The 72,089-nt window shown below is 35.3% G+C and overlaps 1 pseudogene; it reads right to left on the bottom strand.

Moving 5' to 3' along the window:
• Window positions 1–21,386: 21,386 nt before the first annotated feature.
• LOC144457658 (ubiquitin-conjugating enzyme E2 A pseudogene) lies at window positions 21,387–61,700 on the bottom strand (annotated as a pseudogene).
• Between the last annotated feature and the right edge of the window lie 10,389 nt (window positions 61,701–72,089).

The raw sequence follows: 72,089 nt of genomic DNA, 5'->3' as shown, positions 1-72,089 counted from the left end.
TTGAAAGTTATATTTCTATACACCAGCTTTATTACACAAGAAAGTATCTGACTCCATGAACTTTGCATTGTTTTTTTTTTCTTCTGGGAGACTGGCCCTTGAAATCACTTGAAGGATGGGTAGCAAAACCCCCAAGAGTGACACTAAAAAACTAACAAAGAAATAGAATTTGCCTTTTGCTCCTGGTCCAGCATTCACACTGCAGGACTGAATCTTTATCTGCTGATGGTCATTTGGATTTAGAGACTTTCTTTTCTACAGAATTTGGTTTAAAAATGATACCCCACTTGCCTTCATTTATATTCAAAGCCATTTACAAAAGTCTGTAACTAACATTTATTTTGAAATCATTGTTCACCATCACATTAGGACAATACTTAATTTACTGAATATCTTTTAACTTCTAACCTTGAAAGTCAGGCACATATTGAATGCGGTTATTACTCATTCAGTGAAAAGCACTAAGAGATAATATCTTATTTACTTAATAGGATCATTTCCCCATCCTGTTTTTGAAGAAAAGGCAAAATTCCTCTCTAAGTCACAATTCACACATGTGGAAACTCCAGGTTTTATAGCAGATTCTTCTAGAGTGAAGAGTTGTCAAAGGCAATGGAAAACTACAAGTTCCTTCTAAGCATTAAAAAATGTATTCCAAAGGCATTTGCATGTTGATTTAATTAAAATAGGAAAATATGGCAAATTGAATTTTAGATTACAGAATTTTAGAACTAGAAGGGATTCAGCTTTAGTTGGAGGAGAGGAGGAAATCAAGAAAGATTTCATGGAAAGAATAGTTCTTGAGCTGAATTTTGAAGAAAACGAGATTATAAGAGTTGAAAATGAAGGAATACAATTCTACTATGGGTGACAGTAGTCGGTACAAATGTACAAAGATGGGAAATGTAAATGCTGTGTGTGATGATTAGCAAGAAGGCCAGGCTGGCTGGACTACAATGTACAGGAAGTACAGTAACGTATAATATGGTAGGAAAAGTAGGTTAGGTTTTAAAGAGTTCTAAAAGCTAAACAGGAGAGGTTATATTTACTCATAAGGGAGCCATTTAGCTTATTGAGTAGTGTCATGGTTAGACCTAAAGTTTTAGGAAATCACTTTGCATGGAGGTTGGACTGGAAAGGGAAGAAACCTGAGGCAAGGAGAACTATTGGGAGACTATTACAGCAATTTAGATGAGACTGTTATGAAGGCCTGATCCGTTGTGATACCTCAATGAACAGAGAGAAGTGGACATTGGTAAAAGATGCTGTGGGGTAGAGATATTAATATATGTGGTAACTGTTTGGCTAGATGATGTGAGGGAGAGTGAGCAGGCCAGAATAACTCAGAACATGGTTGTGCCCTTTATAGAAATGGAGAGGTTCAAAAGAGGGTTAATTTTTTGGGGAAAGATAACACATATGAACTTAATTCATATACAACTTTTGAATCTGACTTGTTTCTTTCTGTAGTAAGAGAGTAAAAAAGGTTACATATTGCTCCCTGGAAATTTTAAAAGAATTGATAGAAAGATATGCTAGCTAATCATCCATTTCAAGCTTCTTTTGAGGTGGGATAAAATGTCAATCATACTTTAAAGAGTATAAGAAAGAAAAACAAAGTGAATTAGACAGAATTTAGAGCACTAGTAAGTATACCATCTTATCAGACATTCTCTGAAAGCATATTGGACTTACACAAATAAAAAAAAAACCCGCTAAATATTTCCACAAACAAGAAAAGATAAGAAATAAAACAAAAAAAGCCCAAATTTCCTCACCAATAGGGTTTAAAAAGTGCTTATTTTTTTCTTACTGAAATTGGCTCCTTCTGCTTCAGATTTATATCTTATATCTTAAAGCAGCATTGAAATTTTATAAGAAAGTAAGAATTTTTCAAGAGTGCAAATATTACTAGGAGCAGTTATAATATAGCCATCTTTGGAGCCAGACATCTATAATCTGAGTCAATTTAAGAAGAGTCCTGACTGAAGGTTGGATATGAAACAAATGACTGAACCATAGTATAATTTTCTGCATGTATATGCAACAAAAGTTCATTTTAGCCTCTAAAATGTCCAACCAGAGTTTAAACTTATGTTCCTCTATACTTCTTCACTCTTTCTAAAATTTTGCTTTTATTTTTACATGTTTGGGAACCTCATTCATGGGATCTGGATTTTCTCTAAATTTTATTCTCTTCTATTTCTTTTCTCTAACCACACTCCAGGAAGCATAAAGAAAATTCTTCATTAACAATAATAAAAATAACATTTTCTTTCACAGAATCTTGAATTAATGAGCTCCACTACAATGTAAGCTCTTTAAGGATAGAAAAAAAATCTTTCTTCTTTTTTTTTTTAATCCATCCTCAAAGCCATTAAAGTAACTCATACACTATAGGAGCCTAAGAAATGGTTATGACTTGACCTGACTGGAACCACAGTAGAAACTATGAGTTTTTTTTTTCTTTAGCAATTTCCAATGTAAAAAAGGAGATATAACATCAAACTCAAAATTTAAAATACCTGAGGAAATGGCTCAAAGCTTTAGTGTCAGACATTTTATGGCAATAACAACAATAGTTAAGGTTCACATTAATGTCCAGCTATATAGTTTGGGGAGCAATGAAGACTGCCTTTAATAACTACAGGGCGATTGAGGTGGGAAATAAGGTAAGAAACAGGGCTATGTAACTAGAATTCTAAGAGTTTGGGTTTTTTTTTTTAATACAAGAGGTAGACAGGAGCAGCATATATCCTCATTTCACTGCAGTTTGCCTCAGTGACTTCTTTAGATTAGGTGATTTAAAACTTGACATTTGTCCTTTTTGTTTTAGATCTACCATGAACTACTTACATATCCAAGGTGACTGAATAGATTTTTTTTTCTTCAATTTCATTTGATCTCTGAGACTAATAAAATGCTTCTTTACAAAATGACATGGCCAGCTTCGAACGATATAACTTACTTATGGTGGTGATGACTGGAATTGGGGTCATAAAAAATGTTTGACAGGTCTGAAAAGGGCCAGGAAATGTGATTCTTATTGGAAATATACTGCAACACATACAGCATGGAGGCTGTGGGGGAAGGCAGTATCAAGAAAAGTAGAGGGAACCTGGGAAAACTAAATGCATTGTTTGGTAAGGCATAAAGACTACATATTTTTAAAAAGTCCATGTTCCTGTTTGACAATTCATGTTTCTATATATTTCTTTCTATACTGCTAATAGGATAGAGCCTGTGGAGCAGTTCTTAAACATTTTGGTCTCAGGAGTTCTTTACACTCTTAAAAACTGAGATTACCCTTGCCCCCAAGAGCTTTTGTTTACATAGATTATATTTATTGATATTACCAAATTAGAAATTAAAATATAGCATAATCATGAAATTAGGGACTCCTTAGACTATTCTTTGTGACCACTGAATAAACTAAGGTTTTACTATGGACCTCAAAACTATGTCCCTGTGCCCTTACTTTCTTTATAAAAATGATATATACATACATAGAAAACCAGAACTCTTATTTCAGTGGTTTAAGAAACTTCCTAGGGGGCAGCTAGGTGGGACAGTGGATAGAGCACTGGGCCTGGATTCAGGAGTACCTGAGTTCAAACCTGACTTCAGACACATAGCACTTACTAGCTGTGTGACCCTGGGCAAGTCACTTAACCCCATTGCCTAGCCAAAAAGATAAATAAATAAAAAAAGAAAAGAAACTTCCTCTATCAATTCAGATTATCATCTGCTTTACAATTTATAGGCCTAGAGAGCAATTTGTAGACTTAGGAAGCTAAATGATTTGCCTGGTTTTAAAAAGCCAATATATGTCAGAATAAGGACTTGAACCCCGGCCTTTTTAACATCAGGCCATCATATATACTTTGCCAGCTGCCTCTAAAAAGATAATGTATAGTGATTTGAAAAAAAGAAAGAGAGTAGGTAAAAACTCTGAGAAGTCTTTTAAGAAAGGAATCTTTGCTTTGATGCAAATCAAAGGGATTGATCTGGATTTTTTCAAATTAGAGACATCAAATATTTTATTGAAGGTTATACTAAAAAAAAATGGTATGGTGGTAAAAAGTCCTAGGCTTAAAGTCAGAAGACTTAGCTTTGGGTCCAAATTTGTCTGAGCCTCAGTTTTCCTAACTATAAAGTGGTGATAATACTTGTACCATCTACTTTAAAAGCAAAGAAAATGCATTGAAAGCTATAAAGTCATACATCCCTGACAGATATTTGTCCCTGCCTTGTCCATGTCCTTAGTCATCCCCTTCGTTTAAACCATATTCCTAAAATAAACCTGGGTAGCCTTGTCAGAGTAAGATGTTGGGACGAGATTTCTTTCTCTTTCTTTCTCTTTCTTTCTCTTTCTTTCTTTCTTTCTTTCTTTCTTTCTTTCTTTCATTAAAAAAAAAGATTCATGCAGATTCATTTTCCTAAAACTGTAGGGACTTTCGTTCTCTAAGAATCTGCCTCCTGTTCCTACATATCTCTAATGCAGGAGCTTCTAGGGTTTATATAAGGTAAATCAGTACAGTAAAAGATTGGCTTTGAGTCCTGACTCCACTATTTGACAACTGTGTTATCCTGAACAAGTCTCTTAAAATTCTCTGGGTCCCAATTTTCTGCATCTGAAAAATGGGCAAAATAACACTTCTACCTTATACCTGAGTGTCATTATAAGTATCAAATAAGGCATACTTGTAACTTGCTTTGCAAATACAAAACACTGTATAAAATGCATTATTGTTATCATTACTTAGGTTGTCAACAATTCAGGTCTTCAGACTCCAAATGGTGCATATTTTTCAGAGCCTGTTATGGGAATACTCACCACAATGAGAACACAGATCCATTGGGAATATGTACTTATTTGCTCTCTTTTAGGTCATCAACATACAAAATCATACAGGTGAAAGGATTTTAAGAGCTCCTGTAGTCCTGCTTTCTGGCAGGACCACTCTTATACTATTCTAAGTCAAGGAGAAACTCTACCTTGTATAGCCCTTGAAATAATGAGATTTTGCAATTTCCCTTGATAACATTCCAATTATTAGCAACTCACCTTCAGGAAAATTATCAAACCTAAATACCTCATTTTGCAATATAAACCGGGTACCTCTTTTCTTTTCTCATTGAACATTGAGATAAACTGTCACCATACTCTTCATAGGAGTCTAATATGCTGGAAGCCCATGATTAAATTTCACCTCCACCTTACCTTGTTCAGTCAGCCATGTCTAATACATGCACAGGGCTATGCTAGGCACAGTTCAAAATGTAAAGTAGAATGACAGTATAGTGCCTGTCTGTTAAAATTGTCTAAAACTATAGACAATACAGAGGAGGCAAAGTCATGTACTCTTATTTTACATGCATTACTATATTTTTATATTTTAATTTTGCTATATTATGTGTTTTTCAGTCTGAAAGGGAACACGGAGATCATTGAGTCTAGGAGTTCTTAACCTTATTTGTATCAGAGACCCCCTGGGGTGGTTTAGTGAAGCCTATGTACTTACCGTACTTCAGAATTTTTTAAATGAATGAAATAAAATATGTAGAATAAAAAGTTCATCAATTATATTGAAATACAATTAGCAATTAAAAATGACAGACCCCAAGTTAAAAACCCCTTATCTAGCTTAAACCCTCTAATTTGACAGATGAGGAAAATGAGGCTGAGAGAAGTGTAAGTAGTTATGAAACTTTTTCATGGGAGAATGGGGACTGGAAAGGTTTGTCTTACAGTAGAATCTAGTGTTTTTGCTTCTCTTTATGGGATAAATCTGTAAGGATAGGATTATGGGAGAATGGACAGGTATGACAGAAAGAAGAAAATATCTTATTCTTAAAATGAGCGTGTACTTGTGATACTTCAAATTTATCAAAGTATTACTGAGTATATAGTATTATATTTCTACTACAAATGAGATAATATTTGTAAAGCACCCAACCCAGAACCTAACATATAATAGGCACTTAATAAATACTGGTTCCTTTGTTCTCCTTCACCATTACTTGCCTGGGAATGGGGTATATATCTATTGCTTTCTCTAGGCCTCAGTTTTCTTATTTTTAAAATGAGTTTGCTGGCTAGATGACCTCTTAGGTCCCTTATAGCTAAAAATGTATGATCTAGCAGGGTAAGCTGGGAGGGAAATGGGAAAATATGTGGATTGGTGAGATAAAAGACATACAATCAAAATCTCAGGCTGGAAATAATTCTAACTCATTTTTGTTCCTTTCTGCTCCTGAGAGGCCATTAATTAACACCCATAACCAAATCCATGTCCATTCAGTATTTAAACCCCCAAAAGATGAAGATTATAACACATTTGCAGGAAGACTCTTATTTTATACCTGTCTCAGCAATTCTCTGAGAGACGTTAAGGAAAAAAATGGTCTAATACTAGGGGCAGTTAGGCAGTGCAGTGGATAGAGCACCAGGCCTGGAGTCAGGAGGACCTGAGATCAAATCCAGCCTCAGATACTTACTACCTAAGTGTGTGATCCTGGCCAAGTCATTTAACCCACATTGCCTCTAAAAAAAATAAATAAAGGTCTAATGCTAATAACTTGAAAAGTTTTTTTTTTTTGGTATTGTTTGGTTTGGTTTTGATCTTTTCACTGAAATGAAATTCTTAGATAGTTGTCAGCAAAACTCCAAATAGGTCCTGTGGCAATGAAGCATGAGGAATGATTTTCAATATTTGTTTCCTAATGACCTTTATTTTTCCTGATATTAAATAATTGTTCTCTATAGTATTTTGAGAAGGTAGGAAGGGGTGATAGAAAAAAATGATGGGCCAAATCTTACTTTTAAAAATAGCCTTCTTATCACCAACAGCAAGAGACACTTATTGAGCACTTAGGTAATACTTTGAATGTAACTCTCAGACCAATGGGATACTTTTAAATGACCGCTACAGAAATAGTTTCATGAAAACAAGGAAATATCATTTTAAATGATCTTGGATGGCTGTAAGTGCACACACTTGTGTGTTTGTGTATATGTATGTTTTAAAAGAACTGATTAGTGAAAATCATACCTGAAAGCCCTTCTACAGTCTGAAAAAGCAAAAAGCAAAAGAAAACAAAACACCTACCTCCCTCCCCCCATAGATAATCAACTTTCAATTAAGACTATTATAACTAGCATATTCATTTTGGTTACATTTATCATAAAATTAAGTTGTATTTTTATATGTAATGTGTACATTTAGGACCCCTAAATAATCAAAGTGAGTAATACATTTAGGCCCACTTTATTCAGCTTAGATTATGATTTTATTGTTTTAAATATACATGTTTATGGGCATTGTATTTCTGTCTTAATGGCATGGCATATTGTTGCTCATAACTGTGGTTTATTTGACACTATTTATGATCAGGAATAGAACTGTCAATTAGATTTTTGAGCCTATGGGAAAATACCATCAGCTTTATAAAAATCTATCTCATAATGTGGTTTCTAGGAATACACTGTAGATAAAAGTAGGTTCAGCCTATTCACACTTTTTCTTAGATCTAGCCCTGTTACAGTGACCATCCCCCTTAGAAGACTTGTTGGTAACTGTGAGTGCTTTCATACTTTCCCCTCTGTTAGCATGGTGCCAACACCTTTCATGTACAAAACTGGAGGTTTCTGTTACTATTATCTCTTCAATGGCAGTTTCTCCTACTTTCTCTTTGCAGAACAATTCTAGTTCCTTTTACTTTTTTTCCCTTCTCCCACAGATGGGCATTATTTTCAGTCCTTTGATCATCTTTGTAGTATTCCTATGAACCTTTAATAAATATTCCACATTTCACTTTGGGTGTAAAGCCAAAATTTAGGAGGCTCCAGTTTTAACTGGACCTGTGGAGGGCCAAAGAACCTACTTGCTATTCAGGAGTGCTGGAAAAATTGGAGCTGACTTAGGGGAATTGAAAGGCAAAAGATTTTTTTTGGGGGGGTTGCTGGGAGGTGGCAAGAAGAATAAGACATCTGCTAAATTTAAGGAACAGTATTGAATTGAACAAGAATTTATTAAACACCTACTATATAGCAATCTGATAGAGGTTCAAAGGGTAGTGACATTCAGAGATGAGAACATGGGTTTAGGCTAGAGATGGGGAACCTGTGGCCTTTTCGATCCTCAAGTGTGGCCCTTTGATTGAATTCAAACTTCACAGAACCAATCCCTTTAATAAAAGAATTTGCTCTGTAAAACTTGGACTTAGTCAAAAGGCCACACCCAAGGACCTAGAAGGCCACATGTGGCCTTGAGGCCACAGATTCCCCACTCCTGGTTTAGACCCTGTCAATATTTTCTTTTGTTAGTTATGATGTTTGTCTCACTTACAATAAAGTAAAGAAGGCATCTTTATTCACAGAAAACTATTGCCAAGGTTTAAATTGACTTAGGTTGTGAAATAAAAACTAGTCAGTTGATTCTTATTTTACCTTTTTTTATTTCTCTTTCATTCCATTATAGAGTAATTAGACACATTTTCTATGGTTTTACAAAGTGACAGAAGACACATAAATACAAGTAAGGTATTTTTATGAGCTTTTCTACTTTTCTAAATGGATCATATATAGGGCAAAATGGTGAGTTAATGTTCAATGTGTTGAGGCTAATGGGGCTTTAAATAAAATGGTAACAGAGACTTAGAAACTAAATGTTTCTAAAACCAAAGAAATGTTGTGACTTTGATGAAGACATTTCTTGCATAGGAGTAGAATTATCAGTGTGTACCTTTCCCTCCTGAGAGTGCCATATAACAATGCCTAAACCATTAAAATTAATGACCTGGAATGTAAGAGGCTTAAATAGCCCTATTAAGTTGAAAAAAAAAATTCTATCAGTTCACAAAAAAAAAATAGATGTGGTACTTATCTAAAAGATACACTTAATGGAACACTAAACAGCCAAACCACAGAGTAACTAAAAAAAATCTTAAATTGTTTCTCTTTCACCATTGTCTAAATCTTGGGAGATGATTTTCAAAATAAGTTTTAAGCAAACATATGGAATTTGAATGATAGCCTTTTGCAAGTGGATATTCATCTTATATAATAATAATGAACTTTATTCATAGACTTTAGACAGTGCTTTCAGTTACAAAATCAGTGAGAGAAATGGACCTTGTAGTCATTGAGTCTTATTAGTATTTGACAAAGAATGCTCGCTAGAACAGAGGTATCAAATTTGTTGTCCACCTGCAGGAATCGGAATGAGCAACTGAGAAACATTTTAAATTAATAAAAATGGAACATAGATAATGTTAATATGTGGTTTTCTAAGTCAATATTCAATTTACAGGAATCTTTTTGTATGGTTTAGTGGTCTCTAGATTCTGTTTGAGTTTGAAACTATTCCTTTACAACATGCCCAAGGGATCATATAGACTCTGCTTAGAGAGTTCTCATAAAAAAAAAAAACCAAACCAACACACACTATCATCCGAGGTAATCTTGTTTACTCTAGGGTAGCTCTAATTGTTAGGGAGCTTTTTTTCCCTCTTAGATTGAGATTAAATCTGCTTCTGTGTAACTTGTATCTATTGTCCTCTACATACTAGCAGCACAAATCTTCCACATGGCAGCCTTTCAAATACATAAAAAATCTACAATATCTTCCCTAAATCTTCTTCAGAAAAAAAAAACACCCCTAGTTCTTTCAACTGACCCTCATGTATGTGATGCTTACCAAGAGGTCCTTCAAAATCCTGGTCACTTTCTTCTACATGCTCTCTGGCTTATTAATGTCACTCCTAAAATGTGACATCCAGAATGGAACATTGTGCTCTATGTCTTACTTAAGGTACAGGATAGTGGATTTAAAATCTATTAATCTAGACTCAAAAATCCTTAACCCAGTTTAATTCTATGCTTAGAAAAAATAATTCATAGGAGGTGCTGAAGTGATGTAGTTGGGAACTTGACCTATGTATGATACTCATCATTTAAATTTCCAAGACAAAGAAATTCAGATAGCAAGTCATTAGAAACTATCATAGGGGTGTGTGTGTGTGTGTGTGTGTGTGTGTGTGTGTGTGTGTAAATAATAAGGCTTCTGAGAAAGTTATGCAGAGAATCCATTGTCTAGAGATTGTATTTCAATTGTTATTTGCAGGGAAGGCAGCACAAATTATTGGAAAGAACCCTGGGGTCAAAGAACTGGATTCAACTCATAGCTCTAATACTCACTATCTATAGGAGCTAGGACATAAATCATTTAACTCTATAAGCCCCAATTAAGTCTTCATTGATGACAGATTTCCAATATGATTTTAAAATTCCTTCCATCTTTAAAATTCTCTGATCCCAAATATAGAGACATGACTGGTCAATGCTTAGAGTGTCATTAAGATTCTAATGAACCTTAGGAGGTTTATTATAGATCTGAGAATGGAAATGGGGAATGAGAAATGGAAAGTGGGAAGGTCGATGAAAGGTTTTGGGGAAAATTACAAATAAGAACCAATCAAAAGAGCTGGGGACATTTAGTATGGTGAAGACTTGAGGTGACAGTAGCTCAATGTCTATCTTGAAATATGTATTTGTAAGGATGTCATTTGGAAGAAGGACTAGACATTTTCTGATTGTCTCTAGAAGATAACATTAGGATCCACAAGTAAAAGTTTCAGAAAAGACGGATTTAAGTTCTAGATGAATAAAAAAAAAATCCTTGATAGTTGCTCTGTCTGATTAGCAGGTGCTCAGTTCCTTATCAATCAGTATAGGGAACTCACTTGTCAACATGTGATAGAAGGATTCTTTTTCAGAGATGATTGAACCTTTCAACTCAGTGATACTCTGATTATCTTAACTCTGGGGTCACATCACAGAATGCTGGTATGGACTGGAGACACCAGATGGAGAGATTCTGAACTGGTTGACATGTGAAGTCAATGTGGTAGATATCTGACCTGATCTAATCAGCACTAATATTTAGAAATATAATATATCAGACATATTTCTCTTATGAAATCAGCAAATGGTAGATCTGCACATCTATCACTTTTAAAGCACCTTTAAAAACAACATTAATCTTACATTTTCTTATTTAATGGCCATATAGAACTGCAAAATCTGATAATACATACTAAAAATAACATCAGAACATGTTCCTAAAGAAAACAAATCCTCCCCATGAGTTTCCTTTAAAAATATATTGTTAAATAAGAGGGCCAACTTTGAAACAATCTGGAAACAAATTGCTTATGAAATAACCCACATAAACAAAGCAAATTACTATGGGAGGGTATTAGAAAAAACTGAATTTTAATTTTTACTTACAATAATTCCAAAATGAAATTATGATGCAAGATTTGATGATGATTATTGATTTGCTTTAAATATAGTCAGAAGAGAAAATAAGCTAGATGAAGTTATCATCATAGAAAAATGTTATGTGTACTTTTCTTTTTCACTTCACATTTATTTGATGGGAATTGAAAATTGATCTCTTAAGGGAGGAAATATTGGGAATATAAAATTTAGCCATTGCTCATCATTTGAATTAAGTAAATTTAAATCATATACTAGATGTGATCAAAAGGAACTTAGATGGATAGAGTTATTTGTTAATGTGTCTTTGAAGGAATATAAATATTACTTGGAGGGATATGCTTCTGAGATGTGTGGCTTTGATTTTGAAAGATGTCACCACTTAAAGCTATTTTCTTTTTTTTTAGAATATGCCATTAAAAATAAAGGCACCTTTCATTTCTAATATCTCCATTTTCCAATTATCATTCACTGCTGGTGATTTCTAAATTAGTCTTTAAAACATAATGTTTCCATAGAAATAAAATAAATTGCTATAATTTTCTCTCATTAAAATGTTTCAATTCACTTAGTTTATTTGCTTATATTTCTGATGGGTACTTCATTTCTCAAATTTTAAATATATTGAGGAATAATTGTTTTTTTATCTTTATGGAAAATTATGGTTACAATTTATTTATTTTGACTGGACTTTTCATTTCATCAGTATAGAGAATTCCTTGTGAAGAAATCCATTGACCAATGCAAATCCCTACCTTCTCTTCTCAGAAAGCTGACTGGAGCATTGAAAGGGTAAATGACTTGTCCAAGGTCACTCAGCTATTTTGAGTCACAGGTTGAAATTAAACTTAAGTCTTCTTGACAATGAGGCCAGTTCTCCATCTGCTACACTATAGGGCTCATGATTTACATTTTACCAATTATTCTTATGCACCTATAATTTCTTGCTACAAATATTTGATCTACAAGATAGATGTTGATCTGATAATTTTACAAATTTACTGCGCTGAAGTCACTGACTACTTATGTATAGGAATTAGAATGGTTCTTACTATAACTGTAGTAAAACTTCAACTAATCATAACATTGACTTAATTTTAAGATTTAATTTCTATTGAAGATACGAGTTAATAAATAGGATTAGCAATAATATAAAGAGTTTTATTAAAGGAGGGGAAATAAGGGAAGGGAAAGGAATGCTTTTATATAGTGCCTAGGCACTGTGCTCAGCATTTTACAAATATCCCATTCGGTCCTCACAACAATCTTAGGAGGTAGGTGCTATTATTATTCCCATTTCACAGATGAGAAAACTGAGTCAGACAGTGGTTAAGTGACTTGTCCAGGGTTACATAGCTAGTCTTCCATCTTTCCTCCCTTCCTCCCTTCTTCCATTCCTCTTCTTTGTAAATTTTAATCTCTGAAACTTTTTTTTTCTCTTAAAGACCAGTTTAATCCCAAATCACACAGGCTGTCTTTTGACTGGCCAACAACAGGTCCCTGGCCAATCCCTGCTTGGTCATTGTTTGGGCCTTGTTTGGCTCTGAATGAATGTCAATAGCAAGTGTTTTTGTTTAGGCCAAAAACCCTGATAGTCTTCCCCTCCCAGTTAGATTTTTTTAAACTAGGTAAGGAGGCCATTCTCCACCTCATTTCTTATTAAGCCTTAATGACTGAATGGGCATTGACTTAGTTAACGTGACACCTGTTAAAGACTTTAACTTGAAAAGAGGTTCTCCACTCATCCTGGGCCATCTCCAGCTCCTGATCTATATCTGGCCACTAGACCCAGATGACTCTGGAAGAGAAAGTGAGGCTGGTGACTTTGCACAGCCCTCCCTCCCTTTAATCCAATTCACTTGCAAGTCATGGCTTCTCCTCCCTGATGTCCTCTTCCAGGGAACAAAGGACAAACAGCAATAGCAATTTGAGGTAAAATTAGTGCTCGGGTCTTCCTGATTCCAGGCTCATTGTGCCCCCTAGCTATACAAAGTAGGAAAAGAACCTAGAAATCTATACCAATAGTCATGGAATTTCCCAATGTAAATCTTCAGACTCATTGACAGTTCTTAATGTGAGCATTCCTCTGACTGTGACCCTCCATATGTCTTCTTTTCCTTCTACTAGTCTTGTCTTCCCATCTTCTTCCACTTCTCCTTATTTCCAACTACAGTCTTACAGGAAGATTTCCTGGTCACTCCCAGAAGGAAGTGGCTGCAGATGTTGATATCTACTGCTCTCTTTTGCCAGCAGTTGGTGAGCCCTGGGTATTTCTTTCTTCCCGTAGCAGCTCTCAGTGAGGAGGGAAAGATAATGAAGTTTCTTTGATGTTCATTATATTTTCTCTTTGATGATGCACAGCAATGGAAAAGTGCCAAATTTCTCTTTGCCTGGAAAAATTTAGCTCTGGACATGACTTTAGAGGTGATCTAATTCAGCTCTTCCTTTTGCGCCTGAAAAAGTTCAGGACCACAGAGTTCACGTAAAAAAAAAAGTATATATGTATGTGGGTATGCTTATATGTATATACTTGTAAATACGTACTTGTTTAATATAGTATTATACTTAATGGTTAATAAATACTATTTAATAACTTGTTTATAATCTAATTGATCTGATGGGACATTCAAGTAGAAATACTTAGATGTCAAAGGGAGATTTGTGGTCATCACTTGAATGTCTCATCAACTCAGCTAGATCAAAAACTGTTAAGTATCTAATAAGTGTATGATAATTATAAGTATACAATCTAATATCTAATATATATATCCAACATATATAGAACAAAAAATTGGTAAGGAGGGTAGTGGAAGATATACTTTGGATAAGACAAAATTTTTACCCTCATAGAGTTCACTTTCTAATTCAATGTGTCTAAAATGTAATTTTTCACCTTCTTGCTAACACTGGCTGTTCCTTCTTCATTTTCCTATTTCTTTTTACAATATCACTATTCTCCCAGCTAAACATATGTGAAAACTCAGAATAGCTTTGTGCTCACTTCAACTTAATATCCAATTAAGTCACCAAATCTGGTCCATCCTTGCAGTTTCTCTCACATCTCATCATTCCTTTTCCCTTCCCACAATGGCAGTTCCTCTTCAGTTCTTGGCAAGGTACACATTTAGAGACCATTTAATCCAAACTCCTCATTTTTCAGATGGGGCAGCTGAGGCCTAGGGTAGTTAAATTACTTGTCAAAATTCACAAAAGTCACATTTTATATAGGAGGAATTGAATCCAACATCTCTTTCTGTAAATAAGGGGCTCATATCCTTGTACCCCATTGCTTCTAGTGATACTACATGTCTGCATATCATGCAATACCACAATATCTAAAATAGTGGTGTCATAGTCAAATGGAAATGGGAGCTAATAAACTATTCACAAAGATCACTGAGGGTTGCATATTGTCTTAGAAAACCATGTTTTAACATTATCAATATTTTATTATATTTTTTACTTATTTTGCTAAATATTTCCCAATTTTACCTTCCATCTTGTTTGGGCTGCACTGGGGAATGTTGTAGGCTGCCTGGTGACCTGTGGGTTGTATGTTTGACACACTTGGTCTACAAAATTAAAAAATTGAACTCATTTGTAGCACTGTTAATATTTTAATTGAAATGGATCCAAGGACAAGAGTATTAAAATAGAAACCTTTTTCTGAGTTGCCATTAATCTATCGATTACTGTATAGATTCAGTCATTCAATGACAATCTTCCCATATATAGACTACTCCAATAGCCATTAACAATACTCTCTGTATCCAGTCTTTCTTCCCTCCAATACATACTAGACTAGATTAATCTTCATGAAATACCCTTGTCCTTATAACATTCCCCTGCTTCTCTTTTTAGAATATAAATTCACTTTTAAAATATTTCAGAGAATATTGATGTAGGATGATTGGCAGTATCATTTCATAAAAGTGTTAAACAATGGAGAGAGAAACAAGTTGAAAGAAAGCCTTTCAAGAGACTCAACTAAAGCCATTATTCCAGAAGCATTTGAGGATGAAAATGGGAGGAGAATGACAAAACACAAAGATAGAAAAAACCTGAAACTTTTTCTCATATCAAATTCCTTTCATCATCAAGGACAATGCAGTTATGACATTTAGATTCTAACATCATAATTGCAGATGTGTTTATAGTGGCAGTAGAAATGACACTGAAGAAAATAAAGTCAGTGAAAAAGAAGCTTGACTAGATAATACATACACACAAAGTCTGTGCCAAAGGTGACAGTTTTTAGGTCAGTGTGGGATTAATTCTCAAAGTATTTTAAAGTATTTACTGAGAGAAAACCAGTAACTCCTAACTCATAATTCCCAAAGTATCTTAACAAGAGGAAGGCTGAGACAACATAAGTAACTACCAACTCATTTATCTACTTTTTGCATATTTAAAATTTTGCTGAGAATACTCTAGCTACATTTTGAGAGTATTATGAGAAGTTGCTATGAATCAGGTGGTTTTAAATTGTTTATAAGCATTTGTTGGTAGTCTAAATATGCTATCCTTGTTAAATGATGGAAAATTGACACAATACTAGATGAAATCAATGGTATCAATTTTGGCAATTTTAGTGTAAAAGAAACCAGAAGATATGAAATTTGTGGCTAAATAGTAGGGTGGCTCATCAGGTCACCTTTGAGAGACAAATAAGGTATTTAGTAATATCAATCTGATCAAGTATCCAAAAGCAACAAGAAACATTATCTCATGGAACATGTCATTATTCTGTATGGTAGTGATAATGATGAGTATTTGCAAAAGTACCACCATGAAAATTATTGCAGCTCATGTGGAAACATCCATCGTAGAGGATGAAAAGCAGGAGTCTATGAAGAACTTGATAAAAATTCTCCAAATTAAATCAAATCAACATACACTTTGATTTTCTTTGGCGACAAACTTAGCGATTCTAACTATAAGATATTCGGCTTTTGTTATTCTTTCCATTTGCATCATTGCGTGCATCATAGGAATTATTTTCCTGTGCTTACTTTACTTTATATCAGTTCACATAAGTCTTCCCATGTTTCTCTGGATCTCAGGCAAAAATCTTGTGCTAGAAATCTGATGGAACAAGATAATTCTGGATGCCTCCATGGAAGTAATTTTAAATAGACTTTGAAGAACAGAATTAAGCAACACTGTTCTGAGTTTATGTATTAAATAGAGTCAAGAAATCTCTTACAGGCTTTTGGTTCTATTATTAGGTTATTTCATCTACCAATTGTCTTGAGGGAATATCAAATAAAAATGATATAATAGATGTATATTTATATGGCAAATTCATCATTTTCTGCACTGTATTATATTTTGAAAGGCTTAGGTTGAGATTTTTTTCCCCCAAGTAATACAATTTTCCTATGTCAGAATTTAGTAGGACAATTTTGCTATTGTTGTAAGTATTTGCACTTTGCTAGGCTGTTTCAAATGTTGTGGGATAAATATAGATCCTGGGTTTGTTATAGTATGTTATTTAAAATGTACATCACATACACATATATACATACATATATGTATATATAAAAGGAGGGTCATATATACAAACATCAAATAGGTAAACATGACTAATTTTGTATGATATTAATGTGTTTTATATATGTTAAAATGAAAAGTGAATTTTAATGGGTATGTTTAGAAAATGCATACAAAGGGCACAATTGCCACCTGCCTTCTAGCTCTGTGGTGATGAGCAGATGTTTAACATTTTAATTCTCAAAATTGCAAAATATTTTAAAAAATACAATTGGGCTATTAACAATTTAAACACCCATCTAGCACGACATTAGAAAGCATTTCAAAAGGCAACACATCAAATTATCTAATGTCAATTAATTAAATACATGTGAATTTTATTTTCTTCATAATATAAATGCTTTTGAAATGAAGGCAAAACATTGTTATACAATAGGGTACAATTCTATGGAAGTATGCTCTGGGCTTTCAAACATATGTTCAAACATCTGAAGAAAGGTACGGCTGATTTCACAAACTCTAATTGTGTCCGGCACCATGCATTCATCATCTCCTACTAACTTTCAATAGTGGCATTTTTGAGAAATTGCACAGAGATATTTTTGGGTTTACATAGTTCTCCACCCCCCCCTTTGGAACCACCTGTATAAAATGTGAATTATAAATTAAGAAACATATGCATTCTTGAGTATTTTCCTATCATGAGAACAAAAAAAAACCCTCAATAAATAAGGAAACCTTATTTTAGTCTTAGTTTCTTAAATATTGTTCTACTTGCTGTTTAATTTCCTGCATGTCTCTAGGTTCTGATGAGGTGCAGTTTTCCCCAAAGCCAATCCCTGGCACTCTGTATGCTGACTGAAATTAGAGCTAATTTAATTGACTCCTTTGCATAATATGCCAAGAAAATGTCAGACACACCGCACACCTGAACCCATAGAAGATAGAGCTTTTGGATTACATCTCAAACCAGGTGTTAGATACCCATGAGGAAGCATGTCAAACAGAAAACTTGCCCTGTCTAAAACAGTTCAGTGCTTGATGGTAGGAGTCATGAAAAAGCGTCTTTTCCCAATTCTTTCATTGACAGAAGAGGGAAGAAACTGCACCAGAAATCAATCATTAATATATAATGTTTCACAAAATATATTTTCATTTATATACACAGGAATATAGTCACATTGAATATCATGGTTTAAAAAAAATCATTATGAAGAGTAGCAGTATCTCATTAATAAGGTAGATTTAGTTCTAGACTATTAGAGTCTCAGACCTGGAAGGGACCTTTGAGATCACCTAGGAGAAACTATACCTAAATAGGAATCTTGCCTACATAATCCCTGAAAGTGACCATCTACACTCAACTTGAAGACTTCTACTAATGGAGACCTACCAACTTCATGATCATCTTCCCACCCTGGAAATGTCTGTACCCTGAGGCTTACTCTTGTGATTTGTGGGTCCCTAGTACAGACCACCATTTCACAAAGGGCACTGGCCAAACTTAAATTCTTCTCCTGCCTTCTTTACCACGTTCTTAACAGTATACTCTTTTGCATTCACTTCTAGCTCTTTACAAGATCTCCCTTATTTGTAGGCTATACCATCAGAATGTAAACTCCTAGAGGGTAGGGGTTATCTTGTTTGCTTGCAAATGCATCCCCAGGGCTTAGAACAGTGACTGACATAGAACAAACACCTCAGTGGCTATATAGTCCAAACCCATAACTGAAAAGAATCCTTACTAAAAATACTTAACAAGTTGTTAGCCATTTTCTTTTTGGAGACCTTCAATGAAAGGGAAACTAACACTTTTGGGGGCAGCCCATTTCACTTTCTGAAAGCTCTAATTCTGAGGGAGTTCTTCATAACACTATGCTCCTGGTGCTATCTTGGGTCAAGCAAAAGAACCTTTCAATTATTTGAAGAGAGTTCTCATGTCCCCTTGAGTCTTCTCTTTTTTTCCTCTTGACTAACTCTTGGGATTTATTTCACACCTACTGAACAGTAGCCTTCCTTCCTTAGAGACACTTGTGAATCATTAGTCCCACCATTTCATAGGGTTCACTTTACTCTTCACTCAAGTTCTTCTGATTTCCTTTCCATCTCCTCAAGAGTAACCTTATCTTCTCTTCTACTTTCTAGCTTCTTTTCATCTGTTATTTCAATTAGAATGTAAGCTTCTTGAGGGTAGAGACAGTCTTATTTGCTCATATTTATTTTTCCTATGTTAACAGAATGACTGGAACACACACACACACATCCATGCACCTATCTCCATGTATTACTTAATAAATGTGAGCTCTCTCTTTCTCTCCTCTCTTTTCCTCTCCTCCACCAAACCTAACCATACCACTTTGTTTAATCATCCCTCACTTGAAATAGAATCAAGACTTTTCCTCAATTCTAGTTGCCCACTTCTGCATATGATCTAGTTTATTTATCAATAACGTGGTGCAATATTTTCACTACCTGCTGAAGGAGTCCCTCGTGCTTTTTTTTTTTTTTGGCAGGTCTAATTTCTAGGTGTTTTTTTTCTTCTGTAGTAGAAGACTGGCCAAGAATCTAGTCCATATAAATATGCACAGAATGCTCCACTGATCTTTGGACCATGGGTAGATATCTTGTAATTGGGATTGTTCTACCAACCACATGATGCTAACCACATGGTTGCATACCTGGAAGTGAGGGGCATTCAAAACACAGCAGCTAATGAGAGCCTCTTCCTTTTTATTGTCCCACACTTTCCTGCCTAATAGTATTTTGGAATGAGAAAAGAGACAGTCATATAAGGAAAGAGCCCTTCCTTTCCAAGGCTGACATATGGCTTCCAAAAACAGGTCTAAGTTCTGTGCTTTACTTTTTATTCTTTCATTTTAAGGGAAGTGAACTAGGAAGTTCTGAAAGTTCAAAAGAGTGAGCCCCAAGAAGATCAAGGAATAAAGAATGGCTTTGGAACCCAGAATATCAGGAGCTGAGTTAGGGAATTAAGAGGCAATAATAATGTCACATTCATATTTTAAATTGGTGAGATTAATGCTACGTAAAAATTGTGTTAAGTCCGAGTCCTGTCTTCCCAGAGTTTGAGATTGTATTGGGGAAGAGTGTGCTCCAGATGTTAGGAGCAAATGTTTGTCTTTCTACTGTTGCTATATCTTTGAAGTAAAAGATTCATTTGTAAAATTGAGTTGATGTTAACTGGTTAAATGGAACTGGGGAACTAGGCACTGGTGGTTAACAGAGAAGAGGAATACCTCAAACCCTAAGGAGTACCCATAGAACCCAGAAAGGAAAATGTAGCCTGTCTCCCTCAGGAAAAATGAGGTCAAAGTTCAGTCCATTGCTCCTAATTCTGATCTTTAGAAGAAATAAAATCCCTTTTTTATAATATGTATAATATATATGCATATATATATATATATAAAATATGTATTTATATGTATTTAAGTTAACATTACTTTTAATTTACAATTTCTGGAAAAATGCATACTTTTACATGGACTACTTGGTCAAAATTACTTGGACAGATTGAGCTGCACAAAGGATGACAATGGATATAAGCAGAACATAAGATGTGTTTCACACTGTCATAATCAAGGTTATCATTTATCAAAAAGTCCAAACAACTGTAGCCTGAAAGGTGCTGCGCTTTGAACCAAAAATAGGGATGCTCTTGTGAATCTTAAGGGACTAAGACATACTTATTGTTGGTATTTAGCTCAGGATTGGGAAAATGTGGTAAAGAAGCAATATCTTTTTTTTTCGCCAAGAGGTACTTCATTCATTTCCTGGGTAATTATTAAACTGAGAAGAAAGATGAAGGAAACTGTAGGAACAGCTTTGCTCCTTCAAAGTCAATAATAGGCTTTCCTTTCCACCAATGTCAAAACCAAAGTGGGAGTCTCTCTACCTCCCTACCTCAAAATCAACACATATCTAGTTGCTAGACCACAGTTTTAGCTCTAGTTGATACCTGAAAATGTGAGTGAGTGTGGTTTGTTTTTCTTTTTTAAAGCAATGTTTTTATTTGATAATATTTTCCTTCCTGTCATTAACCTATTATCTCTCAGAAATAGCCCAGACTATATATAAATGGATTACTTTACATGGAATCAAGTTTTCCATTCTTAGTGGGAAAATTTTGTAGGTAGTGAGTGCTTCAAAATCATATGCTCCTAAGACCAGCCTGGACTAATTATCCCCTAAATCCTTTTTTTTTTTAATGTGCATGTGTGCATAGAAACATGTTATCAAGCTATGTAAGTCAGTACTCCTATATAACTACTGTAATTTGAAAAGCTAAGTGGAAAGTATATTTAATGTATGATACTATACTAAAAATAGAGATGAAGTACCACCAAAGAGGAATTCAGTATCAGTAATTCTTTTACAAGTAACTCAAGTACAATACATTTAATTTTGTAGTAGGTATTCTTAGGTGTCAGAAGGAGAGGAAGGAAAGAAAGCTTTAGCAAGAAATGTTGGCAACAGTATAACAAATGTTTTGTTTTCAACAAAATAAACCTAATGATACTAATGGAAAAAGAAGGGAGGGAACAGACAGATTTTTTCCCCTTATGACCAGACTGTTCCTTTGTATTATTGTGGATCAACAATCAGCCCAGCTCTGCTCTACTGTTGGCTGAAACTTGAAACTCACTTTTCATATTTTCACTTGTTCTATTGATATAGCTGAGCAGCCTGGCTATTTGCTGGATGTTGGTATTCGGTTCATACAATACAGACTGTATGGATTTCAAAATGGAGGAAACATTACAGGTCAGACTCCAACGATTTTGAAGTATATTCAGGCACATACTACCATCTGCATAAATATTTGGATAAAACATTTAATGTAGATGACTTGTTTGGGTATTCTTCCGTGAATTCTATTGTAAGTTTAAATGTGCCCGAAAATGATCCCATTCCACCCTATAATGTTATTCTCCCACGGTGCTCCACTGACCCCTATAGGGGGTCCCCTTGCAGCCTCTTAAAGTCCCACATGAGGTGCTGCTAGGCAGGATGGACTTCTGCAGAGGCAAGGGTGGGGCATAGATCAGATGTCCTGCTGGAGGAGGAGGAAGAGGGGCAAGGACAACAACAGGTGGAGATGCAGCTGGAGCAGACTCAGAAGCCCTAAAATAACTCTTTAGATATTTTCAGAGAGATATGTCTTGCAAGTCTTCTCTTCTGTGGGCTAAATGTCCCTTAGTCCTTAATTAGTTCTTGTAAAGGAGATTCTGAGTCCATTTACTTTTCTGAGTTATCTCGTCAGCTACTTAGTGCTGTCTAAAATGTGTTGTCTAGAACTGAAGACATCACCCCAAATGTGATTTATTCAAGGTAGAGTTTAGTGGAATCACATACTATGTTCTCAACACTGTACTTTTGTGAATGCAGCCTAGGATTGTTTACTGCCACATTACACTGTTACCTCATAATGAACATGTAGGCCATGAAATCTTTGAAATATCCTCATGGACTATGTAGTCATGTCTAATTACTCCTGTATTTATGCAGTTATATTTTCTTTTTAATTACTCAAATAAAGGATTTTAATTTTGTCCCTATTAAAATTTCATTTTATCTTCAACCCATTTATCCAGTCAGGTGAAATCTTTTTGGATGAGGTTTTCACCATCTACTGTCATGTCCAGATATATTTTATGAATGTGTCAACTATACTATCTTTTAAGTCATTGATAAAAATGTAGACTAAAATAGGACCTGGGACTTAATGCTTTACCAAAGCATTCTTTTTTCCATGTTGACATTGATCTATTACTCAACACTCTTTGGTTAGGTTATTCAACAATTTCCAAATCTACTCTACAGTATTATCATCCCATTCACTTCTTTCCATGTTAGCCATATGACATTGAGATTTTTATAAATGTCTTGTCAAAATTCTGCTTTGTTCTGTCAATGGCAAACCCTCCCCACAATCCCATCCACCTACCAGTTTAATAAGCCTGTTAGAAGTTAGTCTAAACAAACAGTCTGGGATGTCTTCTTAATGAACTCTTGTAGGCTCATAATGATCACTATCTCACTTTCTAAATGTTCACAAACCACCTCTTTAATCAATGAATCTGGAATCTTTTCAGAAATTTGGAATACCTAGTCATTGATTAGTGTTGAGGAATGCAAAGAAAGTTGGTAGAGCTTGTGTTGCTGTTCTAGTTTATTCAGAGAGGAGGAGAATCTAAGAGTTTAGACTGATGAAGTGGGTATTAGTCATTTAATCAATAGATTGTCATCTTCTGCTATGGTGTGTAGACATATACATATATGTATAAATATTAATGAGTCTGCATATTTGTATTGTATATGCATTTTTACCTTCCCCGCAAAATTAGAAGCTTATCACATGCTCAGTTTTCTCCTTCCAGCTCTTCAAAGTGTAGCACCTTATCTTCTTTTCCTTATACTGGAATCTATGCTACATAAACCTACAATCTCCAAAGGCTTATGCCACCCTCATTTCAAATCCAATCATATTGCTGTGCCTGATATTTTGTTAAACTTTGACAGGTACATTATGATAACTATCTCTGATAAAATTAAGGTTCATGTTTACATTTAGACAAGAAAGCGGATAGTGATAAAAGTGAGAAATTTTTATCTTCCAACTCTTCCGGTATTATCTTTCAATTGGTATGCCAGGAAAGGTCCTAGATAACTTTTGATCTTTTACTAATGCCTCTCTGAATAAGAGAGATTAAATATATTAGGATACTTTGAAAGTAAGAAAACAAAACTTTAAAGTGTAAATATAGAAATGGAATTGTTATTCCACGGCTGGAAGTCGGTAAGGCTTCTGTGGTTATAAATCGTGAGATGTAATGCTACAAGGACAGCAGAATCAAGTCCTCTAATTTTACAAAAGAGTAAACTGAGGCCAAGAAAGGTCAAAATCACATAGGTATTATTAAATAGCAGAACCAAGATTCAAACCCAGGTGCTCTGAGTCCATATCTAGGGTTTTTTCTAGTATGCCATGGTGCTTCAATGTGAAAGGCTTACTGCACGAGACTTCAAAGTTCATTTTTAGAAATAGAGTGAGAAAATAGGGAGTCAGGTTAGGAAATATATCCTTGATGAACAAGAGAGGGAGGTTATCCAGTCTTTTTTTCTTACTCTTTAAATCACTTTTGCGAAGAAATTATTATTAACTAGATTTCTTTACTTTTCTTGCCCACCTTTGAAGAGGCAAGAACGTCAAGTATGTGGCACTAGTAAGACACAATGGTGGGTATGGAAAGCTCTGTTTAGGATGAATATTCAAGTCATCTAGGGAGCTAAAATTTCATGCCATGACTTCTTAATGAATTCCTTCAATTGCTACAGCAGTTTAAGTCCACAGACCAAAGCAAACATAGTCCAAAAGGCTTTAGGATGATGACATAAAGCCATGACTTACATTTAGATACTGTTTAAATTTCTTTAAAGCATACATTTAGATATATACATATATCTTGTATATGTATATAAACTCTCTCTGTGTATACACATGTATCCATATAGATTTGAAATTTCAAAATGACAGGATAGTGAGCACCTTTAGTTATTGACCCCTGTGGATACCCTGACTACATGATTACTGAACTTACACTCTGTAACCAAAGGTACCACACTTTGCCTGGTGGTAATAGTGGGAACTTCAATCATAGGTGAAGGTAAAAAATCCTCTGTTGGGATCATCTTGCATTTCTGAACTCATTTCGTGACAAAAATGTCATGCAACCTAGATCTTAGGCACTCAAAGTTACATAGTAATTTCTTCAAAAGAGGTTAAGAAAAAGGATTTCTGTTTTTCCTCTCTCTCTGGGAAGAAGGAAAGGAACATTTAGCACAAATCAATAGATTTAACTAGTATATCCAATATGCCAAAAGTGAAAAGCAAGAAGATAAAAGGTAATTTCTTCTTTGATTAAGCAAACTATGCTGAAAAAAAGGTATAAAGCCAGCTTTATGCTTAGATACAGCACACGCAAAGCTTGGCAATTTTTAATATCTATAACACTTTCTCGTGTTAGAAATCCACACCCAAATCCCAAACTACATTCAAAAGGTGAGGCAAATAATATTTTTATTATAGTTTGACTTCATCATGACATTTATTTGTGTTACTTTGGAGTGAGATTTAGAGGACAAAATTCTCTTGTGATTCTAGTGTAATGTTAGGCTTCTTGTTGCCAGTATAGTTCCACACAACCTAATATTGTACTGATGAAGGAAAATATGGTAGCACATAATAGTGCCTTGCAGATAGCAGCTTCTCACAATTTATTCACAAAACAATGTTTACTTCATATGTATGTACACACACACATACAACACAGAGAAATTTATTTTTACTGTTATTACATTAAAGATTCTCAATGATATGTGAGTGTTTCCTCTCAGTCATTATTAAAACTGCCAAGACAGTAATAGTTATAAAAATAGCCAGGATACAGATAACCCACACATATACTTTACAATTATCTTCTAATGTGTCCTTATAACTTTGCCTTAAAGCTATCTTACGAAGAATGGAGAATGGGTCAAGAGGGGCAGGGATGAAGGGAGGAAGCCTTTATATCAGAGATCTTACTCATTTTTAAAAGTCAAGACCACAAGTGAGGAACTTCATTTTAAGCCTTATGTAAATCAGTAAGTGAATAGATGTAGAGAGATAAATTATATTATTCTGTTATTTGATTTATCTCAATGAGATCTGTGGTCTAGGATAAATATTGGTAACAACACTTATAAAAGGAATAAATTGTTGACAAATCATATACATAAGTTATGCATATATGTAACTATATATGTATCAATGCTATACTTTGTTGTTGCTCATTCATTTCAGTTGTATCTGACTCTTCATGACCCCACCTGGGGTTTTCTTGGCAAAGATACTGGAATGGCTTGCCATTTTCTTCTCTAGCTCATTTTTACAGATGAGGAAACTGAGGCAAAGAAGGTTAAGTGACTTGCCCAGGGTCACACAGCTAGTAATGCCTGAGAGCAGACTTGAACTCAGGAAATCAGTCTTTCTGGCTCCAGGCCTGTTGCTCTATCTACTGAGCTACCTGGCTGCCCTATGCTGTACTTTGCTTTCATATGATTAATCTTTCTAATCTAATCTAATCTGATATGATCTTTTTAGTGAAAATGGTGATCTGAATTCAATCTCACTGTAGGAAATGTCCTTTGAGCATTACCCTCTCCCTCATTTATGATGTTTTACTTATTTTGGTCATCCATGGTTTCCTTCAAGATCATTATTGTCAAAAAGCATTTTTTTTGGGTGTGCATGTACTTTGGGCAAGATACTACACTAACTAAGCAGTGGGAATGTAAAGCAAGGCAACTGCTGTAAAACAACTTACAATCCATTTAGGTAATCAGTCCAAGACATAAAAGAATAAAAAACAAAGAAGAACCTGATAATGAGTAAAACCAGAGTACAGATGGGAAAGTTTTACTGGTGGTCTGAGATAGTCATTGACCAAGATGAGATTTATGCTATGCACATAAGAGATACTCAATGAGTATTGAGCTAATTGATAGATGTGTGAATTTTCTTAGGATCATTGATCTAGAAGTGGAAGCAACCTTGGGGCATTGTTGATCAAGCCCTTCATTTTACAGATAAGGTAAACCAAGACCTAGAAAGGCTCAGTGAGTTATTCAAGCTTATATAGGTAATATTTGCCAAGACTGAATTGGAACCCAGTTTCTCTGACACAAAGATAGTCATCGTTCTACTTCATCATACTACCTGCATATTTTTGTCAGTCTTTGAAGGAAGATTAAAATGTAGAAAAATCATATGAATTTATGAATGCATATTCTGGGCTTAGGCCAGGGCAATTCTTTTCAGTAAATAAATCTGTCACTTATGAGTTAATTGTATAGTTTGAAGCTCTGCACAGTTTGTATTTTGTGCAAATTCTGTACAATTACTAAATTTGTAAGCTTTACCTCATTAGCACCATGTTCCAACCAACTTAATTACCCAGACTATTTCAAACTTAACAATGAACCTGTTTCAATTAAGTTCCCAACATCATAACCCACCAAATCTCTCTCTTTTCTAGACATTGACTTTTTCCAATCAGGGTTAAGTTTTGAGACTCTAGGAATAATATAATTCAATTGCTCCCAGTTTGTTTAATTCATTTATTTCATCCTTAAGTTATTCTGCTTTTAATAATCTATGTTTTTCAGTTTTCTTTAGACTATAGATCATGGTCTCCAAAGCTTTTGTTAGCAAGCATAATGACACATAAGAATTTGTTACTGCTGAGCATCATTTTGTAACATGACCCTTTCTAAAGAATCAAAAGTGTGGTATACCCTAATTCCAATGGAGAGATCTGTGGTGAGCATATATAGCTTGAAGTGTTTCACCAATGATGATATGTGCAAGGTGTGGTATAAAGGTATGATTTAGACACAATCATTTAATAAGAACAGGTGGTCAATCCAAGTATCACATTGATATTAAAGCATTGATATAAAAGAACTTTTGGGTAGGTCTTCCCTAGGGATTTATTAAAGGAAATGGACAAGAGTTACACAGAAAAAAAAGTATGGAAGGGGAATGATTGGTACTACTGTAGAGAGGACCTACATAAGTGAGATCCTGAGTTTGTTCAGGGATTGATGAATAAAAAAGGAATCAGAGATAGTTACAGGTAAAAAAAAAAAAGTAACTTGGAGTGGGACATATCTGTCTCGGGCCTGAGGTTTTACAAATGCCCTAGGTTGGTTATGGCTTCAACCTCAAGTTCCCTTTTCACAAGATTCATTACCTCATGCTCCCTTATTTACAAGTAATCACACTCAATTATCCTTCATTTCTGGGTGGCCTTTTCCTATTTTCATACTCTTGCACAAGGTACTCAATAAATGAAACTTTACCTACTGTCTTTTGGCTTATTTTACTATATAACCAGCTGAATTTCTCTTAGTATTCAATAGAATTTGACATCATGGATGAACCAACTTCCTATTAGCTACCTTTATGTCCACCCGTCAAAACTATGTTCAATTTGGCACTTTATAGTAACAATTTCTAACTATTTTTGTGGATTTGTTTCTAATCCAAAGCCTTTCCAATCTACCAGCTTGGTAGGCCTTGTCAGAGCTTACCTTTTATTATCATAGACTTGCATAACCTAGGGCAACCATAATAAAGCATGAGTACAAGACTTTAAGACAGACCTTTTTAGTGACAGACTTTATAATTCTCATTTGAAGATCCATCTAAACATGTATGTGTTTGTGTATATATGTATGTTGATTTATCAACAGAGAGATAAGCCTCTAGTTTGTAATATTTCTCTTCATCCAGAGCAATTTAAGAGGACAGATCTATTACATCTATCATGTAATAATAGGATGGCCTTCTATATCAGTAGAAGGTACATATACACATCAATAAATCAATCAACAAGTATCTGTTAAACATTTAGTATGTTTCCAGGCCCTGTGCCAGGTGTTGGGGATTTAAATACAAAAAATTAAACCATCTTTAATTACAATGAGCTTACATACTAGTGGAGAGACAGTGATAATGTATACAAAGTATTTAAATGCAAAGTAGTTTGGGAGGGTGAAAGGAGAAGCAACTTTCAGGGGAAAAAATGATAAGCCTTGTCTTGGTTATGTTGAGTTTTAAGTGTCATTAAAAGACATAGAGCCTGGAGATAGGTGTGTGTGTGTGTGTGTGTGTGTGTGTGTGTGTGTGTATGTGTTTGTAGATTTCAGGAATGGGGTCAGGAAGAAAGATACTGATTTGGGAGTCATTTGAATCAAAGTGAAACTTGGGAGTGAAAGATTACTAAGAGAGGAATTATAAAGACAGAAGACATATGAGGTCAGGAACATGACTAGGAGGGTAAACAGCTAGATGTTAAATCATAGGAGAGATAGAAGGGACCCTTAGAGGCCAGAGAATTTAATCCCTTCATTTTACAGTTAAGAAACTAAAGTCATTAGAGTTCAAGTGATATGTCTAAAGCAAAAGAGGAGGAAATTGAATTCAGGTCTTCTGCCCCCAAATCTAGTGCTCTTTCCATTGTGCTATCCTGCCTATAGATAGAATATATAAGCTAATAAAGGATTCTTTCTTATCATCAAACTACAAATTTGTTGTTTTCAGTCATTTTTCAGTCATGTCTGACTCTCCATGACCCCATTTGGAGTTTTCTTAGCAAACATATTGAAGTGGTTTGCCATTTCCTTCTCCAGTTCATTTTACAGATAAGGAACTGAGGCAAACAGGATTAAGTGACTTGCCCAGGGTCACACAGACAGTAAGGGCAGATTTGAACTCAGGAAGATAAATCTTAGCAGGGCTCTATCTGTTGTGCCTTCTCACTGTCCCCAAATTACAAGCAGGAGTCTAATAAATATTTTTGATCTCAATGATACTGTTCCATTGTCTTTTGTAGGAGCAGGAAGCAAAGCAAGAAGAGGAAAAAAAAGAATTCATAAGGATAGATATTGGGACTAGACATTTTTGTTTTCATTTCATTGGAGATGAGGAAATTTCTACGAATTCTGGTTGGCACCTTCTCAGCAACTTATAGTCTTAGAGGGCTACCTAGAGCCAATGGGTTAAATGACCTGCCCAGGATCTTTCTGGCTTGAAGGCCAGCACTGTAACTACAACACACTGAGTCTCATGTGTTATCTCATTAAAATTAAATAAAACATAGCAAGAACAAGAGGCTGGTTTTCTCTTCACCTTGGCACACTGCTTCTGTAATTCAGCATTCATTTTTGCCCCAATTATGTGTCTTAATTTTGAGGACAAAACTCATTTATGCAGAAAAACAACAAAAAAAGAAAGCTTGATTCTCTTCTTTCAAATTCTCCAAGAACTATTAGATTTTTGAATATAGCTGAGGTGAATGAAGCAAAAGGGAGAATACAAAGTTGCTCCCTTAAATTTTATGCATATTTTATGTCTTCCCCTTCAGGTAAAACATTCCTGAAGCACTAGTGATAGTGATTTCCACAGAGGGGGAAATTCTCAGAATTCATTTGGCAGATTGAAAGATGGAGAAGGAAGAGGCAAAAAATGGCCACCTGCTGTTTTAGGAAGTTACAAGTGGTAGGCTTCTGAGGGTACTGACTTTCCCCTTTAGATCAAGGGATCACTCTCTTCCTTGCTGGATTTCTCAGTGACAAGGAACAAAGGACTAGGATATTATAGAAAATTCCCTACCATCCTAAAGAACCTTTTTGTCTCCACCATCAACTCACATGCTCATAATGTTAATATTTCAAGAGTTTCTATTTGTGAAGTAACAATGCAGTATTGTTCTGTCCCTTGAAAGATAGTATATATAAGCTAATAAAGGATTCTTTCTTATCATCAAACTACAAATTTGTTGTTTTTCAGTCATTTTTCAGTCATGTCTGACTCTCCATGACCCCATTTGGAGTTTTCTTAGCAAACATATTGAAGTGGTTTGCCATTTCCTTCTCCAGTTCATTTTACAGATAAGGAACTGAGGCAAACAGGATTAAGTGACTTGCCCAGGGTCACACAGACAGAATTATTACAGGTGGTACCGATGCAAAAACTAATGACATCCTCTGGCCATTCTCTGATAATCCAAGATGTCTGGTAAATAGCTGATGCAATTCTTCAAAGAACCTGACTGAGGGAAGCTCCTGTTAGACTACACAATGCTTGTCATTCAGATGCTTCATGAAATATTAACTAATATTCATAAGATCATAGACTTAGAGCTGGAAGAGACCTCAGAGGCCATCAAGCAATAAGAACAACAATGACAATAATAATAATGCTTATTATTATTATTATTATTATCATATATGCTTTAAGATTAAAAAAAGTACTTTATAGGTTATCCAGTCCAATCCCTAATTTTACAGATGAGGAAACTGAGGCTCAGGGAGATTAAACTATTTGCCCAAGGTCATATGGACAAGTAGGCCTTTAAAGAAAAGTATGATTGGAGTCTCAATCCTATAATTCAGAACCAGTGCTCTTTCTACATTGTATTAATCAGTTCCATTTGCAACCATTTCCCCTTAAAATACATACCACTTATTGTAAAAACATAGTCACATGTCAAGAGGATTCTCTTTTATATGACAAAACATCTGGTAAAACCCCTCATTTTTATTTCTAGGTTTATAATTCGCTTAGTGGGACTGACCTTTAAGTATGCACAGAATATACACATAACAGGATATCAAGATATCAAATTAAATGAAAGATTTTAATGTATGGCATTTAAATAGTCTTTTATTGCACTATTTATAAAACTGTTTTATAGAACACTAAAAAGTAAGGGACTATTTAAAAATGTTAATCCTATAATTAATAGTCAGAGACATACGCTTTTCCCTAGCACGAGGCAGTGATATTCTAAATCTGTTACCATGAACTTTATAGGAGGAGACAGCCATCTGCCTACACACAGTCATCTAAAGCAAAGCAAAAATAGGCACCCTTATGTTTTCTTACATGAAATGTGGGGCTGTTGCGATAAAACAGGGTTTAGCTAATATGAATTAAGATAGGATGTCTTAAGAAAAATAGGAATGAATTACATAGTAAATTGAAGCTGATTCTGTAAATCATTGATATTAAGAGATCTAACGAGGATGGGCCGTTACATTTGAAAGCATACGGCAATGAAGAGTAGGGGGATGGGTGTGAGTACGTTCTTGATGGCTTACACCTCACTCTTTTCTACAGCTCTAAACCATCCTTTCTTTGCATATTTTGGCCTAGCACTAGTTTATTCATTTCTCCTAACTTATTTGATGCCAGAAGCATTGTGTGAAATTCATGCTGCTCTTCAAGGCAAAGCTGCTAAAAATGCTACTTTCTAGCATTCACTTGCGGGCATATATTATAAAAAGCAACTGAAACATTAGATGTCTCATGAAGGAGAGCTAATTTTCTACATGTCCTCTATACACTTGCCTTCCCCCTCTCCCCCCTTAGCAGTCAAGTACCATTTACTCTTTCATCAACTGGATTCAAATTTTCTCAGGTAATCAAAACATCTTAAGTCTTCATATTCTTTTGGTTCACTAGAGTGGCTCTTTATCAGTACTGTCACTAGAGATTGATTCTTTTTAGGTCACAACTTGATTTTAGGATTTGTTTTAGGTATCTTTTTAAAATGTAAATAGTATCTTATTTTTTCCAATTACACGTGAAGACAATTTTAGCATTCGTTTTTATAAGATTTTGAGTTCCAATTTCTTCTCTTCCCTTCTTCCCCCCATGCCAAGATATCAAGCAATCTGATACAGGTTATACATATGTAATCATGTAAAACTTATTTCCACATTAGTCATGCTGTGACAGAAGAAACAGAACAAAAGGGGAAAAAAACCATAAAAAAAATGCCAAGAAAGTGAAGATAGTATGCTTTGATCTGCATTCAGATTCCATCAGTTTTTTCTCTGACTGTGGACAACATTTTCTATCATAAGTCTTTTGGAATTATTTTGGATCATTGTATTGCTGAAAAGAGCTAAGCCAATCATAGTTGATATTGCACAATGTTGCTGCCACTGTATACAATGTTTTCCTGCTTCTGCTCACTTCACTCATCATTAGTTCATTTAAGTCTTTCTGAAATCTGCCTGCTCATCATTTCTTATAGCACAATAATATTCCATTAACATTAACGTACCACAGCTTGTTCAGCAATTCCCCAGTTGATGGGCATCCCCTTAATTTCTAATTCCTTGCTACCACAAAAAAACTGCTATAATTTTTTTTTTGTACATGTGGGTCCTTTCCCTTTTTTTTCTGATCTGTTTGGATACACCTAGTAGTGGTATTGCTAGATCAAAGGGTATGCATAGTTAGATAGATTATCCTTTGGGATAGGTATCTTCTTAATAATTTTCATTCTTCTCTGTGTTCTGCTCTTGACACTGGATTTTCTCCTCCTTCTCACTCTAGAAATTTACTCTGTTCCTAAATATCTCACCCTGGAAGTCTCCCACAAATACCCAGGACTCTTTCCTCTGATTAGTCCAGCCATGTCTTCATTCCTCTTCCAGCTTCATTCCTGATTCTGTGGACTTTCTCCACCATGCCCCCTGTTATTACCTTCTCCTTCCTCCTCACCTTTTAACTTTCTTTTGTTAGAATGTAAACTCTTTGAAGGCAGGACTATATTTTTGTTTGCACATATTAATAATAACAATTATAGCAACATTGATATAGCACTTTCAGGTTTGCAAAGTGCTTATAAATATTTTATTTTATCCTCATCAAAACTCTGGGAAGTAGATGATATTGTTATTTTCATTTTACAGATGGGAAAGCTGAGTCTGAGAGGTTAAGTGACTTACCCAGGGTCCCCCAGTATCCAAGGACTGATTTGAACTCAGGTCTTCCATAATCCAGATATAGCACTTGTATTCTTAACATTTATCACAATTCCTGGCTCAGAGTAAGGACCTGTTGTATGCTTCTTGACTTGACTTAACTTCTTGAAAAACAAATTGGACAACATGATAAATAAACTTTAATATCCGAAAGTAAGAATGGAATGATGAAGACATTCCAGATCATGTTGCCTTAGTGAAACTTCAATATCCAGAGATGAAATTTTAAAAAAGAGTTTTTATTGTGATACTTGGTGTTCTACACTGTTAGAGACATATCTATAACTTGACAACCAAAGTGTTTTTTTTTCTTGAGCTATGACATTTAACAATCGTAAGAAGTCCCATTAAGGGTTTTATCCTTTAATCAAAATTATACTGCAACCATAAGTTATAAAAGTGACTTAATAAAACTAAGCACAAAGAAGTTTTTCAGAGAAATATAAATTATAAACTTCAGTACACCTTGAGACAAGTTGTTTTCAGTCAAACTTTAAAACTTCCTATGATTCCTCTATCTAATAAGCAAAATATTACCTGCCCCTCAAAAAAACAAAAAGAAAAGATGAAAATAAAATCATAGAGAAGCTGACTAATGAAAGAGGAAGGGAAAAGGGTGAAGCTTCAGCAACAGGCTCTGAGCAAGATAGGGTGAGTCAAGCAACTGTTAGCCCATATGATGACATGCTTAAAAAAAAGAAATTAAGGGAATGCAAAGGAAAGAGAGGAGTGATGTTGCCCTGTGTCTGGAATGGCATACATAGTCTAAAAGTTCAGACATCTCAGGAAGGCACAGGAGATGCCTTTTATACTTTTATTTTCTTCTATAACCATCTTTAAGTGAAGATGCTTTACCTTTGACATTGTTATAAGAACCAAAGGTCATTTTTGGATATTCTTTAAATACATTATTAGCCCATGATTAGAGGAAGGAAAATATATCACTTCCATTACAAACTTTCTATTCACTGCATTCTTCCCGATGATTAAGCAGAAAGCTGGGAGGGCTTTAAAATCAACATCTCCCTCCCCTAGATTCGAATGTTCATAGCAAACATAATATCAATCTGTTCATTTTGAAAAAGGAGAAACCAAGTCCAATGATACTTGTTCAGACACATGAAACTTTCTTTTTTCTAATAAAAATTAGACTTCAAATGAAAAGTACAGGAACTCCTCCCTCTCTGTTAAAGGTAAAAAAATTCCCAAAAGCTTTTATGCATTCTAGTCTCTTAATTTCATTAACTCAGCTAACTGTCAAACATGCAAAATAGTCCCATAAGGTAATTCCAGGTTGATCAGAGAGAAACACATATTCTCTCTGCCTGGCTTTCATAGTGGCCTTTTGGAGAAACAAAAAGGAGAAAAACATGTGTAGGATTTAATTTGCTTCAATCTTGGGTAAGGGATGAAAAAAAAGAAATGTTCCCTGCAATCTGAAGCATTACACAATAGAATCATTTCCACCCTAATTTAGTGCCATTGATTGGTTTCACATAGAATATAATGACCTCTTTCAGTTGGCAAGGCAGGGAGATGTATGCTAGTTACGTTATGTTCCCATATATTGGCAATCTGGCAAGCACAGTTTTGGCTCTGGTTGCCCAATACTGCTTCAAATAATGGAAATCCTATTAGGAAACCATTAGAGATTTTAATAGGGGAAAGCTCTTCTTTTAATGCACAAATACCTCCCTCCTCCAATAATGCTAAAAGCATCACCCCAGAGACATCAAGGAGATAATATAATGCTTTATACAAGAGTAAGAAAATTTAAACTTGGGTGCAATGTTTGTGATATGTAAAAGTCCTAGATATAAATAACAGTATATAAATGTGGTAAAAGATGGAATCTTAAGGGATGCCATTCATGATATCCAAAATTCTTTACTATGTTGTTAGATAGTAACTTATAACAACTCAGGATTCTTTTCCATACTTTTAGAAGTAACTAAGAAAATGAAAAAGCATTTAAAACTTTAGCTTTTTTTTAGTGTAATAATTCAGAATTCTTTCAGAAGTACAATGAATTGCATACCAAAGAGAATCACATACTTAAAAGAATACAAGGTTCAGTGTGTTGGCAATGATTAAAGTACAAAGTACCCTCTCCTAATGTTTAGTTTCTTACTTTGGGTAATGGTAAATAATATGAGGACAACATGTCTCTTATTCTCCTTTACCTTCTTTTACCAGTCTGAAGAAAAAAAATCTATTATTTGAAAAGGAAATAAGATCCATAATGAAAAACACTTACCTTTTTCACAGAAGCGGCCAGTAAAATGTAAAGGACAGTCACACTGAAATGATGCCACACCATTAGATGGAAAGATAGGATGGCAAGTCCCTCCATTATGACATAAACTATCTTGGCATACTGACGACATTCCATGAAAGCCATGAGAAGGCCCAAGAGAATCCAGTCCTTCAGGAATAACAGAAGGTGCTGCAAAGGAGGCTGCTGGTAACTGTGTAGAGACTGGAGATCTGTTGAAATGAAAATCAATGTGAAATTTCAGATGAGAAGCCTAAGTCAGAGCAATCAAAATGTTTGCATATAAAAGGAAAGAATATCAATCCAAATGATCTGTTTTAAAATTTATTTTAAATTTTGATAAGTTTTTATTGATTTTATTGATGTCCTTTTTTTACATTACCATAGTTACCTCAATATACCCTCACCACCTCCCAGAGAGCCATTCCATAAAGCAAATAGCATTTTTAAAGATAAAAAAGGAGGAAAAATCAACATAATCAGTAGGACAATTTTGAAAATTAGGTGCAATTTACAACACTTGAGGACTTCCTATTTCTGCAAAAGGTTGGAATAGGAGTGTCTTCTCGTATCTCTTCTTTTGAGCCATGCATATTCTTCATAATTTTGCAACCTACTCTTTCGATGTTCATTGTGTTTATGTAGTTGTGTTATTTACATTGTTGTAGTCATTGCATTTATTGCTTTCTTGGTTTTGCTTACTTTATTCTGCTTCAACTCGTGTAAGTCTTTTCATGCTTCATTGTATCATCATATTCCTTGTTTCTTACAGAAGTTATATTTCATCGTATTAATGTATCATCATTTTTTGAACCATTCCCCAATCAATAGGCATCTACTTTGCAACTATATGAAAAAGCACCGTTGGAAATATTCTTAAGTATAAGGAAACTTTCTTTGTTGTCAATTATGTATTTGGGGATCTGTGTCTAGCAGTGGAATCTCTGGATTAAAGGGTATGGACATTTTAGTCACTTTATTTGCATGATTACTTTCCAAGATGAATGTATTGATTCACAAATCCACCAATGATGTGCTAGTGTGCTTATCTTCGCAGAACCACATCAACATTGACTATTCCCACCTTTTGTCATCTCTACCAATTTGCCTAGTATGTATGAGGTGAAACCTACAGTTTGTTTTGATTTACCTTTCTCTTGTTATTAGTGATTTGGGCATTTTTATATCTTTAGAACTAGTTTGACATTCTTCTCTTGAGAACTGTTTGTTCATATCTTTTGATTACTTATCTTTTGGTGAAGGACTTTTTTGCATACTCATATATACATACACATAATACATAGATATATAAGCATATATGTATTTAAGCATATTATTTATACATATCAGATAAAAAGCCCCAAAGGACCAATTCAAAGTAGAAGATGTTGTCACATGCATCTTGCAACTTGTGGAATAGTTAAGCCTTTGTAACGTTGAGATTATATACTATTCCCCCAAATTCTACTTGGATGAATCATCATGCTGTTAACCCATAAATTAAAAAAAACATTTATTAATGCTCATGATGTATAAAGTACTATGGCATGTGCTGAAGGTACAAATAAGAAAGCAAGACAGTCCAAGTTCTGAAGGAGCCCACATCCTAATATGGGTATTGTGGAGGTATCTTGGATCCTTGGAGACAAGAACTAGATCTGGCAGTTACTCTCAAGATGTAAAGACTTTGCATAAGGATCCAGTGATACTGACCTTTAGAGGAACAACAGATCTATGTAAATTTGAAGAGGTTCCTTCTTCATAAGCAGAATCCAATTTACAAATTGTGTATCTTTCCCTCTCCATAGCCACCAGGTTGGCTATGGAGGGATGACATTTTTGGCCACAGCAATTCTTTAAAGAGTGTCTATTAATGTGTAGCATGTTATGATCAGCTGAGAGAATACCCACAACAAAAAAATTAGAGGTCCTTAAAATGCCAGAATCAATGAATTATATGGTACTCTGTAACACAGTCTACACTATGTGGCAAAATCAAAAGTGACTGAAAGTTTTTATTCATTTTATTTGTAGTCAGTCAACATGGCTCTGTAAGTGTCAAGAAGCCTGGAAGTAATTTTCATAGTCTTGAGGGGAAATCTTTATGATCTAAACCCACCAAATATTTTGATCACATCTTTCATGTTATAGTCATGAAAATATAATCTCTACAAGAATAACAAAAACAATGATAAATTATTACATTTATTGTTTAGATCTATGATTTCATCAGGGTAGAAATACCCATCGAGGGAAATTCCTCTGCCAATGGAAGTGGGCAATTGTTTTGAAACTTAGGGTCTTAGAAAGTTTACTGGGACACTAAGCGGTTAAATGATTTGGCCAATATCACACAGTCATTAGGTGTTAGAAATAGGTCTTGAAATCAGGTCTTTCTTACTTCCATATAGGATTTCTATCTACTATACCAGTTTGTATGTATATGTATATACACATTATATTTTATATTCTGCATGAATGTTATACACACACATAAAACCTTAAGGTTTGCAATGATTTTTATACATGTTATCTTATGTGATTCTCACAACAACCCCGGGAGGTAGGTGCTATTATTATCCCCATTTTATAGAGGAGCAAACCGAGTCTGAGAGAGGTAATGTGACTTGTCCAGGGTGACACAACTAGTGTCTGAGGCAGAATTTAAACTTAAGCTTTCTTGACTCCAAGCTTAAGGCTCTATGCATTGCCCCACCTAGCTGTTTAGCTCTCTCTCTCTCTTTGTTCTTCTCTCCTGTTCCCCTCACTTTACATACATACACACACATATATTATATTCACATTATATATATATACATACATGTATGTACATATGTATGTATATACATACATGCATACTTAAAGGATATGTATGTATATACATGTATACTTAAAGGAGAGAGGAAAGGGAAAGCTACACAATTTGTAAATTGGATTCTACTTATGAAGAAAGAAAGGAGGATGGAAAGGGTAGAATAGATGGAAAGAGAAAGGAAGAAATTTCCACACTTACATAATATTGGTGTAGCATTGTGCCTAGAGAGCTAACCTCCAAATAGAACAATGTGACTTCACCTTCCATCTTGGACACATATTCTGGCTATGTGACCCTTGAGATAAGACAACTGTAAACCTTGAATAACAATTGTCTATTTTCATTAGTAAAGGGAATTGCCTCACTGTTTTTTCCTTATACAGATGAAAAGATTAGTACAAAATGAAATGAAACAAAACATAAAGAGATATGATACCACAGCATGTCTGAGCTATTCCTCCCCTATTTAAAATGCTTTAATGGTGCTATAGTGTTTACCAAATAAAATTTTGATTGAATTAAAAAAAAAAACCTGGTACAAGGCTGTATGCTATAAATAAATTTCATACTCTTCAGTTTTGCATTTAGGGTCATCCACATCCTGAACTCTACTTTCTCAGCCTTATTTCCTGCTATTTCTCTGTGTGTACTCTGCAAACCAAACTGCTATTCCCCTCAAGTAACCTTCATTTTCTTGCCTTTGGGCCTTGAGTCATACTGTCTCCTCCACATGGTATGAACACGTTCTCCCCCCCCACTTCTGCCCACAAAATGCCTACCTATCTCAAACTCCACTTCTCTTCCATCTATAGATCACTGATCCCATGATCCTTCAGGAAGCCTTTCTAATTCTGCCCATCTAGAAGAAATCCCCTCCTTATCTCAGGTGCTACATGCTTTAAGAGAGATTTAGCAAGTCTCTACTGCTTTGGGAACCTATGCCTAACCTAGGAAAATTAAATGCCTCATGTTCTAGTTAGAAGCACAATGTGGAATTTCAACATGCAGCCTATTATGCTATGTATTTAATGTCACTAGATATTAAAACATCAGTATTATGTTAAGCCATTAGCACCAAACCAGCACTAGTAACATCAATTCAAAATTAATAAAGATGAAATTTTATTTGCATATCACTTAATGACTAGTAATGGCATTTTGCATGCTTTTTTCCTTAATTTCCATAAGCCATAAATGGTTTGCCAAAGGCTGTCCCTGGAACTGTTAGTTCATCTTCTGAGGATTTCATATAAACAACACTAAATTACTCTATTACACAGCTAGAAAGACAGAAATGAAAATGAACTCAAATACTGTTAGCATTTAACTTCACTTCCACCAAAAATACTTAACATAAAAGAGAGGCCAAATGTATGTAGACACTTCATAAGAGTGATTTGAATATAACTGGACATGACAAAAAGAGAATTCTAATTACTCATCCCTTTAATAAGAAAGCCTTGTGAATGCTCATAGATTTTCAAAGGGGCACTTTGGAAGGATAAAGTCACTAGAGATAGATTGATTCTACAACATATGAAACTTCAATCAGTGAAGATTGAGTCAATACATCCTATTTAGCTATTTTTAAGGAAAAAATCATTATTTAGTTGTGTCTGTGAAGAAATCTACTTGCTTATAATAATCATGTTCAATTTTATATCAAAACCAAGATATAATGTGTATGTTCTAAGTCAAAATAAGTCTGGTCCATTAAAAACAAAATTACTAAAATTTTCACCTTATTGGAACAGTTTAATTAGAAATGACTAAGGCAGTGTTAGCACTATAGGCTAAATGACAAGACAATAGGATATTGGGGATATTTGCTTTTCATCAAGGCAAGACATTGTGTTAGGTCCTGGAGAATACAATAACAAAAGAGCCCTTGTTTTCAAAAGGCATGTATTCTAAAGGGAAATTTACTTCAAGAAGTATAGGTGTTGCTTTTAGAATACTCAAAAGAGGAGAAAGGATATTAGAAATTTGAAGAAACTGCCAAGATGGCTGACTGAATAAGAGGCAGGTCAAACACTCTCACATATCTACTTCAACAAAATCCTGAATTTCCTACCAAACTAATGATTGATACATCCAAAATGTAAATACAGGAAGGGACTTCTTCCACTCCAGAAACTGAAAAAAAAAATCAGCCAGAAATCAATACAGAATAGGGAAAGGGACCTCCATAGCATAGCCAAGGTCAACTTGATCAGATATAAGACACATGCAATCTTCATCCTCTGTATTCAAAGGCAGCAAGATCAGAAGAATTCCCTAAAAAAGTCCCAGAGTGGTTAGAAAACACAAAACTTGTGACCTTTGAAGTCTTGGGGAGCTCAGTTCAATGGGCAGTGATGAACTACAGAAGCTCTGTAGGAAATAATCACAAAGAGAGTAAGTAGCCTAGCAGAGAAAGTAGTAAACTTTACTCAATAAATGGACTCCCTGAAAACTATAACAATTTTGAGGAAAAAAATAGTCATTACTTTCTGAAAGCAAAGTAAGTTGTGATATAGAAAGAGATAGAACAAAATCAAATGATTTAAAAAAAATTAAAAATGCAAACTATCTGCTAATAAAAAAACCAGTCCATCTGAAATAATGGTCAAAGAGACAGAACTTAAGAATCATCAGATACCATAAAAATTACAATTAAAAAACAAAACTAGACATGATATTTTGAGAAATCTAAATAAAAACTGCCCAGATCTATTAGAATCAGAGGGCAAAGGAAAGATAGAAAAAAATCCATGCTTCACCTTGCTAAAAGATTTTCAAAGAGCAAAATGGCGGTAATGTTACAGAAAAAAAAAATCCAGAGCTCCCATGTCAAAGGAAATAAAAATGCTACGACCATTCAGAAAGAAGGAGCATAAGAACTAAGGACTTACCATCAGTATCATGCATGATCTGGCAGCATCTGCCATAACTGAGAGATCTCGGAATACAAATGATATATACACACAAGTAATAATAATTTACCCTACACAGTTAAATATAATTCTACATAGGAAAAATAGATGTTTTATGGAATAGATGTATTTTTAGCATTTTTTAAATGAAAGATCAGAGCTGTCAAGAACTTTGAAATACAAATACAGCAGTATAGAGAAAGCTAGAGATGTAATCTATTTGAGCAATTGGAAGGGATTGTATGGGATTCAATGCTAACAGTCTAATAGGAGTAGAAGAAACAAATGTCCCTTCAGAACCCTAATGTCTTCAAAGCATATTGACAAAATTAAATAACAAAAATTACAGTCTTGGAGAGGATTAGCTCTGTTCTCACTGTATTAAAAGGGATGAAGAAGGGAGTATAAAAAGAATACAATAGTGTAGAACTGAGGAATGGTACAGAATTTTATATTCCTCATAATTGGAGTGAGAAGAGTAGATAGAATAAGGAAGAAGGCAGGAGGGAGTAGGAACCCAATGAACCTTATTCCTACCTAAAATGACCAAAGAAGGGCTGGAAACACACAGATACACATAGAATTTGGTGTAGAAATACATCAATGTTAAAAGAGAAACAGGAAGGATGGGAGGGGAGATTAGTACAGAGGATAGAACTGAGAAGAAAAACAAATTTACTGATCCTAAAGTGAGGAAGGAGTAGAGACTTAGAAAAAGAAAAGAAAAAAATCTAAAATCTAAGGGGTTGCCTTAGATTGACTTTTTAGACAATTGGGGAATGGCTGAATAAATTGTGGTGTATGACTGTAATAGAATAGAATGCTATAAGAAATAAAAGAAATGATTTCAGAGAATCCTAGGTAGCAGAGACTGATACAGAGGAGACAGTAGAACTAACAAAAAAAAACCAATCCAAAATTAAAAAAAAAACTCTGATACTTGGATAGCAATTCTGTAAAGAAAAAACAATCTTGAAAGACTTAACAACACTGATTGATGCAATGATCAGTCATGCATCCCAGACACCTGTGTACCTATGATGAAACATGTTGCCCATCTCCTGAGAGAGAGGTGATGGATAAAAAAATACAGTGACATTCAGTTTTGAAAATTATCACTATGGATTCATTTTGCTTGACTGTATTTATTACAAGATTTTCCCCCTCTTTTGGTGGATTGGTACATAGATAAGAAATAGTGATGCCAGAAAAAGAATTATTGTTACAGTTTTTAAAATTCACAGGAGAAAATAGAAGGAATTCCAGAAAGAAGAACACAGCAGAAGACTTTTGAAAGTAACACATATAATTTATTATATTAAAAAAAACAGTACAAAGTAGAGGTTCACAAATTTATATAGATTCACTTTTTATGTTCTATGTATAAAATAATAATATTGACAATAATGAAATCCAAAGAAATAAATGAATAACATTCATATGGTCCTTGAGAATATTGCCTAGAAAAAACAGTTTTTAATTATTACTGTTAAGTTGAAGGAAACATGCATTGGTTATAAATTAAGAAAACATAGGGTATTTTCTGTACATTGTTTCCTATTGTACCTTTCTATTTTTCTAGATTATTTTCTTATTAAGTGATGACATAATTTTTTTACACAATAATTCTTACATAAACGTAAAAAATGTGCTGCCACAAATGGTATCTTTTTTTAAAGTTTCATAATGAGATATAGGAATTAGTATTCCCATAAGCAATCAGGATATGACAGGAAAAGGGGACTGTGGAATTTAAAAAAAAATATTTAAGTACTAAAAGAACATGGACAAAACTTTCAAAAAGCCTATGCAAATGTGAAATTTGTGTGTTTGTGTGTGTATGTTTGGTGAAAAGTGAAATTCATCTGAGTCTGAGGATCTGTGCTTGAATTTCAGCACTGAGCCTTATGACCTTCATGACTTTGAGAAAATCACTTGACCTCTCTGGGAATAATTTTTCTTATTTATAAAATGAGAGTTGGACTGGATCTTCCAACAACCTACGCATAAATATATGTGGGTAATTATATATTTTTGTCTATATACATATGTCTCTGAGCTTTATGACAAGTGGATCAAAGTAGGTTAAGCTGAGGAGAAATGAAATTGAGTAAGGGAAATGTGAAGGAAAAAAACCTCCCGAGTGGAATAGGCTACAAGATTTAAATGGGACATAAGTGTCTATCCACTCTTCCCTTTCTTTCCTCATATTAATAAGATCATGATCCTAGCTGCTTCATACACATTCATTTTCTCTCACAGGAGTATAGGGAACTCCCAAAGGCTATATAAAGCAAAAGTCTGCAGAGGCCATAGTACATCCTTTCTTCCTTTCTTTTATTTCCAGTAATAAAAGGATTAGGCCAGATTTGCCTCAGGACAAGATGACTACACCTCATGTTAATTTTAACTTGTTATAACTAAAAGAATTACAGAAGACTTGCATTGGAAAAAGCTCCAGTGATCTTCTAGTCTAATTCACACCTTAACAGGAATTTCTTCTAATATCTTTAGTAAATGATCATCCAGTCTCAGCTTAAAGACCTGAAGTGATGGAGAACGCAACACTTATGAAGGAATTTATTATACTTTGTACAGATTGAATTGTTTGCTATTTACTATTTTTATTTTATTTTTATAATGAACTTAAATATCAATAAACATGAATATTTCAATATGTAAAATAGAACAGAAACATGATTAGATATGAAAATGTGCATCTCTTGTGCAGCTTATTTTATATATATGCATATATAATTTGTATTATATATGTAATATACAATATATGTATATTTAAAATTATAGTACCAACACTGTTCTCCTTTTTTGTTCCACCTCCTACACTTGCTTCTACTCTGTTGTGTGTATTTTAAATGTTTCATTGACAATCCTAAATGCTTCTTTTTTCTTTTTTATGTTATAATTATTACCCACCCATTCCTCTCTACAATTCTCTACCTCCCCACCATAAGCCCTTCCCTTTTATCAGATATGTACAACAAGCAAAATGAGTTCATATGTTGTTCACTTCTGAAAACAGATGTTTCATTCTGTACTTTGAATCCACTATCTCTGTGCTAAGAGGTAGGAAGTACACTTTATTATCAATCATTCAGAGTCATTATTGTTGATTCTCAGTTCTCCTAGTTCTTGTCTTTGAAAGCAATTTTCTTTTACATTAATATAATTATTGTATAAATTGTGCTTTTGGTTCTGCTCACTTTGCTCTGCATTAACTGATATCAGTCTTCCCATGTTTCTCTGAATCTGTTTCATCATTTATTTTCTGGCACAATAACTTCCCAATTGCATTTAGATGTCGTAATTTGTTCAGTCATCTCCAATCTATGGGCATTCATTTTGTTTCCAGTCATTTGTTTTTTTCCAGCTACCTCAAAGTCTTACTGAGCAAAAGGGATACAACAGACACTTTCTCATTCCTTTTTATAGAGGGTCTGCAGTCCTAAATTTGAGCAGGGTTAGTAGGGTAACTTATTTTAACCTCTTTCTAGACTTCTCATGCTATCCACATCTCATGATATAGTTCCAAGGTCAAGGATAAACACATCTGTTCTACCAATAAACATTTATTAAATGCCTGTAAGTACCTTGTATTCATTAGTCCTTTTAACTCCAGTGTGACCTGCCATGAAAAAATGTCATATACCTTTGAAACGCTTTAAGAAGGCATCAAAACAATGAGAAGAGAGAAAATAGTCAGTGCTCTATTAGCATTCCTATCATTACAGGAAAGCCCTTGTATCCCTTGCATTTATGAAATCATAGAAGAAAGTTGGTAAGTTCCAACTCAGTAAAGGGGAAGAAGGTAAATATTCCCTTAAAAATGTTAACACTCTTTCAAAGAGTAGGTCAGAGAACAGCTTAGCTTTAAAAATTCAGCAGCCTATGGCGAAGTACACTTGATGCTTCCTGTCTACTGTAAGGAACTTGATTAGATTTGTTTTAGCATTTTGGAAATATATGCACATAGAAAATTAAGCCAGAAACAAAAATGCTATAACTTACTACTTAAAATGGTAATTTATTATAAACTTCAGATACAAGTTTATACACTGAAAGTCCTGACACAATTTCTTTTTCTTTCCTAGAAACATTTTGACACTGCTGTATGTTTTGGTAATTGGAATAAAATGCTTGGCATTGTATTAACTTTGTCCTGTGTGAAAAGCTTAGTTTGGAGGAGTAACTTAAATATTTTTTGTAAAATTGGATTTTATAAAACAAACATAGTAATCTTTCAAATTTGCCTTTACATTTACAGCTGGAAGTTATGCCTGACACAGCTATGCCGATATTTTTCTAGTAGCCAGGATGATCAAAGCATGTTATAATAGGATATAGCAAAAGACATGTTAATATCATCCCCTGCCTCCCTCACCTTTCACTTAAATTTTTGACAAAATATTATTAAAAACCAGGTGATTTAGCTTAATCTAATTCAAGTATATATTTTCAATTTTCCACAAAAAGCAGGAGAATTGGATTTACCTGCAGTGTCCTCAGGGTAATGAAATATATTTTATATACCATGATCACATATGCATAAAAGATGAACCCATAAAACAGCCTTTGTAATAATTCGGTTTATGGCTGTAGAGAAAGATTTGTTTAATATAGCTTCCAATAGCCTAAAACTCCATCATGATTTTTAGTTTATTAATATAATATTTCAGAGAAATGCCAAGTATGAAAAATGGGACCTAAATTAAATTCTTATACAGCCTCAAGAATAATTGTCTTACTCAACAGATAGAATCAAAGACTTATGAAGAGGGAACCTTTTTTGGTGCTGTTGGTACCAGCGCATTGTCTGTGTATTCAGTAAGGGCATTTGTGTTTCTTCTTCTTCTCTTCTTCTTCTTCTTCTTCTTCTTCTTCTTCTTCTTCTTCTTCTTCTTCTTCTTCTTCTTCTTCTTCTTCTTTTTAAGGCACATGGATTGTAGTGTGGCATCTGTATCTACATGGCTTGTATTCTTTCATTTCTATGTTCTGAGCACTAAATTGGAGACCAGTGGTAATTCTACTTGAATTTTCCCAAGAGTGAGAAGGACCGGTATTCATTTCTTCCATATATATTCATGTAAAACTATAGTTGGAGTTCTAATATTTATCAGAATGTCAATTTTGCCAAAATTCATTTTTTATTCCCATATTTCTCAAAAAAGTTATTGTTTTCCAAAGCAATTGGTAGGCACAAAGTCAAGCTGTTATTTACAGCCAATTATTAATCATTTAGAGTTTTATTTTCTCTCTTGTTTATAGTTTCACCTCCTGGCAGCACTAATATTAAATGAAACTCATTGTCAATTGCGTTGCTACCTTTTAGCAACAAAATACTTAGTAGTGAAATAAATGAAAATCTATAATGCACAAGAGATTTTCTTTTAACAATTATATGTGATTGTAAATTGTCCACTTTAAGTGAGTGAAAGTTGCGTGTCAGTCATATTACCATCTTAATTTTGGCTGCATAGCATCAGTGAACTTTGTTGAGATTATTCCTAGGATAATAGATTGAGTTATAAGAAGCCTTTAGAGGATTTAGTTTAATGCCTTCATTTCAAAGATAAGCCTCAGAGAGGGCAAGTGACTTGATCCATTTTTACATGGATTAGCTAGACTTGTGAAAAAACTAGTTAACATAACTATCAGTATTAAAATCTTATGTACTAAATGCTTTTTTTAATAGCACATTTAGAGCAATTGCTTCTAGCAGTATAACTGTTAACTGAACAAACTTTTTTGAATATCAGGTTCTACCTTCTTCCCCCTACATGCTTTTACTTCTAATGCCTTGACCTTCATAGTACTAAGTAATCATCCTAAGTATTAACATTTCACTTAGAGCACAAGGGTAGTTAAAATAGAGGGAATATTCCAATCTGAAAGTTGACTGGAATAAAAGTATTAACGCATAGTGTTGGAAGTAAATTTAATTTGCACATAACAATGCACTAGTAACAAATATGATTATCCAAATAATATTTCCCTTTTTGCATGTTTATATATGCCTTTCATTCTAACAACAATTATTTCTGAATGTATCTCTGTTTCCTCTCTCCCTATGAAAATGCCTTCATAAAAAATATTAAAAAGAAAAGGAAACAAGAGCTGAACAAAAACAAAAACAAAAAATCAGCCACCTAGTTAGGTTTCACTGGACTGTGAACTCCTTGAGGGCAAGGAAGATTTACCTTTCTTTATATTCCTGTTTCTTAATATAATGCCTAGCACAAAGTGGTTGCTTAATTAAAGGTTTGATTAATTTGATTTGATGACTTTAAATCATTGACTCTTTTTCCAGTACATAATTTTGAATGTCAACTATCCTGAAAATTTGCATCTTGGAAAGCTTTTAACATCCAATCTTCCAATGAGCAAGCACCTCAGAATGACAGTAATGTTGAGGTTCAGGGGTGCTGGGACCCCAAAATGTCAAGAGCAAGAGATGCAAGTTCTACCTAAATGAGTTCAACCCAAGAATTCTTTTAGCCAAAGACAAGGTTTGTTAGAGACCTGCCATATTGGCCAGATTCTTAAGGAATCTAAGCATTTATATCACTAATGCAAGCAGGCCAGAGTAAGTCTCAGTCATTGGCTAAACATTAAGAATCTGAACACCTTAATGGAGACAAGATAGACCCTATATACAGAAAGACTGTGGGAGGGATCTAGGAGTGGCCAAGTAGTTTGGGGTAACTGGAGGACAGGTTTGGGAGAAGGGTATATTGATGGGAGTGGACAGTAAGCTGGGATAACTGGAGGAGGGGTCAAAGGAGGATCTTGATGGGAGTGACTGGGAGGTTGAGAATGAGGTCTAGATAGGATCAAGAGTGGGAATTAAGGTGTATGAGGGTCATTGGAAGGTAATAGATAATGGAGGGCTGGGCTAGGTTAAGGGTAACAGAGAATTGGGAGATTGGGCATAGGTGATAATGAAAGGCCAGTTGATAGGATTATAGTCTCAGGGAAACACTAGAGACTTCCTTGACCAAGTGGGAGAGTTCAAGGAGAATCAAGGTGGGCTTCCCTAGGGCCCACAGACAAATAGGACCCAAATTCTTTTTCAGGTGAGGGACAAAGCTATTGACTTGGGCCCATACCCCATCAGTAATACTGCTATTTGAAGTCTAGATAAATGTACAATTGTAATGTTAGTTGTTGTTATTATTGTTGTTGTTGTTGTGTGAAAATGGATACCTTGATTTGCTTGAGCCTCTCTCCCACCAATTATCCAGGTAACCAGAAGAACTATATGAGGAATTGGCTTGACATACCAACCTTCCTTTGTGGTGACTGAGAGCCAAATATGCTCATACCAGCTTTGAAGTAGACCCTTAGCCAGTTGGTGGTTTATGGACCATCAAGAGACATCCTTATCTCTCCAGAGACTCCCCTAAGTGTTGGTTGTGGGGCTCTAGGGCGCGTGCTGTTTTACATCTCCTTATCTTATTGTTTGTACACAAGCCTACAGCTGTCAGGCTGATTTGTGTATTAAAAGGCCACATATCTAACACCTGGAATTTCTTACTTTCCCTCCTGGATCTCCCCTTCCTTGGGAATGGGGACTGACTATTTCCAGCCTTTCTCTCCAAATTTCCTGCCTCCCTTTGTTTGAAAAGTATAAATAACTCACTCTTTCCAACTGGGCCTTGAACATGTCAGACTAGACATTGTTCTAGCTTGCAAGCTCATTCTTAAGCAATAAAAAGCATTTATAATCTGTGTAAACTGTGATCAGACTCTGGTTTATTACAGGTTCCCCTTTTTGGGCCTGGGGTTTCTTCCATTTAACAGTTCACCAGATCTTTCTTTAACAGTTCCTATTGTTATTGTTGATAATAATGATAGGCATTTATATAGCATGTTAAAATTTGCGAAGTACTTTATATATGTTAATTCATTTGGCCTCACAACAACACTGCGAATTAGGTGCTGTCATTAATTCCCATTTTTCAGATGAGAAAACTAAGGTGAAGAGAGGTTAAAAACTTGCCCAGGGTCAAACAGCTAATAAGTCTCTGGGACAAGATTTGAACAAAAGTCTTGACTCTAAGTCCTGTACTGTATTCTATTCATTGGGCCACTTAGATGCCTAAGCATTGAGCAAAAACTCTCTTGTATTATGTAACTGGTAGCATAATTTAGAGTTTGTCATTGTCCTCTGAAATCAGTACAACAAGAGTTGTCATTTTTTATATTCTTGAAACAGTCTTCCTTTGAAAATTCTTTCAATCATCTATCACAGACTCCTGGTTTTATCATTTCTATCAGTGCACTACCATTCATCTAAGCTTCACATATCAAAACCTTGACGTGAACTTTGACTCTTCTCTCTTCATTATATCTGATATACAATCAGTTACCAATTTTTCCCCCTTAGAATTTGACAATCTCTTTGACATACATCTTCTCCTTCCTATATCCATTGTCACCTACCTAGAATAATCCTTCATTGATGCATACTTACACTTTTGCAATAGCCTCCTAAGAGGCAACTGTGTTGCAGATATCTGTCCTCTCCAATTCATCCTTTACATTCCTGCTACATTTTTCTTAACTTTGCATAGATTTATCAAACTCTTCTGCTCTAAACCTTGCAATGGTTTCTAATGGCCTATCAAATTATCTTTCTTAGGATTTAGGTCTTTCTACAATCTGATGTATCTTTCCTGTGTTTTTTTTTATAGTGCTCCCCTCCATGTACTTCATGCTTTTGTCAAATTCATTGTGTGTACTGCCTATACTTTTCCACCTCTGTGTCTTTATTCAAACTGTTCCTTATACCACAAATGGGAAAATATGCCTCTCTCTCTCTTTCTCTCTCTTAGCCAGTTGAGTTCTTATTCATATTTTAAGGCTCAAGTCAAATATAATTATCTCTAGGAAGCCTCTTCTAACAACCCCATGAGAAAATTACACAGACCTTGTGCCTCATGGGCCTTAATCAGGACTTTGATTGTACCTCTCATATATTTATCATGTATTATAGTTATTTGTTCCCATTATAGGTTCTATTCTCTTACTAGTCAATAAACTCCATAAGGAAAGACACCATGTCTCATACCTTAACCTTGTTTTCAGGCAGGAGATAGTGCAGAGGTTTCTAGTTACTTAAGAGAATCATTTTTGAGGCATATGAAATTGAATTAAAGGAAATAATATATGGAAAGCAATTTGTTAATCTTGAAGAGGCATATAAGTATTGACTGTTAACATCATGTTATCTGGCATTTTCTGATCCTGCATCACTTGACAGTAGAATGTAATGTGCTGGAGAGGATAATATAATTTGAGAGTCATAAGATATCTTAGCAGTAATCTTAAGTAAGCTTAATCAAGGTAAATTTTTACAAACACATTCTCCCTTTTACTCTGTTCCTGAGCAAAAACATCAAGGCAGAGAGTATTTGATACAGTAACTTCGTGTGCTGTTTGGGTACCTCATTAACAAAAGCTTTGTGGTCTTAGGGGATCTCACACCTTACCAATAACCCCTTGGTTTATGGGCATACTGTTAAATGCTAAAGGTTTCATTTTCCCCCTAAAGTCAAAAAATAATTTCTCCTTTCAAGTGAATTGGTGCAATAGGTGGATCTAGAAAGAATCACGATTTATAAATGCCTAATTTCTTGGAGTACAGCTTGGGACATTTGTTGACAATGTTTTCGTTTGGGTAATTTTAACAGCCCAAATGGGCAATCCACCTAATGGTGAGAGTCCATTCTTGTACTACCCCTTAGTGGTGATGAGTGGAAGGGTCTCTGGGAAAAAAAATACTACTTATTGATTAAAACAGTGATCAAAAAATACCAAGAATACTTCCACATCCAAGGCACACTGGGAGGTGCTAGGGAGATGAAGCAAGCAAACACACACACACACACACAACACACACACACACACACACACACACACTACCCTCAAGGAGCTTACATGCTAGCAGGGGAACAGAACATGTAAATGGATGCATATTCAATTTAGTAATTTGAGGACTCAGAGAAAAATTAATGGAAGAGGAAATCCTTCACATAGGAGATGAAACACACAAAAAGACTCTCACCTGAGTGGCTAGGTAATCTATGATAAATGCGTGGCAGCCTCAATAAATTTGGTCATGGGTTTTGTAAAAAATAAAAAAAATAAATAAAAAGATGGTGGAATATGCCATTATTAATTATTTGTATACTAGACTCAGAGTCAATCACCTTCTCTAACTTATGACAATTTAAGTGTACCATTAGGAATAGAGCAGTCACCTTAAGTATCCTGACATTGACCTCCTGCCTAGAATACAACTTCAAAACTTTAATATTTATGGGAATAATTAATATTAACTATGACCAAGTGATATAAACTCCTGTTTTAGTGCATATGCAGCCTTCTAAAAGATTCTAAAAAGCACGTATTAGCTCTATTATGTATGGATTTTTAAAAAGTATATACTAGATTTTAGATTATAGTGCCTACACTGCTATGTTTATTTCCTTTGGAATTTCCTTCTCCTCTCTCTATATTTTAAAATCATTTTTCTTTCTTTTCTTTCACATTTTATTGCTCTCTTTCCATTCCCCTGACACAAATCTCCCCCAAACAACAAAAGCCCTCACTTATAACAAATATGTACAATTAAGCAAAACATATTCACATATTGGTCCAGGCTGAAAAATGTATGTTATAATTTCCCCATATATTCTATCATTTCTCTGCAAAGAGTGTTCCAAAGTTGTTTTCTTTTCTAATATTATAGTCATGTTATTAATTATTCTCTTGGTTCTCACTTCACTTTGCTTTAGTTTTATAAGTCTTTCTATGTTTCTCTGGATTTTATCATTTCAGTCATGACATCCATAAGCCATCATTCATTACACCTATATAACAATCATCACAAATCAGTTGTTACCCATCTTATTTCCAATTCTTTGCTACAACTAAAAGCATTACCATTAATATTTTTGTATATATAGATCCATCTCTTCCCTCTGTCTTTAATATGTTTGGTGCATATGCCTACTAGTGGCAATATTCTTTTGAGGTGAACTTTTTTGTAGGATCTGAATGCCACATCTTTGCTTATGATGTCAGAGAATCATTATAACTTTCCTCAGCTTGAGTAGAGTTAGTATGTTTGAATTGCTGTATATATTGCATGTGTCACAATCATTTACTTTGCTTATATCAGCTTGTCCTGTGTTTTCTTCTTTTATTCTCTAACATGTTAATTTTAAATACTCTTTTTAAAAAATTTCTATTGCATGTTACAATGCAGTCTCTCTGAGAAGGTCTGAGTTTGGGGACATCATAAGTTATTGAATATGCTTTAGCCAAGTGATATCCCTGGTGGGCTCCAAAGTTGACTTCATATACAAGGGGATTCCACAATGACATCTAAGAAATATCCCAAGTTTTAGAGATGAATAGAGACAAAAATAGTGAACCAACTCTGTAATATAAGCATCAAACTCCAAACCAAGCTATTAACTGTTTATGAAGTGGAAACTTCTGAGTACTGACACACTATACTGGTAAATGTCTAGCACAGAGCCTTTAACATCATCACTTAATAAATATTTGGGGAGCAGAAGTAGCCTTTCCAATGATTCTCAAAGTTCATCATATTTTTTGGTCTTAGGCAACTAAGACTACATGAGAGATCATAGGGATATTTGGGCTACACAGACTTTCAGAAATACATCATCTTTCTGATGAGGGCAGGTCCTTTGTTTCATTTGCTTCAAGATGAAAAAGAACAACAATAACAACAACAAGGACAACAGGAAATAAGCTTCTGCTTCCTGAAATCATATCCCCAAACTGTACTCCAAAGCAGTCATTTCAAGAATAGGGAGTGTAGGGGGCAGAGCCAAGATGGCAGAGCAAAAGCAATGACTTGCTTGAGGTCTCCTCCAAACCCCTTCAAATACCTATAAAAAATATATCTACACAAATTCTAAAGCAGCAGAATCCACAAAAAGACAGAGTGAAAAAAATCTCCAGCCCAAGACAACCTGGATGGTTGATCAGAAAGATCTATTGCGCCAGGCTCAGTGTGAGGCACACAGGCAGGGTAGGCCTCAGCAAACCTGGAGCAGGCCTCAGAGGACTGAATCACAGGCAGGTGTGGTGGTTTCCAGACTTCTCAACCCATGAACATGAAAGACAACTTAGAAGGTCAGTAGGAAAAGTCTATGTTTGAGGTGAGAGAAGGAAGCGTGGTCCTAGCCTCCAGTTCCTGAGTGGGCCTGAGGGCAGTGGCTGTTTCCAGAGCTTCAGGCCCACAGACTGAGGGGAAATTGAATGGCTGATCAGAGGGGTATTGCAGGGATCTCTCTGCTGGTGCAGGATTCTCTTGCTTTGCCTGTGTTTGGATCTGGGTCACAGTTCTAGGTGGCAGTCCTGGGGTGAGGAGGAGCACTGGTGGAGTTTGTAGTGGTAGTGAAAAGAAAATCCTCCTCACAGTGCCAACACAGAAAAGAGTGCTCATGATCATTCATAGACCAGAGCACAGGCTAGGAAAGGAGTAAACACCTCTCCCTTGATCATAGCACCTTGAAGAATTGAAAATTTACAGGTCCCTAGAAGTATCTCTGAAAACAGCTGCACAAAGCCCCCAAAGCTTTAGACAGTACATTAACCACACTGGAAACAGATCCCTACCTTAACAAAGAGTTTATAACTCAAGTAATTGCCTGGGATCATGAGTAAGTAGCACAAAGAATCAGACCATAGAATCTTAATTTGTGGACAAAGAAGATGAACACATACAGAAGAAGACAACAAAGTCAAAGCTCCTACATCCAAAGCCTCCAAGAAAAATATGAATTGGTCCTAGGCCATGGAAGAGCTCAAAAAGGATTTTGAGAAGCAAGTAAGAGAAGTAGAGGAAAAATCAAGAGTGCTGCAAGAAAGTCATAAAAAAAACAAGTCAACAGCTTGCTAGAGGAGACCTAAAAAAATACTGAAGAAAATAACACCTTAAAAAAATAGCCTAACCCAAATGGCGAAAGAGGTCCAAAAAGCCAACTAGGAGAAGAATGCCCTAAAAAGCAAAATTGCCCAAACGGAAGAAAGAAGTCTAAAAGCTTACTGAAGAAAATACTTCCTTAAAAATTAGAATAGAGCAATTAGAAGCTAGTTGCAATTTGAGAAATCAAGGCATTGTAACACTAATCCAAAGGAATGAAAAAATAGAAAACAATGTGAAGTATCTCATTGGAAAAAAAACTGACCTGGAAAATAGATCCAGGAGAGATAAATTAAAAATTATTGGACTATCTGAAAGCCATGATCAAAAAAAGAGCCTAGACATCATCTTTCAAGAAATTCTCAGGGAAAACTGCCCTGACAGTTTAGAACCAGAGGGCAAAATAAAAATTGAAAGATCTACCGATCACCTCCTGAAAGAGATCCCCAAAGGAAAACTCCTAGGAATATTGTAGCTAAATCACAGAGTTCCCAGGTCAAGGAGAAAATATTGCAAGCAGCTTGAAAGAAACAATTCAAGTATTGTGGAAGCACAATCAGGATAACACAAGATTTAGCAGCTTCTACATTAAGGGACCTAAGGTCTTAGAATATAATATTCCAGAGTGCAAAGGAGATAGGATTAAACCCAAGAATCCCCTACCCAGCAAAACTGAGTATAATCCTTCATGGGAAAAAATGGTCATTCAGTGAAACAGAGGATTTCAAGTATTCAGAGCTGAATAGAAAATTTGACTTTCAAATACAAGACTTAAGTGAAATGTGAAGAGGTAAAAAGAAGGAGAAATCATAATAGACTTATTAAGTTGAACTGCTTACATTCCTTCATGGAAAGATGATATTTGTAACTCATGAGACCTTTGTCAATATTAGGGTAGTTGAAGGGTAAAAATTATATGTATGTATATCTAGATAGATAGATAGATAGATAGGTAGATAGATAGAGGGCACAGGGTGAGTTGAAGATGAAGGGGTGATATCTGGAGAATAAAGTTAAGGGGTAAGAGAGGATTATACTGGGAGAAGGAGAAAGGTAGAGGTAGAATGGGGTAAATTATCTCACATAAAACAGACAAGAAAAGGTTTTTACAGTGGAGGGGAAATGGGGGAAGGTGAGAGGGAATGAGTGAATCTTATTCTCATAGGATTTGGCTTAAGGAGGGAATAACATACACACTCAATTGAGTATGGAAATCTATCTTACCCTACAGGAAAATGGGAGGAGGAAGGAGATAAGAGAGCAAGGGGATGATAGAAGAGAGAGCAGATTGGGGGAGGGGATAATCAGGAGCAAACACTTCTGAGGAGAGAACAGGGTCAAAAGAGAGAATAGAATAATTGGGGGGCAGAATAGGATGAAGGGAAATATACTTAGTTTTTCTTTACATGACTACAATGGAAGTGTTTTGCATGACTACACACATATAACCTGTATTGAGTTGCTTGCCTTTTCAATGAGAGTGGTTGGGGGGCGGGGAGGAAGGCAGAAAATTTGGAACCCGAAGTTTTAAAAACACATGTTAAAAAATTGTTTTTACATGCAACTAGGAAATAAGAAATACAGGAAATGGGGTATAGAAATCTATCCTGTCCTACAAGAAAATAGAAGGGAAAGGGGATAAGAGAAGGGGGGTGAGATAGAAGGAGGGCATATTAGGGAAGGGGGTATACAGAATGTATGTTATCTTGGGGTAGGGGAGGGATGAGATGGGGAGAAAATTTGGAACTCAAAATCTTGTGGAAGTAAATATTGAAAACTAAAAATAAATAATAAAATATTAAAGAAAGAAAAGAATATGGGGTGTATGGGGCAGTTAGGTGGCACAGTAGATAGAATACTGGCCCTGAAATCAGGAGGACCTGAGTTCAAATCCAACTTCAGACAGACACTAGCTGTGTGACCCAAGGCAAGTCACTTAACCCCAATTGCCTCAGAAAAAGAAAAAAAAAAGAGTCTTAAGATAAAAAGAAAGAATAGGGGGTGTATAGCTCCCAGCTTTGGATCTTTATTCAATAATGTGCTGATAGCAGCAGAGCACAAATTGACACTCCTTAGAATATAACCTTTGAATCAAGTTTGGAGCTAGAAGGAACTTCAGATGTCACATAATCTAGTCCTCTGGTTTTTACAAATGAAGAAATTGAGGCACTGAGAAATTAAGTGATTTGACCTTAGTAATTCAGAGTCATTATTTGAACTTAAAATGTAGCACTCTTGACACCAATAAATAATTTGGCTTTGGAAAGGATCCTATCTTCTTTGCCTGAGGCAGGAGATGGAGGAGAATTGCACTAGACATCTGTAAAAGAAGAAGAAACATGTAGATGTTCAACATGACCGTTCTTTATTGCTGCCAAACTGCTGTGGGAAAACCCTCCCTTAAAAATCAAGGGAGCATACACTATGAGAACATAAATGGAACAAATAACCAGCATCACATCACAAGGTTCCCCTTGGGCATCCATAACCATTTTTGAGTATCATTTCAAATTCACCATGTTTTTCCCTATAGACTTTATTTTCCCATTTCCCTTTTCAAGTATGACACTCTTTCAACCTCAATTGCCTTTTAAAAGATTTGCTTGAGGTTTGTGTGCATGTGTACTATTTAAATCTGCCATTGGGGGCAAACAATGGAGGACTGAAGTTTGATGATGGTACAATTCATTTGCTTCTAAAGCCAGTCTTAGAAATAATGCTGAGAACCCACTATCCATATGACATTTCAATTCTATGTGGGAGGGGGTGTTGTGCAGAAACCTACTTATATAAAGTAATAAACCAGAGTTCTTCAGTAAGATGGGCTCTCACATATTGATCTGCCTAACCATTTTCCTTTTTTCTAGTCAATCAAAATAGAAACAAACAAAAAAAAACACAAGGGGGAGAGGGAAGGAGCCCACTCCACATTGAGACAGGCTTTTGATCTCCAAGAATGCAAAAGTAGATTTAAAGAGCATATGGGTTCACCATTTTACAGTAGCACCTACTGCACATTGGCATCAGTCATTAATACTCCTTGAATATTTCCAGAATGACTGGACAAGAGTTATCAAGTAGAGGGGCTACAGAACAAAGCCTGCCATCAACAGATTATTATTATTATTGTTAAATTCAATAAAATATATCAAATACCTACTGTACCCACATTACCCTAGTAGGTACTGGTCATGAAAAGCCAAAAAAGATAAACAGTTCTGGCCCTCAGGAAGCTAACATTGTGGGGGAGGTATAAGGGACAACAAAATGTGAGCAGTAAACATGCAAATTAATAAGAGGAAGAAAGCAGCGCTAATAACCAAATAGAATTAGGAAAGGCTTCTTATAGTGGGTAGTACATGAATTGATCCTTGTGAAGAGGATTTATTTTACATGATGAAGGACAACTTGTCACAAGTTGGGGAAATGGAATGCTGAGTTTGAGAAACAGCAAGTAGACAATTTTGTCTATATAGGTTATCTAATGGAGAGTAATATAAATTTAAGATTTGAGAGCTAGTCTGTAGTTAGATTTTGAAGGGCTTTAAATTCCATATTATTATACTGACTATTATTATTGATGATTTTTAAGAGGCTCATTATAAGAAGTGTGGTATAGTGAATAAAGCTGCCTAAAATCAGAAAGACCTGAGTTCAAGTTCTGCTTCTGAAACCCTGGTTGTGGGACCCAAGGCAAGTCACTTGACGTCTCAGTGACCTACTCAATTCTCTAAGATTGTAAGATCTGCATTGGCAGAGGGAGTTTCTTGGTAGGAAATTCTTCAAACCAATGAAATCAGGTCTAGCAACAAGTAATCTATCAATTGATACATAAAGATCATAATGCCAACAATAATCCCTCTACCAAAAATCTCTTCTGTGGTCTTACTGTGATATGGACATACACCTGGTTTTCAAACACGAGGTCAGTGGAGTACCAGCTCTCACAGATTCTAGCATGCTAGATAGGTTCACTTATGGGCCTTGTAATGAACTTTATATCTATTGTTTGAGGGCAGCTAGATGGTATAACAAATAGAAAGACCTGAGTTCAAAATTGGTCTCAGATACTAGCTGATGTGACCTTGAGTAAGTCACCTTTTTTCAGCCTCAATTTCCTAATCTGTTAAGTGGGGGATAATAAAAGGCGCCTATGGCACCAAGTTGCTGGGAGGATCAAATGAGATAACATATATTAAGGGCTTCACAAACCCTGAAGCACTATATAAATGCTAGCTATCATCCTCAACCTCATCCTCATCAGACTATGTTCAAAGAGTCTCACTTGGCTTTCAGGTGATATACTTATCAATCACATAAACTCTCAAAATTTGTATGCCATGAGGAGGTTTTGATCTGTGCCAATGGAAAGAAATCACAGTGGATCACAGATCCCTAAGTAGCTAATCTAATAGCAGCAAAAAGAACAGCTCACATTTCTATAGCTCCACAATACTGGAAGCACTAAAGAAATGTGAATGATGACTACCAATATACATTGCTACAGTCTTGTGAAAGAGGTAGTGTGCATATTATTAGACAGTTTTTATGCATGAGATAATGAACACTCAGACGGGTTAAATAACTGGTCCAAGGTCATACAGCCAGCAAGTCATAGAGGCAGGACTTGAACCCAGGTCAAGTCCTATTATCCTTCTATTATATTTTAATGATTTGCAATATTTTTTAATGGAGGCAAAAACATATGGTAATGATGGTCTTTATTTTTTCTTTTCAAACAACAAAGCAAAATTAGTAAGCTCAAAAAAGAAATATGAGAGAGAGTGAGCTGGAGAGGGAAATGCCAAACCACTCTAGTATCTTTGCCAAGAAAACACCAAATAAGGTCACAAAGAGTTGGATATGACTGAAATGATTAAACAACAACAACATGCCCATAGCTTCTCAATTGGGCCTTTGTGATTTAATCTTCAATCATAAGGAAGAAAATGCTTGGGCAACATACCTAACTTTTCCATTCTCATCCAGTGAAGTAGAACTAGACTACAGGGATCTCATTCCCATTTATTTATTCTAGAAACTATGCAATAACCTTCTGACTTTAATTTAGAAGATTTCCCTTTAAGGCCAAATAAGTCAACCTATGGGAGTGGTGGCAGTAGTTATAGAAAATATCATTTGGCTACCCCACAAGGGATGGTATCTGAGGGTTGAGCTTTACTGATGGTCCTGAAGCTATTTCAAGCTAATAGAATCAACTTTGCCTATCCAGAGTTGCAGTACACTAATTACATCATTATTTCTTGTACTTGAGCATGCCCAGCATAGTCCTCCATCAGGGTTTTCAGAGTATAGCCCCATTACTAAGTTTTATCAGATATTGCTCCCTATTAGCTCCAAAGAGTTCCTTTCTCTCAACTTTGAGAAATACTACTCCTCAGTTATTGCTGCAGGACATTCTTTGGGGGGAGACAGAAAGACCTTGCAGTCTGATTTTTTTTTTTCACAATCAGACAAGAAATTGTAATTCCAGGCAATCTGTGTGTGAGTAAAACCAGGCATAATAAATTTGGAGACCTGGGGAGAACCAGTCATGGTAAATTTGAAGACAAGGATTCCTGTGAGAAGACAAACCTGGAGCAGCCAATTATCCTTCAAAAGTCTCAGTGTGTCCATTTCTATGACGGCCTCTACTAAGAGGACTCTCCTGATGCCCTGCCCAACCACAAACCCAAAGCACCTTCATGGACTTCGTGAGACATCTTTCAACAAGAATAAGCTCATCATGGCTATTGCTGCTCTGACAGAATATGTAGTTTTCTTCTTCTTACTCCTTTCCAAGTACTCTATGAAAAGTGACACCTTTCTATTCCTCACACAAAACATTGCCATATCACAACTCTGGGCATTATCATTAGCTTTCTCCCATACCTGTGGGGCTCTCCTTCTCATTTCTATCTTTTGGTTTCCTTCAAGTTGCAGCTAAAATCCCACTTTCTGCAGGAAACCTTTCTAAATCCCCTTGAATTCTAATACCTTATTTCTCTGATTATTTCCTGTTTATTATATCTCTTACTTCTTTACAACTCTTTGCTCATCTTTCCTCCTCACTCCCACCAATAGACTAAGCTGCTTAAGAACATGACTCTTTTTGCCTTTCTTTATACCCCAAAGCTTAGCAGAGTTCACCATACATGGTAGGTGCTTATAAATGCTTGATTCAATGTGACTTGTGCCTATCTAGGATATTAGTATGCTCCTCCCCCCACATACACTTCCCATGGTTACACAATACCCCATTTCTTCTGGGGACTGGTATGCTTCTCAATGACCCCTTCCACCACCAGCCCAGTGTTAGCTCATTTGACAATTTCTGATCCATACAATCCATAAAAAAGACACTACGATTGCCTCACCAGTGAGCTTGGCTCCATCTGCATGGCCGAAGTCCCTACACCTTCTCTCAAGCAAGTAGCTCTTTAACTCTCACACATCACTGATCCTTATAGTCTACCTTATAACATTGGTCTCCTTATTTTATTTACTCCACACTCCTACTCCCAAATTGGGTTTAAGTTCATTAGGGGAAGGGAAAGTATGAAATGCTCTGCAAACTTTAAAGCACTATATAAATGCTAGCTATTATTATTTTAAATGATTACAATATATATTTGTTGAATTTAATTAAATGAATGTTTGACAGGAAGAAAGAACTCTTCTGACTTTGCAGGTGTCATTACTTGGTAACAACAGAAAGACCAAATGTATGCCAACCAAATCTACTTTGCATTTACTTTGTATGCTTTGCATTAATTTATTTATGTATATTTTACTTCCTCTCAGTAGAATGTAAGCTTCTTGGGGGCAGGGACCATTCCATTTTTGTCCTTATATTTCCACCTAAAGTGCTACCTGTAATAGAGTAAGAGCTTAAAATGTGTATTGAATTGTTTTATTTAATTCAGAGTATTTTTATAAAGAAGTTTTGATACTGACATAGAAAAGTGTTCTAAAGATAGAACAGGTAGCACTTTGTGCCTTGTATAGTACATCCTATAGTACCACAACTGGCAACATAAAAAGTTGGGAAAAATCAAGTTGGTTCTACTACTCCTGCAGGTTCCCAAAGAGATCCTATTGCTTTTCAGACCATTCAGCTCTGCCTCCTCAATATTCAGTGGCAAGATAAACCAATTTGTGAGCATAACTGGGCCATGGCTTATATTGAAAAGGAGATCATTAAAGGTATTGTTGAATCTTCTGTAGATGACTTTCACCATGTTTTCTACTAGCAAGTCCAGAGTGGCACAAGCTTCCATAGTTATACTTCTAGACAGGATCTTGTCTTTCTCCAGAACTCATGGGAAATCTCATTCACAGAAACACTGACATAGTCATGGACTCTATTGAAGGGTATACCCACTTCTTTCACATGACTTTTCTTCTCTAGGAAGCCCACTGGGATTCGTATTATTGAGAGTCAACTCCACGGGCTGCAAGGTGATAACAGAGGTTGTCACATTTCTGTGGGCCTCCATACTCTCTTCTTCAGAAGCAGAGATCAGGTTCATTTACAAGTATTGGAGAGTATACATATACTGAGGTCCATTGTTGTAACCAAAGAGATTTTGTGACAAATTAGATGAGTCATCAAATGTTGAAAGCCATATGTTCTTTTATTTGGCATGTTTAGGGGAAGAACATAGGGTTTAGCTGGAGACAAAAAGGAGTGGCAATATATAAGGCATAGTGCTGAATAAATTGTCCCTCTTTTATGCCCCCAACTTTTAACAGAGATAGAATCAATACATTGCAAAGCAGCCTCCTGAATAACTTTAATCTGAAGCTTCTGCTGTAGGAAGCCACTTAGTATGGCAGGAGGAAGTTGGCACCTTGAGATGAACTCCCCCAGGCTAGTCTAATAAGAATGACACTAAAATCAATCATTTACTGGGAAATGCACCACAGAAATCTTGCTATGTGTCTCACATGAAGTGCAAAGACAACTTTTTGCTATGCTGCCTAATAAAATCAAGAAAGAAGTGGGATGAAGAATAGGACACCCAAACCCTGGGTCATTCAGATCATAATTCAATCAAAGGCTGAAGAAACCCTTGGTAGCAGAAATAATACTCCAGTTTTGACAATAGGGCATTGTCCTTTCTCAAAGTCAGTCCCATAGTCAAAGGAATGAAAAACTGTCTAGTTCCCAGATCCAATGGCATTTCCCACAAGAGATTAAATCATTGTGATAAGATTTTTCATTGTTGTAAGGCTTTTTCATGAGTTCTCTCTCAACATATATAGCAGTAACCAAACATTTCAATACTTTAAGGCTACCATCATTCTTACTTATAAGAGAGAATGTAAAAAGTTTATTAGTATTGTCTTTGAGATTAAAAACTCTGAGGAATGAAGTCTGTTCATTCCTTTTTGTATAGTGCCTAATGCACAACACAGGGAATAAAACATGTTGCTTGATCAATATGAAAAGTACAATGTCATGCATATCACAACATTCTCTCTGTTAATTTCCTGGCTGGGTAAACAATGCAAGGTATATGGCTTCAGAACTTGGATATTGCTTTTGGGCATTCATTTAAATATTTATGACATGTCTACTATGGGCAGAGTACTATTCAAAGAGTTGGAGAATAAAATACATATAGATAAGAGAGAGTATTTGGCATTATGAAGTTGCAGTCTAGCAGTTTGAAAAGAACTACATGGAAAATAATAATATATGATTACATGTTAAGTACATTAAATTGCTGGAGATGTACTATATGCATTCCAAGGGGAGATTTCTTGGGGACAATAGCATCTGAGTTATACTATGCAAGATGGGCAGGACTTCAGCAGGCAAAAAAAGTTTAGGGAAGATATCCCCGGGCTTACAGAAAATTGAGACCAAAGGTCAGGAAGAAAAAGTGTGGAAGATGTTTTAGAATATTAAGAATAGTCACGTTTGGCTGTAAAATAGAATATACTGATAAAAATTTTTTTTGAGAAGTTATAAAGAAAGGGTGGCACTAGATTGTAAGGGACTATCAATGTCAAGCAAATGAGTTTGAATTTTACTTATTTGACAAAAAGAAACCTCTGAAGATTTGTGATTATAAGAGTAATGTGACCAGATTAATGCAAAAGAACAATCATCCTGGTAGCTGTATAACCATTAGAATGAGGGAGGCAGACACTGGAAATCCAGATTGGTAGAGATGAAACCTGATTCTTTGGTGGCAATAGTGGGAATAGAGAGGAGAGAATGTAAGAGATGAGGAGTATTGACAGGACTTGCTAAGATTTTGTATATGAAAGGTGAGGGAGGAAGAAATAAAGTATACTCCATTTTTTTATACCAGAGATAGGAGAGATGGTGGTGTCACAGTTATAAGCAATAAAGTTAGAAGAAAAGATGATTAAGCTTTATTCTAAACACCTTCAAATTGAGATACATATTACTGTGACAGGCAGGTAGAGATGGCTTATAAACAGGTGGATATATGGATTTGAATCTCAGAAAAGAGGTCAGGATTTAAGAGAAATATCTGGAAGTCATCTTTATGGAGGTGTTAATGAGAGTGTCATTGAGAATTCCTAGGGGAGATGATGGAGAGAGAAGAAAGCTCAGGAGTGTTGGTGGGGAACAAGGAGAGTACATTCTCTGAAGTCAAAGGAAAATAAGTGACTATTCAGTAGACAGTAGTGACCATCTACGTCAAATGCTACAGCATTGAATGGTGAAAAGTGTTCTTCAGCTGGAATAGGAAAATCTGTATGCATCCAAGTTCTGCTACTTCCTATAATTAACAAGCCATTTAACCTGCCTAGCCTTTAGTCAGTCAGCTAATAGTCATTTATGAAGTGAACTACTACTATATGCTAGGCACTATTTAAAGTGCTAAGATACAAAGATAGGCAAAAACAAAGTCCTTCCTCTCAAGGAGCTCACAGTGTAATGGAGGGAACAACATATGGTTAGGTAAAAATAATAATTGTATATATATATATATATATATATATATTATATATATATACATATATACATATATATACACACACACACACATACATATATATATGTACATATGACACACATATATGTATATATACACATACGATAAATTGGACATAATTAATAGAGAGAAGACACTATAGTTAAGGGAGACTAGAAAAACATTTCTTGTAGAAGGTAGGCATTTAGTTGTGACTCAAAGGAAGCCAGGGAGGCCAGGAGACAGAGAATTCCAGTTATGGAGGTGGGTGGGGTGGGAAGGAGAGTTGTCAGCTAGAGAAAATGTTTAGAGTTGGGAGATGGAGTGGCTTTTAGTAGGCCAGTATAGCTAGATCATAGAAGGGAGGGAGAGGAAAATGAGATGTAAGAAGACTGGGAAGATAGAAGAGGGGCAGGTTATAAAGAGTTTTGAATGCCAAACATGGGATTTTATGTTTGATCCTGGAAGTGAAAGAGAGTGGAGAATCACTGGAGTTGATTGAATGGGGAATTGACATAGTCAAACTTGTACTCTAGGAAGATCACTTTGATAGTTGAGTGGAGAATGAACTGGAGAGGGGAAAGACTTAGGACAAGGAGGCCAATGGACTAGTTATTGCAACAATCCCTGTAAAAAGTGATGAGGGCTTGTACTATGGTAGTGGCAGTGTCAGAAAACAGAAGAGGGCACATACAAGAGATTTTAGAAAGGTAAAATTGTTAGGCCCTGGCAATAGAATGGATATAGTTGGTCTACATGTTCTTCCAGGTTTTAAATCTGTGTTCCTAAGACTTGGATAGTAATCTGTTCACTGGAGAAACTATGACAAAGGTGATGTCTGATGCATATATGACTTCTAATTTTTAGTACTTGATATACATTCACTCATTTGATCTTTTCAAAATGCCTATGAGATAAATATAATTATCATTGTGTCAATCAAAGAGAGGCAAAAAAATTACTTTGCATTTACAAATCTATGTACATTCTTTCCTAAAGGAATATAAGCTCCTTAAAGTTAGAGGACATTTCGTTTTTGCCTTTATTCCCATAGTATTACACTGTGCCTAGTTCTCTAGCAAGCATCTAGTATCCCTCTGCAAGGCCCACCTCTATCTTCCAATGATGAGTTCCCCCTTGGGTCTCCGATTTGTGGAGAGGTCAATCAATGCCAGCCTTCTTTCCCCTCTCAGTCCTGTTTTTGACTTTTGGACTTCAAAATAATGCCCCAGTGCTAAGTCTCTTCACTTGCCACCTCTTTTTAATTCCCTTTTATGTGTTATATGCCTATTAGAATGTTAAGTTCCTTGAGGACAGTGACTTTTTTCTTTTTGCTTGTATTTGTATCCCTGCTGTTTAGATCAGTGCCTAGGAAAGGATGGGTGCTTAATAAGTACTTGTTTCTTTGCTTCCTCCTTGAATTAACTTCCCTAAGGCATACAGCTAAAAATTCTGTAGTTATTAGTCAAACTCAGTTCTTCCTCACTCCAAGTTGAGCTTTTTATACCATTGATTAACACTTACCGAGTAGGGGAACTTAATTAAAAAACATATTTTGACAACATTTTCCTTGTAATCCTGAATTTATTTCATGCATTTAAAAACATTATTCTAAGAAAGGTCCAAAGGCTTCACTAAAATGTCAAAGGTGATTTTCAGCAGAGAGAATGAGGATGTTCCTAGATTGCAAAGGAATAAGGACAGAGTTAGTGATCAGAAATGGAAATTCTGGTACAGAAATAAGGAGAACCAGGAGAACAATGTACAATGTAACAAAAATACTGCAAAAAAGAAAACTCTGAAAGATTTAAGATTTCTAAACAATTTAATGAACAACCATGATTTCAGAAGACTAATGATGAAGAATGCTAGTCATACCCAGATAGAGATATGCAAAATAATATACTTTTTTGGATGTGGTTAGTGTAAGAATTTGTTTCACATTACTATGACTGCTTGTTACAAGGATTTTTTTTTAGGTTAGGGGTTGCAAAGAGGAAAAAAAATAAAAGCTTGCTATTTAAAAAAAATGAGAATAACAAAAACTAGTTTTTGTATCAGACAACCTGATTTTAAATCCCAGCTCAGATATTATCTGTTCACCTCCTTTGGGCCTCAGTTTCTTCATCTATACATGAAGGGGTTGGTTTAGATCATCAATGAAGTCTCTCCTAGAGCTAAGATTTTGCTGCCAAGGATTTGAGCTCACTATCAACACCTTTTTTTTTTCCCTCAAGACGTTTAGAAATGAGAGATGACATATTAGCTGGGTGGAAAAAAGGGTTAAAGAAAGATTTTGTTCATGATTAAGGAGAACTGAGCTTGTTCAAAGAAAGACAGGAAAGAGACCGAGAAGAGGAAGAGATTGAAGATATTGTAGAAGGAAGGGAATAAAACAGTATGATTGTACAAATAAAGTACGACTCAATGACAAATTGTTACGTATCTCTTCATAGGGTCTTTATCACGGACCTTCTTGTGACTGACAAGGCCAGGAAACAGTAGGAAAATGCCCTAGAAAACAATGGTTCCACTTGGTTTAATCTAGGGAATATGTTGGTGAACCATGGAAGAAAATGACACCAATATGTGGATTTCATGCCACTAGCCTAAGTCTTCTCCACTTTGGGGTCACTTACTGGATAATGAATTTACAGCCTGAAAGAAGCCACTAGATTATTTAGTCCAAGCTTCTCATTTTATAGATTAGCCAGCAAGCATTTATTTCACACTAGTTATATTCAAGTCACTCTAGCAGACATTAGATATGGGGACAGATATGGAAATGCTGAGGGAAGGGAAATTACTTGCTTATAGGGTTACTCAGGCAGTAAGTTGACTTGAAATTAAAACCTAGTGCTTTTTACTCCAAATAGCTTGAATTTATTTATCTGTCTCATTAAGGTTTTAAAAGTGCTTTAAGGTATCTCATCTGATCTTTACAACAACCCTGAAGAGTAGATGCTATTATTTTTGTTATTTTATGAGGAAACTGAGGCTAAGAAAAGTTAAGTAATTTCTTGAGGGTCAATCCAGATACTAAGTATCTGAGGCAGGATTTTCAGATATTTTTGATTCCAAATGTGTAATATCCCTCTCCACTGCACCACCTAGCTGCCTCTGTGCTCTGTCCACCAAGCCATACTGCTACTCTAGATTTGTTGCAGCACCAAACCAGGTTCATGGATAGATTAATTTAAATGCAAACCTGATGGGCTATACCAGGTCTATCTGGTAAAGATCTTTATCTAGTGGACTGTGCTGGTATTTGTGGCAGTCCTTAGAGTTTGATGGAGGGACAACTTTTGTGAATTTAACCAGAAGGCTTGGTTAATGGCCTTACTTTTGGTCTTTGCAAAGATAGGACAATAAAACTAAATCATTTTAACACTTTACCTCCTGTCCTTGTCATCCTTACTTTTTCAATTTGCTGAAGATAGAGAGCAACATATTTTCCCCCTCTGTTCTCATTAGATCAGTCTCTTTTTCAAACCAGTTTGGGCATTTGTGACAGATTCTAGAATTTCAATATACTACACAGGAACCAATCGATAAGCATTTATTGAGTTCTTATTATGTGTCAGCCACTATGAGGTTCCTTAAAATTCATTCTCATATTCCCATTCTCTTTCTTTCTCTCTCTTTCTCTCCCCCCCGTCTCTGCCTCTGTCTTTCCATATATATATGTCATATTATAAAAATTAAGTCTGAAGATGAAGGTACTTTCACTTCTTAAAATAGCATTTTGTTTATACTATTTATATTTATACTATATTTGCTGCAAGCAGGTCGTTCAGTAGAGCTCTGAGTCGGGAATCAGGAAGACCTAAAACTGAATCTAGTCAGATTCTTACTAGCTGTTTGATCCCAGGCAAATCAATTAACTCCTTTTGCCTCAGTTTCCTCATTTGTAAAAATGGTTATAATAATAGCATCTACCTCCTACGGTTGTTATTAGAATCACATGAGAGAGATAATAATTGTAAAAATCTTAGCACAGTGTAATTCTTAACACATAGTAAGCACTATAGAAATGGTATTTATTATTGTTACCATTAGACTTGAAGATATAAAGTTCTGTCCAATTATAAGAACCCTAGCATATCAATGTTTTATAAGCTCATATAAAGAAGTAGGCAAACCAAGAGTAAAGTAGTGTCATTCTAACTAGTTAATAAAAGAGTATTTTCCATTTTTATACTCAGTGTTCATTTCCTAATTATTTTCTTGAAATTGTAAGTATAAAGTCTACTTATATTCCAAGTTTTTAATTAATTAGCCAATGAGTGGGTATTTAAATTATAATATTACTATATCAAAGCTCAATTCCTGTTAGCACATAACCAGTCATATTTGATGGAGAAATTATAGAAATGTTCACAAACAAAGAAAAAAATGCTTAGCTCCTGACTAGATGAAATTTTTTAAGTCAGAAAAAAAAAACCTAACAAAAATTCCTAACAGTAGAACAATTTTCAGTATGGTGACTAAGAAGTAGCTAATAATGAAATGTAATAATAAAATTTTAAAGACTGTTCTTGAACAGTGGCTGATATAAAGTCTTAAATTTCAATCTCAGTAAAAAAAAAAGAAGCAATCCAGTTAAAGATAAAGTCTCATAAAACGGCATAAGAACATTCTAATTATATGAAAGTCAGGCTTTCAACAACCTCAGCCATTGAAAAGACAGCTGTGAATCTGAATTTAAATTAAGCCCTCGTTATAGTGAAGAGTTGCCACAAGGCCCATGCACTTTATTCAAAAGAGAGTGGAACGTACCCTCAGTTCCTCCTCCACATGTGTAAAATAAACTTGTTAGTTACTAAGAGACTTAACCTTTTCACAATGTGATACAATGACTTAGAGAATTAGAGTAGGTTTCACAGAGGAGTCATTTTTTGAGCTGGCCTTTAAGAAACGTGTAGACATTCAAGATGGGGAATGGGAAAGAGAGCACCAAGTAAGAGAAACAACAGTGGTCTTCTGGGTCATGTACAATCACTGCATTCAACTTAGTTCTTCAAGCTTTGTTGTTTTTATAGTGTTGTTATTGTATAAACTGTTCTTCTGGTTCTGTTCATTTTGTCCTTCATTATTTTATACAAGTCTTCAAAACAGTTTTCCTAATATTGATGTTATTGTATCAACTATTCTTCTGGTCTGTGACTTCACTCTTCATCAGTTCATACAAGTCTTTCCATGTTTATTTGAAATCATCTATTTGCTCATTTCTCAGAGCACAATAGTATTTACATTGCATTCACATACCACAGTGTATTTAACCATTTTCTAATCGATAGGCAAGCCTTTGTTGTTCGGTCTGACACTCTGTAACCTTGTTTGGGATTTTCTTGACAGATACTAGAGTGGTTTGCCATTTCTTCTCCAGCTCATTTTACAGATGAGGAACTGAGGCAAATAGAGTTTAGTGACTCACACAGCTAATAGGTGTCTGAGGCTGCTTTTGAACTCAGGTCCTTCTGGGTCCAGGGCTAGCACTCTATCCATTGCACCACCAAGCTGCCCCTAGGTGATCTTTATGTTTAGTTAAATGAATAAGGCTCACTCTAGATGTGTTTTGCTTGACTATTACTATGCATATTATTTTGCAAAGAATTTGTTATTTTTTTTCTTTTTTTTTCCAAAGAGGTAGGAGAGCAGAGTAGAAAGGAAAGTAAAAAAAAAATTGATTTGTTAGTAAAAAGATAAAATATAGTTAAGAAAAAGGCCATAAAAGATGTTTTCTTACCCTATAATTGCACAAGATCGTTGTTATCTTAATACCTGGAAAATGGCAGGTTGCTTCTGTGATTCTTGGGACTCAAGGAAGGATTCTTTATATCTCTCCCCCCCCAAAAAAATCCTTCTCTTTTTGTCTGATAGCTGCTTAAATTACATGCATAAGGAACAAAGTCTTACATTGCCCAAATACAGGTCAAATTTAAAATGCAAATATCCTTGGGAGAAAGCAACACATTGCTTTAAATTAACACAACTACTACTCAGTACTACTACAGATGATATGTAAAAGAACCCGATTTCAGATCTACAGTAAACCAACCTGATAAAGAGTGATGAAAGGCAAAATGGATTTAGGAAAGAGCAAGAAAGCTAAAATGAGTAGGAAAATCAAAAGATAAACAAACAAAAAGATGGGTGGAAAGATGGGATGTTCACTTTAAAAAACATCTCAGGATTAGTGAATTAGGAGGACATGTTAATAGGATTGCTCAACTTTATCCAGGGTACCTTCATTATCTGTCAGAAATGCTAACATGACTCTTCCCTGAAATCAACAGCGGGCTATAAAGTGCTATGGAAAATTGAAATGAAGGACTTCAACTGAACTTCAATTGAAATGAAGGCTTCTCAAACTCAGCATGCCCTAAACAGACATCATTACCTTTATTCTCCTCCCTCCCTCTTTCTTCTGAATTTCCCTATTGTTCTCAAGGGTACCACGTCCCTCAGTCACACAAGCTTGTGACTTCAGTATAATTCTCAAATCTTTTTGCTAATTCAACCAATACAACCTTGCTAAATCTTATTGTTTCTTGCTTCATAACAACCATTTGGTATCGTATCTTCTCTCCACATACTTAGTTCAGTCCCTTATCATGTCTCTCCTGGACTAGTAAAAAAACAAAAAACAAACAAACAAAAAATGTTTTCAAATTGGTCCTGTTGCCTCAACCTTCTCCGCACTCCAAGCCATAATTCACTCAGCAAAGGTGATCTTTTTCACCCCCTTGCTCAATAAATTCTAGCAGATGCCTGCTATCTTCAAGGTATGATATAAAAGCCTCCATTTTGAATTTTAAAGTTTTGTAAAATCTGATTCTTTCCTACCTTTCTAGTCTTCTTATACTTTACTCTCTTATGTTTAACCCACAATCCACATATACTGGCTTCTTTGCTATTCTTTCAACTGCACATTCCATCTGCTTTCTCTGTCTGTGCACAGGCTTGCCCCCATTTTTGCAGTATTCTACCTCTTCCACCTCTTAGTTCCACTGACTTCCTTCAGCACTCTACTCAAATTTGACCTTCTGCAGGAAGGCTTTCCAGGCTCCCTAGTTTTTAGCAACTTTAAGTCTAAGATCACCTTCCATATATTTCCTTTATGTCCCTAGTCATTTACTTGCTGCATCACCCATTAGATTGCCAATGCTTATTGACTGACTTCCCCATCCAGTCTTCTGTCTGCAGAGCCCTTGTCATTGTCTTTAATAACAAACACTCCTTAGCACTTATGGCACTCAGAGCACTGGCTATGCACTGGAAGGAGTAAGAAAACTTAGATATGGTGGTTTCTGCTTTCATGGAGTTTGCTGTCTGATACAAGGATGAGATACCCAAACTGAAATATATAACATTACATAAGTAAATTAGAAAGTTCCAGAGCAAAGTGTTATAAAGGTCTATGACTGGCAAGGGACAAACTGGATTAACAGTAGCTTCAACTAATTGGACCCACTTTGGCAATTTTATTCTATTCTATTTTATTTTTACTAACTCGTGTAACTTGGTTCTCAAATCCCTCTTGTCCCTTTTTGTTCTCTACTTCTCAATCTGTAAATTTTACTTTTTGATGGAGGAAATAAAAACAACAGAAGAGTTGAATAAATCTGCCTTGTCTACACTATTATCATTTCCATAGCCATTCTTTGACCTACTGCCTGAGTTTTAAGAAAAGCTTTTTTGTTCTTAGCATCTTCCATTAGTCTCAATGACTTCTGATATTTAGTCTATTAATTCTATTTGTATATGCAGTACCATTCTTGTTCCTTGCTCTTGCTCCTATCTCTGCACACATCTTTTAAAAATCCAAGTTGGTCAGTGAGTTCTCTGTACATCCCCATGGACACCTTTTTAGTCTCCTCATCAGAATCCTTTGTGGCAGTGTTGCCAAAGTTCAATTCTTGAATTTTTTTTCGTTCTTCTCAATTCATCTTGCCACAT

The sequence above is a fragment of the Phascolarctos cinereus genome, unplaced genomic scaffold (genome assembly GCF_003287225.1).
Source record: "Phascolarctos cinereus isolate Bilbo 61053 unplaced genomic scaffold, phaCin_HiC Scaffold_5;HRSCAF=322, whole genome shotgun sequence".
Classification (NCBI taxonomy): Eukaryota; Metazoa; Chordata; class Mammalia; order Diprotodontia; family Phascolarctidae; genus Phascolarctos; species Phascolarctos cinereus.
The sequence above is the reverse complement of the archived record's forward strand: the minus strand, read 5'-3'. Positions and strand labels throughout refer to the sequence as shown.